This window comes from Carcharodon carcharias, chromosome 18, assembly GCF_017639515.1.
Source record: "Carcharodon carcharias isolate sCarCar2 chromosome 18, sCarCar2.pri, whole genome shotgun sequence".
NCBI lineage: Eukaryota > Metazoa > Chordata > Chondrichthyes > Lamniformes > Lamnidae > Carcharodon > Carcharodon carcharias.
In genome coordinates, this window is record NC_054484.1 from 79,087,584 (window position 1) to 79,159,116 (window position 71,533).

The window sequence follows — 71,533 nt, forward strand, 5'->3', positions numbered from 1 at the left end:
CCAGACCCTGACCGTTTCCCAGTAGCTCTGCAATTTTTTTCTCTTCAGATAATTGTTCAATTCCCTTTTGAAAGCCATGAATTTGTCTCCATCACATTCTCATGCAGTGCATTCTAGATCCTAACTATGCTGTGTAAAAAAGTTTTATCTCATGACATCTTTGGTTCTTTTGCCATTCAGTTTAAATTGGTGACCCTCTGGGTTTTAAACTCTTCTACTAATAGTAACAGTTTCTCCCTACCCACCCTGTCCTGACTGCTCATGATTTTAAGTACCTCAATCAAATATCCTATTAATGTTCTCTTCCCTAAGAAGAACAATTCCAGCTTCTCCAACCTACACACAAAACTGAAGCCTCTCATCCATGGAACCATTCTCATAAATCTTTTCTGCACCCTCCCTAATGCCTTCATATTCTTCCTAAAGTGTTGTGTGCAGAATTGGTCACAATACTCTAACTGAGACCGAACCAGTTTTAAAAGTTCACCATAACTTTCTTGCTTTTGTATTCTATACCTCTATTTATAAAGTCTGTAATCCCACAGGCTTTTTTAAAGCACTTTCTCAACCAACCCTGTCAAACATTAGTTGTCACTTGCAATTGGACAACACCTGCTGAAAAATCCTGATTGTGCTAAGAATTACACTAAAAACCGATTTAGACAGTCAGACAGTTTACCAGACCAATACCCGGAATGGGCCATTGTTTCATGAGGAAACGTTGACAAGGCTCTGCTTGTATCCACAGGAGTTTAGAAGAGTAAGAGCGACTTGATTGAAACATATAAGATCCTGAGGGCAATTTACACGGTGGATCCTGAGGGCAATTTACACGGTGGATATCCCCAGGTCTATTTGTTTCCTCCTCACTCCCCTCCCAACCCCACCTCCCCCCCCCCCGCACCCCCCCACCACCACCTGCCTTAGAATTGTACTTTTTATTCTATATTGCCACTCCTGACCAAAATGAATCACTTCATATTTCTCTGCATTAAATTTCATCTGCCATGTGTGTCCCCATTCTACCAGCCTGGTTATGACCTCTTGAAGTCTATCAGTATCCTCCTCACAGTTCACAAAACCAAGTTTTGTGTCATCTGCAAATTTTGAAATTGTGCCCCGCACACCCAAACCTAGGTCATTAATATAAAGAGAAGCAGTGGCCCAGTACTGACCCCTGGGTATCCCACTGTATACCTTACTCAGTCTGAAAAACAACCATTCATAACTACTCTCTGTTTCCTTTCAATCAGCCCACTTCAAATCCATGCTGATACTTTCCTTTTTATTCCACGGGTTCTGTCTTTGCTGACAAACCTGTTACGTGGCACTTTGAAAGTCCATGTACACTGCATCAACATCATTACCCTCATAAGCCCACTCTATTACCTCAACAGAAAACTCAACCAAGTTAGATAAACACAGTCGTTCAGATCTCTTGCTCGTCTGTGGAGCGGACGTGACCACCACTGACTGCGGTTTAAACTGCCCACTTACCATTTTACACTGGAGCCTTTGCACCTTCTGGTTCTGGCTCCAGCAGGGATGTAGGAATGAACAGAGTTGGGCGGCCAAGTAGACAGCTTAATTCCAGCAAAGCCAAGCTCTCTTTTTCAGCATGAACGTGGTGTGAATATTGTCAGGGGGTGAACATAGCCAGGGGGGGTCATTGTAGGGAGTGTGAACACTGTTGGAGTGAACGTTGTCAGGAGGGTTGAACACTGTTGGATGGGACGAAGATTGTTAGGGGTGAACATAGTTGGGGGAGCATTGTCGGGTGGGAGCATTGTCGAGGGAAGTGAACATTGTTGTTGGGATGAATGAACGTTGTTGGGGACTGTCTTCAGTTCGTTGACTTGCATTGTTTTGTTTTATTGCCTCCTAAACAGCACAGCCTCACCCTCTGACGATGCTCACACTGCTCACATCCCAATAATGTTCACCTCCTCCTTCAACTTATGACAATACTCACCTCCTCCCTCAAACCCAACAATGTTCGTTCCCTTCCACATTCACCAACAATGTTAACCCTCACTCTCATCCCCCCAAGAATACTCATACCATTCCTCACAATACAACATTGTTTACCTCTTTCCTCACCCTCAAAAATGCTTACCACCCTCCCCATCTCACCTGCCCCTTCATCCCAAACAATGCTCATTTTCCCCTTTCCATGCACCCCCAAAATGCTGACTCTCCTGACATTAGCTGGTTAGGAGCTATGAATTCAGGAAGGTGAGTCAAAGGGGGTGAACATTGTCAGGGACGGGAGGAACATTTGCAGGGAGGGGAAGGTGAACATTGTCGGGGCGGGGGGGGAGGGCGGGTGTGAACATTGTTGGGGGAGGGGTTAATATGTCGGGGCTGAACATTATCCGGGGGGGTGAACATTGTTGGGGGTGAACATTGTCAGGGTTGGGGTGTGTGCATTGTTGGGAGAGCAGGATGAACATTGTTAGGGTGGGGGGGAGGTGCAGGGTAAACATTTTTGGGAGGGGATGAGCTGTCTCAGGGTTACCATGGTGTTGAACTGCTTTGACGTTCCAGCTGATTTATTTAGAGCTGCATTCTTAAGTAGACCTTACACCTGCTAGGAAAAGCTGTAAGTAAATCTGCTTAAAAACCAGGGTAAGCATAGGGCAAACAGCCCTCGTCTTTTACCACCGTTTTACTATTTATATGTTGATAGAACACTTTTGGATACGTAGGAACATAGGAACTGGAGTAGATCATTCAGCCCGTCGAAACTGCTGCACCATTCACTTAAATCATTGCTGATTATCTACCTCAACACTGCTTTCCCACGTTTTCTCCTTATCCCTGGATGTCGTTGGCCTCCAGAAATCTATCAATTTCTGTTTTGAACACACTCAATGATTGAGCTTCCGCAACCCTCGGAAGTGGAGAATTCCAAAGATTCACCACCCTCTGAGTGAAGAAATTCCCCCTCAACTCAGTTTTAAATGGCCTGCCCCTTATCTTGAAATTATGTCCCCTGGTTTTAGATTCACCAACCAGGGGAAACATCTACATCCTCCCTGTCACACCCTGTAAGAACTTTGTAAGTTTCAATGAGGTCACCCCTCATTCTTTGAAACTCTAGGGAATGCAGAACCAGTCTCCCCAATCTCTCCCCATTGGGCAATCCCACCATCCTGGGGATTAATCTGGTGAACCTCCATTGCACTCCCTCAATATCCATCCTTAGATAAGGGGACCAAAAACAGTACAGAATACTCCAGGTGGGGTCTTACTGCAGCAAGACATTTTTACTCCTGTACTCCCCTTTTGATGAAGTTCAACAAACCATTTGCCTCCCCTCGCTGGATCTGCATGCTAGCTTTTAGTGACTCACATTTCCTCTTCTGTTGGCTGTCAGTTTCTTCTCATACCTGTTTTTGCTTGTCTCGATGGGCCTGAATTTCCCACGGATTGGCAGTCAGAGTCTGATTGCCACTCCATTCCAACTTTCTTACATGAAATTTTTTCCGGTCCTATCTCACCCGACCTCCTGACTCAGGCTGGGTGAGATCCAGGGTTGCCATCAGGGCCTACTGTTGAAGGCAGCTCAGTTGGATGTAAGGAAGCCATGCCCCTTTTTTAGCGCACTAACTGCCATCAACCAGGTAAGTTAAAGGTCCAGACAAACGTAAAGGTATTTGACAGGCCAGGCAGAAGGTAAGTATCTAAGGTAAGATGGCAGGATTTGGTGGGGTGGGTCAGGTGGGATTTTGGGGAATGGGTGTTGGGTCAGGCAGGTTGGGCCTCTGGGAGGGCTTGTGGGTTAGCTCAGGCCTCCTGGGGTATGGGCTGGGTACGGGTTGAGTTGGGATGGACCTCCAGGGGGGGTGTGGATTGGACTGGGCCTCTGGGGTGGGGTGTGGTTGGAGTCGGGCTTTGGGGCTGGGGGGTGGTGTCAGGCCGGGCCTTGGTGGGGGAGGTGAGGGGTGGAGTTGGGTCAGGCTTCGGGGTGCGGCGGTGTTGGAGGGGGGAGTAGGCTTGGGCCTTGTGGGAAGTCAGGTTGGGCCTCAGCAGGGGGAGTCAGGTCAGGGGAAGGGTCAGGCTTCGACGAAGGGTGAGGTTGGAGTCCAGTTAGGCTTCAGTGGGGGGAGTCAGGTTGGGCCTTGGGGTGAGGGGAGTCAGGTCGGGCCAAGAGGTGGGGGAGAAGTTGGGTTGAGCCAGGGGTGGGTAGTCGGGTCAGGCCTTTTGGGGGGGTTGGCATGGTGGGTGTGGAGGCAGTGCAGTGGGGTTGGGGTGGATTGGGCTTCTGGGAGGGGGTGTGGGTTAGCTCAGGCCTCCTGGGGTCTGGGCTGGGTGCGGGTTGGGTTGGGTTGGACCTCCAGGGGGGGTGTGGATTGGGCTGGGCCTCCGGGTTGGGGTGTGGGTGGGGTCAGGCTTTGGGTTGGGGGTGAAAGTCCGGTCTGGCCGCTTGGGGGGGTAAGAGTTGGGAATAGGGCTTTGTGGGGAGGGGGGCATGTGTCACCATGGGTGTGGAGGAGTTCCGTGGAGTTCAGGGAATCCTTTTGGGGTGGGAGTTCCATGTGGGGCAACCTGTTGGTGTGGGTACTCCCCATGGGTGTAGGTACTCCCCATGGGTGTAGGTACTCCCCATGGGGGGTGGGGTTGGTAGTCCTTGTGGGGTGGCTAGTCGGGGGGAGGAGTTCCATGAGTATGGGGAATCCCATGGGGGTGGAAAGTCCCTGTAGGGGTTTCGATTGGGGGTGAAGGTAGACCCTTGGGTTCTGGAATTCCTGTGGTGGGGGTAATCGGAGGGGGGTAGTGCTATGGAGTTCAAGGGACATGGAGGGAGTCCCCAGGGGGTTTGGGGGAGACCTGGGTGGGGGGGGGGGGGGGGTGGGGGGGGGGTGGGGGGGGGGTGGGGGGGGGGGGATGGTGCGTGGGTCAGTGTGAGTCTGTATAATGTTACTCAGAAGTTAGAAGTGGTTTCAATTCTTCAAACTTTTTCTGCATAACTATTGATGTAACCCAGTTGGAACCATCCAAAGTTTGCAATTTGTTCCCCAGCCCATCCTTGGGGTACCCCGCAGGTACACTGCCCTGGAGCTCAGTTGAACTTTCTACATTTAGCCTGGCTCTCACTTGTGTTATCAACCCAGCATTTGTCATACGCAACATCTTCTACTTTATCTTACTCTTTATCTCATTCATAATCCAGAAGGATCTGGCTTTGTTTGTCCTACTCTTTCCCCTTGTGGGAATGTACTACCTATGTACCTCGACTGTACTGAACCACCTCATTTTTAAACACAGTCTGTCACTCTTTGATTCCAATTTACCTGAGCCAAAATAAAAGTAAAATACTGTGGATGCTGAAAATCTGAAATAAAAACAGAAAAACTCAGCATTTCTGGCAGCATCTGTGGAAAGAGAAACAGAGTTAATGTTTCGAGTCTGTATGACTCTTCTACAAAGATGGGCCAAATCTGTTCTCACCCCACTCAAATTGGCCCTCCCCCAGTTCATTATTTTTACTCTGGATTGCTCCTTGTCCTTTTCCACAACAAACCTAAACCTTATAATACCATGATCGATGTCCTCTAAATGTTCCCCTACTGATATTTGATGCACTTGTCCCACTTCATTCCCCAGAACCAGATCCAGCTATGCTTCCTTTCTCATTGGGTCAGAAACGTATCAGTCAGCGTGCAGGGGCGGGCCTGACATGCCGATGCGTAAAATGACGTGTGATGATGTCAGGCGTGCGTCCCAATGTCACTGCGCGCCATCGCAATATTTTGTTCGGTGGGCGCACACCAGAGTCGGCTGAGCACCCGCCGAAAAGTTAAGGGCCAATTAAGGTCATTAAGAAATTAATTAAAATCCTTAAGAATGCTGCTCGTCCAACCTTAAGGTTGGCGGACAGGTGAAAAGCCCAAACGGCCTTCATGTTTTTCAGGAAACACAGTCACATGAGGGGACATGTTTGAATAAGTTTTTAATTCAATTCTGTCATGATTTTATTATACATTCAATCTCCCTGAGGCAGTTTCTGTGCCTCAAGGAATTTGCTGCAGGCCCTGACTCTCCCTCCTCCCCCCACCCACACAGGTAGCGCTGAGCATTACCAGCCGCGCATGATGCTGGGCGGGCCTTAATTGGCTCGCCCGCCAAATGGGCGGTGTGGAGCCAATCGTGGGTGGTGATCAGCTCCGTGCCCGCTCCTGCTCCCGCTCCCACTCCCGCCCCCGCCCACCATAGGAAAAATCCTGGCCATTAATCTAGAAAATCCTCCTGAACACACTTCAGAAATTCTTCCTCCCCTCTGTCCTTTACATGAGTACCATCCCAGTCTATATTAGGGTAATTAAAGTCCACATTATAACTACTTATTTTGTTTTTAGCTTAAAAGCTTTTGCACTTCTCTGTAACTTTGTTGCAAATTTGTTCTTCTATATCTTTCACACTAGATGATGATTTTTAGAATGCATGGTCTATTGTCTCTTCGCTCCAAACAAATAGATTCTGTGCTGCTTCATGCTCTCGTCTGAACCTGGAAAAATTTATTAATTTTGCTTCCATTTTCCACCCCTCCATCATTTTCACGTGGTCCATCTCTGACACTTCCCTTCCTTGACCTCTCTGTCTCAATTTCTGGTGATAGACTGTCCACCAATATCCATTACAAGCCAACCGACTCCCACAGCTACCTCGACTACAGCTCCTCACACCCCACTTCCTGTAAGGACTCCATCCCATTCTCTCAGTTCCTTCGCTTCCATAGCATCTGTTCTGATGATGCCACTTTCCAAAACAGTTCATCTGACATGTCTTCCTTCTTCCTTAACCGAGGTTTTCTACCCACAGTGGTTGACAGAGCCCTCAACTGTGTCCGGCCCAACTCCCGTGCATCCACCTTCACACCTTCCTCTCCCTCCCAGAACCATGATAGTGTCCCCCTTGTCCTCACTTATCACTCCACCAGCCTCCGCATTCAAAGGATCATCCTCCACCATTTCCGCCAACTCCAGCATGATGCCACCACCAAACACATCTTCCCTTCACACCCCCTGGCTGCATTCCGTGGGGATCGTTCTCTCTGGGACTCCCTGGTCTACTCCTCCATCACCCCCTACACCTTAACCCCCTCCCACAGCACCTCCCCATGCAACCGCAGAAGGTGCAACACCTGCTCCTTTACTTCCCCTCTCCTCACTGTCCAAGGGCCCAAACACTCCTTTCAAGTGAAGCAGCATTTCACTTGCACTTCCCTCAATTTAGTCTACTGTATTCACTGCTCCCAATGCGGTTTCCTCTACATTGGAGAGACCAAACGCAGACTGGGTGACCGCTTTGCAGAACACCTTCGGTCTGTCCGCAAGCATGACCCAGACCTCCCTATCGCTTGCCATTTCAACACTCCACCCTGCTCTCATGCCCACATGTCCGTCCTTGGCCTGCTGCATTGTTCCAGTGAAGCTCAACGCAAACTGGAGGAACAGCACCTCATCTTCCGACTAGGCAGTTTACAGCCTTCCGGACTGAGTATTGAGTTCAACAATTTTAGATCATGAATTCTCTCCTCCATCCCCACCCCCTTTCCGATCCCCCTTTTTTCCAATAATTAATATAGATTTTTCTTTTCCTACCTATTTCCATTATTTTTAAATGATTTCCATCCATTGTTTTATCTCCACCTTTTAGCCTATTTCGATCCCTTCCTCCCACCTCATCCCCACTAGGGTTACATGTACCTTGCGCGTCCTGCTTTCTACCCTTAGTGACACCTATTAACACATTCCTTAGATAATATCACCACCTTCAGCACCTCTTTGTCCTTTTCTCTATGACATATTTTGGCTATCTCCACCCATCACTGGCCCTCTATCCAGCTCTACTTGTCCCATCCCCCCTTAAACCAGCTTATATTTCACCTCATTTCTATTTTTTCTTAGTTCTGTTATAGAGTCATATGGACTCGAAACGTTAGCTGTGTTCCTCTCCGCAGATGCTGTCAGACCTGCTGAGCAATAATTTACAAGATATTTATTGAAATGATATTAATTGCATAGAAGTGCTTGGTGCAGTGAAAGCCAAGTGTATTTTCCTGTTCACTATGTTATGAAGTTGTGCTTATGTCAAATATTGGCCTTTTAAAAAGAAAGATCTTTGAAACAGACAGATTTCAAATCTACAGCAGATGGATGAATCTAATTACATCACTACATCAAAAACAATAAGTCTATGAATTCTATTACAGACAATGGCTTCCCTGGAGATTTTTAAACAACCCTCTTTCTGATTTATCAACTATATCTATGGAGGCATCCACAGTATTCAACAGTGGAAAATGAACCACTAAAATGTTAATTGCTTGGACAAAAAAAACTTGATATTTTTATAAGATAGCTCTCCAGGCGAGCTAACTGAGTTATCATTGGAAAATATACTTATTTTTAAAATACTGGCATTTGGAGAGAAGACACATGACCAATCAACTTGCAGTGTGTGCTCAAAGCACGTTTGTTGGGGCAGAACATCAGCAACAGTTGAGTGAAGGAAAATCTCCTGCTTTCTCCCTGTCAGACTGAGCCCTGTCTGCTAAATTTGATTTTGTTTTCATTTCTGCAGTAGACAATTTTTTTTTGAAGGAAGACTTCATTTTTATAGCAGCGTCTCCAGAGAAGAATATAACACCAACTACAACTTTAAACTACCTCTGCACTGAAAACAAAGTGCTCAGATCTTATCTGTGGCTGGACAAGACAGTAAGGTACAAAGCCTGAATTTTGTTTATCTTTCCATGAACTCTGGTTTGGCCAAATTTATTCTCCCCTACTCTGTAAACTGCATTTGCGTGTGTGGATTTTGAATGTGGGTGCTTGCAGGAGTTGGGATATACTTTTAATACCTTTTCCCAGGTCAGTTTTAGTGTAATAAACCAACCTCTTACTTTGTTAAGCTCAAGAAAATCTGTCTGACTTAGTTCTTTATAATCATAGCATTAAAACAGTTAACAGCATTAAATTGGCAAGTTATAACCTATTTTTTAAACACAAACCCTGTTGCCATCACAAAGGAGAGGGAAAAGAGGGAAGCAGTTTGACCCCTCCTCACCCAGTATTAACAGAAATTTGGGGGTTAGCATCCAGATCGAACACATAGACAAATGAGAGAAATTGGAAGTGGGAAACAAAATTGATCCAGAAGTAATTTAAAATCTTCAATACGGGTTTTCTTGTGATTTGCAGTGGTAGTGGGAAAATGTAAAATTGTCCATTTTAGTACTTTAGGAAGAATAAAAAAGAAACATATTATCTAAATGGTGAGAGTTTGCAGAGCTCTGAGAGGCAGAAGGATCTGGGTGTCATAGCGCATGAACTGCAAAAGGTTAGTATGCAAGCACAAGTAACTAGGAAAGCTACTAGAATGTTATCGTTTATTGCAAGGGGAATTGAATATAAAAATAGGGAGGTTATGTTTAAGTTATACAGGGCACTGTTGAGATCATTTCTGGAATACCGTGCACAATATTAGTCTCCTTATTTAAGGAAGGGTGTAAATGCGTTGGAAGCAGTTCAGAGAAGGTTTACCAGACTAACACCTGGAATGGGCGGGCTGTCTTATGAGGAAAAGTTGGACAGGCTAGGCTTGTATCTGCTGGAGTTTCGAAGAATAACAGGTGACTTGATTGAAACATATAAGATCCTGAGGGGTCTTGCTAGGGTGGATGTGGGAAGGACATTTTATCTTGTGGAAGAATCTAGAACTTGGGAGGGTCACTGTTTAAAGATAAGGGGTCACCCCTTTGAGTCCGAGATGAGGAACTTTTTTCTCTCAGAGGGTAATGAGACTTTGGAACTCTCTTCCTCAAAAGGTAGTAGAAGCATACGAACGTACGAAATAGGAGCGGAAGTAGGTCATTGGGCCCCTTGAGCCTGCTCCGCCATTCAATAAGCTATGTCTCGAATTCCAATTTCCCATGTACCCTGATAATCTTTGATTCACTTGCCTAATAAGAATCTATCTCCCTCCGTCTTAAAAATATTCAATGACCCTGCCTCCACCACCTCCTGAGGCAGAGAGTTCCAAAGTTGCAAAGCCTTCTGAGAGAAAAATTTCTCCTCATCTCTGTCCTAAAAGGGCAACCCCTAATTTTAAAACAGTGCCCCTTAGTTCTGGACTGCCCCACAAGAGGAAATGTCCTTTCCACATCCACCTTGTTGAGACCATTCAGGATCTTATATACTTGAATCAAGTCACCCCTCACTCTTCTAAACTCTATTGGAAACAAGCCAAGCCTGCCCAATCTTTTCTCATAAGACAACCTGCTCATTCCAGGTATCAATCTATTAAACCTCCTTTGAACCGTCTCCAATTAATTTACATCCTTCCTTAAATAAGGAGATCAAAATTGCACACGGTATTTGAGATGTGGTCTCACCAATGCCCTGTATAACTGAAGAATAACATCCTTTTATGTTAATTTTCACTCATAATAAAGGATGCATCCCATTAGCCTTCTTAATTACTTGCTGTATCTGTATACTAACTTTTTGGGGCTCACGCACTAGAACACTTAGATCATTCTATACCTCAGAATTCTGAAGCCGTTTTCCTTTAAAGTAATATTCTGCTTTATTATTCTTCCTGCCAAAGTGAACAACTTCACATTTCCCCACATTATACCAGAGTCTATGAATATAAGCAGGATCTATGAATATTTTTAAGGCAGAGCTGGATAGATTCTTGATAAGCAAGGGGGTGAAAGGTTATTGGGGTAGGTGGGAATGTGGAGTTGAGGTTACAATCAGATCAGTCATGATCATATTAACAGAATTACCTGGAAAAACTCAGCAGGTCTGGCAGCATCGACGGAGAAGAAAAGAGTTGACGTTTCAAGTCCTCATGACCTTTCCACAGAACTGAGTGAATATAAGGAGAGGGGTGAAATATTTCACCCCTCTCCTTATATTCACTCAGTTCTGTGAAAGGGTCATGAGGACATAACGTCAACTCTTTTCTTCTCCGCCGATGCTGCCAGACCTGCTGAGTTTTTCCAGGTAATTCTGTTTTTGTTTTGGATTTCCAGCATCCGCAGTTTTTTTGTTTTTATGATCATATTGAATATTGGAGCAAGCTCAAGGGGCCAAGTGGCCTACTCCTGCCCCTAATTCATATGTAGAGTATTTAGAAAATGTCCGCATTTGAAACCAGTGCTTTCCTAGAACAGAGTGAACCAACTTGGGACATTTAAAAACCCTATCCCCCTGATGAAGTAAGGAGTATAATGGAGTTTAATTTAGAGTTTAAGATTTGTCTAAAAGCTAGAAAAATGGACATTCTAAAATGTGTAGGCAAACATTTGGACATTGAACTTGAAGAAACTGAAACAGGCAGACTAGTCTTAACAAAGGTACAGCTGGAGCAGCAGTGACTAGAGTTAGAACTCAATGAAAAAGAATTCCAAGACAGGGAAAGAGAGAAAGAGAAAGAGGACGGAGATGGAAAGACAGGACAGGAAATGAAAAAGTGTGTTCTGGAAAGAGGCACAGGAACAGGAGTTGAGGCTACTCAAACTGAGGAGTGCCCACTGAAGGCACCCCTAGTGAGGGAACCACTCCTAGCTCAGGACCAAGTATTGAGATCTTCAAGTTTTCCCACTTAATACCAAAGCTTTATGAGAAAAAGGTGGAAGAACTTTTCATCTCATTTGAAAGACTTGCACAGTAGTTGAAGTGGCCAGCTGAGGACTGGCCCCTGCTGCTGCAAAGCATATTAACAGGAAAATCCCATGAGGTCTATCCCCTGTTTTTTGACAAGAGTTCTTGAAAATTATGAGATGATTGAAAAGGCTATAACTAAGTGCATATGAGTTGGTGCTTAAAGTGTACAGCCAAAAATTCTGAACCCTCCAAAAACAAGCTGAACGAACTTACACCAATTTCAAAAGGGTTAAACAACTTCCTTTCGACCAATGGATATGGGTGCTTAAGATAGAGTCCATCTATGAAAGCATCCGAGAGGTGATCCTCCTCAAGGAGTTTAAAAACTCATTCCCCCTTTCTGTAAAAACCCACATGGAGGGAAAAAAAAGCTGCAAGAGCATGATAGGCTGCCCTCATAATAGATGACTATGAGTTAACCCAAAGACCCATGAACCAAAGTAACCTGGGATTTGGAAATTCCTATAGGCTAGGCAGAGGTAAAAGTGAGGTAGATGTAACCAAAGCAGGCGTGAGAGAAAAAGCGAGAAATGAAAGAAAAGTAGAGCAATCCCCAACTTTTAAGAGAAGGAACCAAGATGGGAAACTGGTAGGAAACTGCCCAGTGTGCTTTCAGTGTGTTAGAAACAATGTGCAGGGTTATGGGGAAAAGGCAGGAGATTGGCACTTAGTTAAAATGCTCAGAGATCCAGTGCAGACATGATGGGCTGAATGGCCTCCTTCCACACCATAACAATTTTGTGTTTCTATTATTTTAAGCCAGGCCATCTGAGGAAAAACTACTAACATGTGAAAAGGCCCACACGAGGTACTGCAACTGGGCCAGTGTCTGTGGCCATGAAAGTTTGAGTCGATTTTTGAATTTGGCTGACAGCCAGTATACTTACAGGATTTTGTATTTAAGGGGAAGTGGCCCATTTCAAAAGACTGGAAAAGGAGGTCAGCATTTTCCGAGATACTGGCTATTTGCAGACACTGTTATTGGCAAGAGTTGGCATGTTTCCACCCAAGAGCAGTGTGAATTTAAAAGCCCTATCCCCCTGATGAAGTAAGGAGTATACTGGAGTATAATTCAGAGTTTAAGATTTGTCTAAAAGCTATGAAAATGGACATTCTAAAATGTGTAGGCAAACATGTGTGCTAGTCAAAGGAGTGTGTAGCGTGCCACTGGTGAAAATTCACTTTCGGAGCAAGTTAGTTATGGGGCTAGTAACTGTGAGAGTGATCCCAAGCTTGCCCATGCAAGGGGTAGACTTTTTGTTAGGAAACAACTTAGCCGGTTGGAAGGTAGTAACCCCAGAGAGTCCAGGACCACCCAGGGAGACTAGGAAGACGAAAACCAACAGAATTCTGCAAAGGTGCAGAGGGCTGAGGAAGAGACCAAGGTCCTACAGGAGGTGATAGAATCTGTGAGAATTGAAGAGGTTGAAGAAAAGCCAACAGAATTAAAAGGGGCCAGGATAGAGCCTGGAGTGTTAAATAAAGGCCAGTGTAGAGTCTGGTGAACTTAAGGTGGTCAAGACAGGACCCAGGGAAAGCAAAAAAATGCTAATACAGGAAAGGCAAAGTTTGAAGGGAATGAGCCTGGTATAGCTAGCATAAGCCTTCTTTCCAGATTTAAATGGGGAACAGGGAAGTTCACACACAAACAGGAAGTAAGGGAGATGCCTCCCTTAATTGAAGAGCCACAGGGAGTACAGCAGGAGCTGGACAGTCACCTGAGGGCAGTAGTGTCCCAGAGGCGATGGGGGCAATTAGGGGAAAGCCCATTCCCAAAGCAAAAGAGAAAGTGAAGGTAACACATCTTAAAATGAACACCTCTTCCTGGAAGCCACAAAGGACCAGCGAAATCCATGTAGAATTATCCACTGGCTATTCAAATGACTGTGTCCACGTTTTAAATCCCACCAAACCCAGCAGTTTAGCTGCAAATCCCACTGAAGACGAGGGGCAGGAAGCGAGTCCCCAGAGTTGAGAGGAGGAGGCCACCACATCTCACCAAGAGGGCATGGGAGGAGGTGGCAGCCCAGGTGAGCAGCCATAACATAGTGTGGCACACCTGGGTCCAGTGCCGGAAGTGCTTCAATAACCTGCTGCGCTCAGGAAGGATGAGCACTGTGTTGGCATGGATCAGTTGCACCCCGCTAACATCCTAGAAATCAGATTTGTCAATAGTGGAAATGGCCACTGAAAGCCTGAAAGCTGTTAAGCCTGCCAACTCATGCAGTTAAAGGCATTTGCATACTACAAGCAATTCTGTGTGGCAGCTCATGGGCATTAACAATTGTGACTGCAGAGACAAGCCTAGAGCATGTCCCTACCCTCACAGCTAACCAGAAGCAGCATGGTTGTTAACAGAAATTTATGGAACAGAAACATTGGGTGGGATTTTCCACACCCGCCCGCTGACGGGATGGTCCGGTCCCACCGCAACTCAATGGGCTTCTGGCTGGGGCACCGCCTCGCCCACGGCGGGTCCCACCTGGGACAGGGATGGAAAATCCCGGATATAACTAGAGCCCGACCCCCAAGTGTGAGTGAATATGCAAACCCGCTAGACAATACCAAACAGTCCCATTCCTATACGGACCCAAAAAGAACAAAAAAATTCAGAACCCTCGGGCAAGGCTGGAGGTTGCTCTTACAACCTTACCACCCAAAGTTTAGCCACATTGCAGAGAAAAACAATGTGATAGTTGATGCTTTAGCCAGAGTAACGCAGCACAGAATTACCTTATCACAGACTTAAACAGAATATAGCTGTATCAGTAAAAGGTTTAAAATTCGAGTGTTTGAGGAATCTGTTTGTGTGTGTATGGTTTTTATTATTTGCGACCTTATAACGGAATGATGTCACATTTCATTCTGCATGGTGGGGGAGGTGTTATGAGGACATGCTAATATCAAACATGGGACTTTTAAATAGATGTTTAAAAGTAGTTTCAAATCTATGGCAAGATGGCCGAATCTAATTACATCACTACAACAAAGACAAGAAGTCCATGGGTAGGATTTTCCCCTCGTCGGGCAAGTGGGCCTAGGAGTGGCCACGAAACCGACCGCTGCCCATGATCAGGCCCTGACTGTGATTTCACACTGGCAGGCCAGTTAAGGCCAACCCAATGTGAAATGCAGCTCTGCACTGGCCAGGAAGGGCCGAGGCGGGGGGTGGGGGCGGGGGCCTGCCAGCCGCCAAATCCATTGGGGACCTGGCAGCCAATTTAAAAACGGTCCAGGCAGCCCCAGAAAGACTGTCAGGTTCCCCAACGATAGATTCGAATGTGGCTGCAAACACCTGGCGGGATGGCAGGTTGGGTGGGCACTCAGCCCTGTGCTTCTCTGATGAGTGCCTCGCTTTCCTCATGGAAGAGGTGGCTGCCAGGAGGGACACCCTTGTCTCCAGAGATGAGAGGAGGAGGCCAACGCACCTCACCAAGAGGGCATGGGAGGAGGTGGCAGCAATGGTGAGCAGCCATAACATAGTGCGGCACACCTGGGTCCAGTGCCGTAAGTGCTTCAATGACCTGCTGCGCTCAAGAAGGGTAAGCACCGTGTTGGCATGGGTCAGTATGCAGAAGTGTTAAAGTCCGGCCATTCTCCCTGTGGACCTCAGGGGTGTTAGAGTCTGAGTGCCAACTGTCAATCACGAAAGAGCTGGCCAAGGGGGTGAGCCCTGGCTGCTTGGACTGAGTACCTTGCGGCTCGAGGGCCATGACCTGGATGTGCCTCAGCTGGGGTAGGCCAGGCTGCAATGGCGCTGCAGGTAGAGAGCGGACTAATCAATGCTCCTCTGTCCTCTCAGGGAAAGATGAGCCATAGCCAAGCCGAGAGGGCATGTACAGGCGGAGGCCCACCCAACCTGCTGCTGCTCTCCCGGTTGTAGCATGACACCCTGGAGCTCGAGAGCTGACACCCTCCGTGTGCAACCGAGCGTGGAGAGGCAGGGATGCCAGGCGAAGGTAAGAGTGCAGTGCACAGAGGTGAGACTTTTGGATTGTGTAACCATTCTAGTGTAGTTTCTTCACTGATGTGAGCCTCGAACCTGGAGTCCCCATTGATCATTGAAAGACGATGGCACCATGATGCAGATCTCCATTGTCTCACCAGGGTGCCTGGCATGCGCAGTGACAGCGTGATGACTTTAACTAATGACACGTCCTTCTTCATCCTTTTAGGTTCACCAACAGGCGTCCAATCTGCAGGCTCAGAAGGGCCACCCCTGACACTGGAGGACAACCTGGTGTCACTTGTACCTGTGTCACACCCGCTCTCTGAAGCAGACACCAGTGCAGATACCAGCAACTCGATGGGTATTATATTGGTGGCTGGTATCTCAGTTCACATTGGTGAGGGTACTTCACAGTTGCATGAGGTGCAGGTGGAGGCAGAGGGTGTCCAGGGCAACAGCAGTTGGAGGACTACTGGGGACCTGGACAATGCTCAGTTGAAGGCTGATGATGAGCATCTGGAGTTATCCTGCTGGATGTCCAGCAAGATGTGCAGGAGGATCTGGTGGAGATCCATGAGGGTCTGTGTGCCATTGTCTCTGTGATGGAGGAGTCCATGAGGAGTGTGAGCACTGCATTGACCGTCATGGGCAAGGGCATTGCCTCTTCCATTGAGAGAGTGGCCACTCTCATGGAGAGGCAGCTCCAGGGGCTGAATGAGGGGTCCCTGGGGTTGCGTTCACACCTGCAAGCCCTCACACAGGTGGTCAGTATCAGTGTGGGAGATGGATGAGGCACCCAGTATCCCAGCTAGGTGCCCGTCCATCAATGGTGAGCTGGGAGGTCCAGAGCAACCTCATGTTGGCACAGGAGCTGCCTGTCATCTCTGCGGGCTCCCCTCAGGGCGCTCTGGATGATGGCAGCAGCTCCTCCACCCCTCCACCAGTGACCATGGCCTCCGATGAGGCTGCGATGATTGGGAATTGCCAGGCATGGCACTGGCCACTCCCTCCCAGGCGGGGTCAGCACAGGCTCCACTGGCCAGAGGACGGCCACCAAAGTCATCAAGGCCAACAAAACAGCAAAGGCAGTAGGCTGTCTCCAATGCTGGTGCCAGCGAAGGGGGAGCACCGAGACATAGCATTCGCAAACGTAAGTTAAAGGCACCTTGAGCACAAGACGGACAGGTCGCAGTTGATTTTATGTTCATTTCTGTTTACTTTATCTATATTGGTCTGGGATTGAAGACCAGAAATGTTTATGTAAATAGTTTTTAAGTGTCATCAGGAGATAAATTTTGTTTTTGTCATCATGGCCTGTGTATGGTTCACCTTTATATTTTATTGGTGCAGGGTACGTCAGTATCTAACGCTGGACATAAGTGGTTCTGAACTTTATTGTACATGCACTGATTGCTCTTTGTGTTCAAATGAAAAGGTCCTTTCAGACATCCAGGATGGAAGAGGCAGCCCTGGCATGTGTTTGAAGCTGATCTTTGGTAGCCTAGCTGAAGGAGCGTTGGATCAAGGGTCCCCAGTGTCCCTGCCTCCCTGGAGTTTACCAAAGTCTGGCTCCAAATTCACCTTTGAAATGGAGCAGTCAAACAAACCCGCTTCCTTGATGTACTTGTTGAGAATTTTGCCAGGGGGTTCTCTACCACAGTCTACTGCAAGCCTACCTTCATTGGGCAATATATACATTGGGATTCTTACAGTTCCACACGCTGTAAGATTAGTCTTATCAGCAACTTTGTAAGTATGGGCTGAACCATTTAATCCCCATGTAAGCTTGATACTGAAATAGGATGCATCAAAGGCATCCTGCAGGATAATGGCTACCCTGATTAGATCATTTCACACTGTATATCATGTAAACTCATGAACCGGCCTAAAGTCACACTTAGAACCATAGAACCATAGAACACTACAGCCCTGAAAAGTGCCCAGTCTACCTCAGATTACCCTGGAAGGACAGGGTTTACCAAAAATTTGAGCAACAGGAAAATCTAGCTGTTTCACACTGCTACAATGCAATAACAACATGAGTGGTATTCACCACTAACAGAAATCTTTTTTTATTTGGATGCTGCCATCAGGAAAAAAAGACGTTCTGCCTATCACACAAATGAGTAATGTGGTATATGAATTTCAGTGCCAGTATGATGCTAGGTATGTAGGCTGTACGTCTCAAAGACAGGTGGATCATGTCAAACAACATGTCCTAGCCGTTATTCGCAATGGGCAAGGTACAGACCATACCTAACTAGACCGTGCTTGAAAAACTCAAAACGCAGTGTCCAACATTAGGTGTGATTCTGCGATTGGACAACATTTGCTAAATAATCCTCAATGTGCTAAAAATTACATTGACAACCAATTTAAGATTGTCAGTAGGGCTCACAGCATGGTGCATTGGCATGTACTGGAAGCTACATGTATTAATATACAGGACCTTGTTCTTTGCAGACAGAAAGAATATGTACACACATTGCATCTGTTTCAGCTAAACAACATAAGTGACAGCCATTCGCTGACTCATTCCTCAGGGCAATCAAGCAGGGTCAAGCTGCCTGGTTTAAATTTCAAACAATGTTTGGCAGTTAACTGTCACTCACCATCACTGGTGCAGTCTTCAGCAACATCTCTTCCAATCAGAGTCCACTTGCCAACCAATCAGCACTCTCTTCATTTAGAGTATAAATTGTTCTTTTCCCCTTATACTGGTATTCTTGCAAAGTGTCCTGATGAGTACAAGTTGTAAAGCTTCGACATGTTTCTTTTCTTAGCAATACTCAAGATCTGTACTATCAAACAACTATTTTAATAACTCTTCATAGCCAGCTCTAGAGGTAAGAGTCTGACAAGGTTTGAACAAGCACTGAAAGGCGCCAGGTATTCTGTCCTTGTTTCCATTTTTGAAAAAGGCTTTCAAGCTCAATATAAAGGTTTGAAAAACAGAAATGTACCTCAAAAACAGTTGCCTTTAAAATCTAATATCATAGTTAAACATTCATGACACTTCTTTGAATTTTGCATTAAAATATTTCTTGCAAAATGCTTCCTCAAAAATGTAGGAAAATAAATAGGTGTGGTGTGGCAGTAATAACAAAACTAGTTTACGTTGTTACAAATTTGCTCTGCAGACATATTTAGAGAGATTTTATGTTTAAACAATTATATTCATTATTCATCAAATGTATAGCAGATTAATGCATTGAGTCTGGACAGGGTAAAAAAAAAACTGTTAGATTCTAATTCCCAAGTTCCTATTCCATCCTTCACTGTCACTCAGATTCACTGGCCCATCTACCACAAAGACACTGTGCTTCTAAATGCCTTAACATATTAAATCAGATAATCTCTATGCCTGACTTGCCACGTTTTATACTGCTTGACATTTAAATTCAGATTCCCTCAATAAGAGTTTCTACCATTTCAAATCACCTGACATTGAACGTAATAATTTTCTATCAGCAGAATGCTCACTTTCTAATACTTAAACTGAATGTCACTCCCAGCAACTTTCTGTTGTTCTCAGTCCCTTTCTGTAATTGAGTTTCTTAGAATAACAACAAATTATATTTATATGACACCTTTGCACAGTAAAACACCCCAAAAGTGCTTCATAGAAGAGTTAACAAGCAGACTTTGACACTGAGGCACAGAAGGAGCTATTAGGACAGATGACAAAAAGCTTGGTCAAAGAGGTCGGTTTTAAAGAGGAGGGAGAGGCAGGGAAGCAGAGAGGTTTAGGAAAAATTCCAGAGCTTAGTGTGTAGGCAGTTGAAGGCACAGCTGCCAATGGTGGAGTGAAAAAGATTGGGGATAGGGAAGAGGCCAGAATTTGACGAATTCAGAGATCTTCGGGTGTTGTAGGGATGTGCATTGCCTCAAGCCCATTGTAAGTCTGTGCACACAGGAGCAACTGGTGAACATAACTTGGTTTGAGTTAAGACACAGTCACCAGAGGTTTCAATAAGCTTTGGGGGTGGGGTGTAAAATAAGAGGCTGAACTTCAGATCCCAAGCTCCCTTTATCGCAGCTGAAACAAGTCAAAAGCTTGGACTGATAACCCTCATGGAGTAGATGAGATTTGCATTGTTTTGCAATATACCAAACTGGTGACTGCTAAACTGATCCTGGCAGCTTACAAGAGTGTTTTGGGTGCCTTGACGGTGAATATAATCTTGACGTAAATGACAGTGTAAGACCAATTCAGCATCTTTTGAGTGGAGTTCCAGCAGCTCTCTGGTCCAGCCTGAAAGACAAGATAGAGGAGCTTGAAAAGATGAGAATAATCAAGAAAGTGACAACTTGTTTAGACTAGATTACCAGCATGGGTGTAGTGAAAAAACATGGAAAGCTTAGAGAATGTACAGATCTAAAGGACCTCAATAAAGCTTTGAAAAGATCTCACTATTGTTATGACATAGCCAATAGTAAATGCTGAGTTGTTCAATTCCCAATGGGAGACTTGAAACAACTGCCACAACTTTTGCAGTTTGTAAACTTTCGAGATACATGCTTTGAATTCAGTAGTAATAAAACCACCAAGTCTTATAGGTTTACAAAACTAGATTAAACATTTATTAATAAGAGAAATGATTTTTAAATACATACATACATGAATCTACAAATTACTACTATGATAACTTCTAAATTCCTCTAATCAATCTAACTCCCAGTTATACTTTCATTAAAGTCTTAAAATGCCTTCCCAAACAGTCTTCTCTCCTTTATACATTTTTTTCATCTTTTTGAATGCAAATACCCATTGTTTCATTACGTCTTTGTGCTTTATCTTCCTGTTAATAAAAACCTCTCATAGCACTAAGTTTTCCAAGTAATCTTTGGGAAAAATAAACACTGTTTCTTACCTTAACTTGGCTAAGGGACACATTTCACCCCTCCTGAAAACAATCTAGTCTGGTTTATTTAAAAATGCAAATGTTCCTTTGACACCTATATTTCTAAACTTCCCACGTTTACCTAATTAACATTTCAAACCTAGCCTCTCTTCTTACATCAAAACACCCAGACTAGCTGCCTGTAATTCAATTAAGTCTCACTCACATACACACACACAAACACATATAGACACATAGACACATCTCACTATTACTCTATTTTACAATAAATTCCAATAATATTATGAGAATTATTATATCTTCCTTACACTATCTTATCACAACCATTGACGAGGTTCATCTCAACCTGCGAAGGCAAAGGTCTTTACTACCCAAGATGTAAGGATGGATACTGGCAAGTGAACTTGGATGAAAGCAGCAGTTTTCTGACAATGTTCACAATGCCATTTGGGAGGTAAAGATAGGTGCACATAATGTTTGGCAGTTGTACTGCTCTGCATATGTACCAGTGTAGACAGGATGAGATAGGGAGGGAAAGGGATCGTGAATGATCTTTTAGATATGATATATCATTGCAGACCATGATTAGAATCTAGTGAGATTGTTAGAGGGATCTCACTACATGAACCTGAAGCTAAACAAGAAAATGTTTCAGCTGAAGATGACAGAAGTCAAGTATGTAGGTCATGTACTGATGCCAAAAGGAGTTTACCCTGATCCTGATAAGATGAGAGCTGTAGCAGCAATGCAGCAACCAAGAGATGGGAAGGTAGTTCAACAATTTGGTGGATTTGTGAACTACCTAATCAAGTTTTTGTCCAATCTGTCATCAGAGTGTGAACCTCGATGTGAGCTCACTGCAAAGGATGTTCAGTGATATTGGGGCACAGAACAAAAAACAGCTTTTGCTCACATCTCAGTTGAAGTGAACAGGGCTCACTACCTCATCATCTGGACATTTCTGGCACAATCCTGCCTGACTTTGGACTGGATTGTGAAGGAAAATGAGGAAATAAGCTCAAGGTCTCTTTTTCCAAAGAGATTATGATGATTGTTAATCTCCATTCTTAGAGATCTCCCCCAAACCAGAAAAAAATATCTCCTTTGATTTCTTCCAGCTTAATTTTAGCAAGAATCAGAGCAGCATTCCGAGGAGCAGCCTGACTCCATCTCTACATGCCACCTGGTCTGTGCCATCATGTCAATCACCACTCAGAGGGATGTCATTAAGTGAGTCTGAAGGAACATCACAGGGTGACAACCAGGGCACCATGAAGCAGGAGGACCTGGGAATGGAAGATGAGGAACATCTGAGTTACATTAGAAATTTGAGGAATAACTGCCCTATGGAGCCCAGATGGAAAATGATACAAGAGCACATACAGGCTACAAAGACACTTTCAACAGATGTGCTACAGATGGTGGATAACTTGGAAGAATCCACTAGCCCATATCTATAACACTTGGACTTTGTAAGAGTAACTAGTCAATGCTCACTGTTGCAGTGACTTCCAAAGTTTGCACGTCTGAATACAGAAATCTGGAAGCTCCTGTTTAATCTGTCCTCCTCATCCACAGGCTGTGAAAAAAAAACTGCAGGGCTACAAGTAAAAGGGGCAAGATTGGGACTAGGTGAGTTGCTCTTCCAGAGAGTCAGCACAGACACAATGGGCAGAATTTCCTCCTTCTGTGCTATAACCTTCTATGATTCTGTACAGGTGGGTAACCCACATTGGAATCCATGTCAGTGTTAGAAGTTGCAGTACTTAATTGCCAGTACCCACTAAACACAACGTTGAAAGTTAGGACTGCTGGATTCAAATGTAAGTGAATTTGGCACAGTGAGTCTCAATTACTATAAAGCAACTTCTCTGGCATTGAAATTTTTATTTTACCAGTGTGGAGTCTCATTTCTTCAGAGTGTAATTATTGTTGGAGATTTGAGATTTAAAAAAAAATTCTCCTGTGTCACCAATCTTTTAATTTGATTTTTCTTTCCCTCTATTTTGCTTTCAACATATAATTTCACAATGAATTGAATCCACTTTATACTTTCTGGTTTATACTCTACATATCTTATTGAGGGTTTTTCAGTTTATTGGATGAAGAGACAGACGGTTGATTGCTCTGCTCACACATATCACAAATCCCTAATAGTGAGCACGTGCAGGATCAGACACCCAGTGATAATAAGTTTCCAGTCAAAAGCCCATAAAAAAACCTGTGGGCAGTGTAAGTGTAATAAACAGCCAGCACTGTTTCTTCACGGGACAGCTGGAAGCCAGGAATCTGCTGAGTCCGAGTCAGACGACGAGCCTCTGGACTTGTTTTTGCTTCAGTTGCTGGAGCTGCAAAGACAAGTTCGGGAACATCAGGAAGGGCTGTCTGCTGCACTTCTCAGATTGTAAAGCACAATGGAGAAGTCTGTCTGTCTTAAGTCTGAGCTGATAGCGCTGGCATGCCAACACTCCAAGATCAACAGTGGCAGGATGGCAGTTGGCATGAAGGCCTTGGTCCAGGACATTGGTCCTGTACTGCTGCAGGAGCTGAACTCCATCGCTAAAGCAATTGCAGGCATCCATCACTGTCAACGCGTGAGGGGGTGGGGCATCTCAAACTCGTTCCAGCTGCCCTTTCCTCTCAAGGAGTCAGCCAGGGGCTCTCAGGCACCCATAGGGAGCAGGATCAGCAGGTACCAGCCCCAGGCCATCCACCCAGGTGACTCTGGGATTGTCCGGCCCATTCAATTCCCCCTTTCTGTGAGTCCCACACCTCCAGCTCCGCAGGCCTGAGAGGGAGGGAGTGCTAGCAAAATCCAAAACGTTTCAAGGCAATGCAGATGATTTTGGAGCATGTGGCAGTCCAGGAGAGTTCGGCAAATATACACATGTGAAGTTAGCTAATTCATATCAGTCACGTTAACAAAAAGACACTTCAATATTACACGGATGTCATCAATGGCACTGTCTACTGGAGAGCGGAAAAGAGAGTGCAGGGAAGAAAGAAAAGGGAGGGAAGGGAAGAAGGGAGAGTGGGAGGGGTGAGGAAGGGAAGAAGGGTTGAGGAAGGGAGGACAGAAGGCCAGAGTGGAAAAAGGGGAGGGGTAGGGGAGAGAAGGGTAAGGGTTGGGGGAAAGGAAATGGGAAGGGAGGAGTGAAGGCAGATATGAGTGGATACGGGTGGGGTGAGAGGGGTATATGAGGAAAGGGAAAGGAGGAAGTGACCAAGAAGAATAGAGAAACGAAGTAAACAAGGAGGGGCAAGGGGAAAGGAAGAGGCAATAGAAAGTGGGGAGGAGGAAAAGCAGCCTCTAAGGAAATCCTTGAGTGCATATTGTTCTGGGTTTGTGCATTAATGAATGAGCTCACAGAGGACTTTCCAAAAGCTGAATGCTTTCCATTGGTTGAACGAAAATACAGACAGGAGGAAAAGGGAGAACTGCTCGAAACTGGGAATAGTCCTTCCCCTTTCATTTGAAGAATGTAGTAGCTTCTCCCCGAGTTCTTTCAGTTTCGTCTTTGAACCTTTCCATTTGCAGTAAGTACCCCTTATAATCCGAATTTAAACCGAAAAGTTAGCTATTACCAATTGTCGCTTCTACCAAATGTCGGCGGTTTGCGACCAATTGTTTGTTAAAGAATGAAGCCTCGTATATTACAATTAAATTAGAACCGCTGTAGATAGCAGAGAGAAATAAACCCACAAGGAATAAGGGCAGATATGAAAACTTGGTGCTGAAGAATATTAACGTTGTATTTATTTATTAGAGACGATTTCCGCCATAGTACAGAAGAAGCACTATTAAAAATTCACGGGATTAAAAAGATAATCGCCGAGGTCCTTCAGCGAAACTGAAAGTGATGAAAAACAAACTTAACGGCCGGGATTTTCTGCCCCTGTTTGCATAAAAAGCGCGAAAAGGGGAGGGGATTTCCAGCAATGAACACAGAAATGTTGAGAAAGGGGATAAAAGTGTGGTCAGAGGAGCATGCTGGTTCAATTGAAATTTTCAGGAATAAGGTGGATAGATTTTTGTAAGGTAGTGGCAGCCTTTAATCCACTTGTAGTAACCATCCTAAACTCCTTTAATATTTAGTTGGTATTGCTAACTGTACGAAAGATCCAGCACTATTACTAACGCTGTTTATATTGCTTTTATCATTTCCTTACCTGATGGATTTACCTTTCTACTTCCCTCCAGTTTATCAACCTGCTTTATAAAACAGATAATCGATTGCCTTGGATTTGTGGTGTGACCAAGTTTTTTTAAAAAATGCCCCAGTTTCTTAAAGCTGTAGGAAAAAGGCTGGAGAAATTAGGAAGGCAAAACTTGGACAAGTTATTTGAAGATGTGCATGCAGGATTATTAGAGGATAAAACATCACAAGGCAGTGATCACCAAGGTGATGTGGACAAGTTTCAATCAAAACGGATAGGAAGAAAACTGGAGATAATTGGAAGGCGTAACCTGGAACAGTTGGCTAAAGACTTTGTGGCAGATACGAATGTGACTGAATTGCTTAACGGTGGGCTTGAAAGTGATGATAACATGTCAGATTGTTGCCAGAGTGAACTTACTTCACCAGAGGTGGCAGCTGGTGGGTATTTTTCATTCATTACACTTGTCAATCAAAATTCAACAATGAAAGGAGTTGCTGAGAAATGTAGGATGTAAACATTTTTGGAATCCTTTCAAAAGTTGTTCCACTTTGGGGAGGGGTCTTTTCAGAAATCAGGAACACACAGCCCACTGGCAGATGAAATTCTTGAATCTCTTATTAGTTCTTTGAAGGTCCAGGTGATGACTTGGGTCCCCAAGGTGGACTCCGTTAACACTGTTCCACTATTCCACCAAGACAATCCAATGTAAGGACCAAGGGAAATGCCCAACCTCTAGGATCCCAATTTGCCTGCTGGCAACTGGCATTTGACACAGATGTCTGCATCTAGGGCTGACTGAGGTCCCTCTCTAAAACCAGGATCCCTGGAAACTGGAGACCATGATGAGCACTTATGTGCCTGGCCTGATTCATCAGTCTCCTGACTCATTCCTGACAGATTAATGGTAGGAACATGAGTGTGTCAGTAAGCTCTCAAATTTTCAGGGCCTTCATATTTTTCAAGCATAGTTCATAATGTGAATCATTGCTTCTTTGGCACAAAATATAGCAGTTGGTAAAACCTCCTCATTGGAGTAGTGAATGGCATCAACTTTACAATGACTTATTTATTGCTTATTGAATCTGACGTAAGGCTTTACTTATTGGCAGAAACTCAAAATGAAAACGTGATGGATGAACTCAAGATAAAACTTCAAAATGTATTTCAGCATGGAAAGGTCCCATTTTATGTCCGGACAGTGACTGTTTGTGGCTACAGGACCGCTGGGAAAACGACTCTGCTGCGGAAATTACTTAATGAATCATTTCGGGAGGATGAGCCCATAACAGACGGAATACGGATTGGACAGATAGATATTAAAAACTGGGAAAAAAAGCTAGGTAAATATATGGTCAGATCGAGTCTATGGTAGTTTTAAATTCATGCTTTAATCAGACTAAAGCAGAATGGAAGATAGGATATCACAATGCAATAATTTGATAAATTATTCAGTAGTTATAATACTGAGAAGCAAAGGAGTGGGCTAGAAACTGACGTATTTAGAACTGTGGGTGAAAAGTTATTTTTAATTGCATGCCATTTTCTTGTGGTAATGTGCTATTGCCTTTTTGTGGCAACTCTGTGAACAAGATTCACCTCCTTACCAGCATTACCACTATAAGTGTGATGGAACATGACTTCCTCCCACCTGGCTGTTGTGCTGTTGACCCTGGTGAAGTCCCCAAGTCATGGGAACATTGAGAGTGAACTAGAGCCCTAAAATGCTGAGGCCAACAATGTGAGAGAATTACTATTTGAAAGAGTTCTTAACTATACCTATACATGTTAATCAAGCTTTCTTGCAATAATGTATTCAAACCAATTCCCAAAATAAGAACATAAGAAATGGGAGCAGGAAAAGACCATATGGCCCCTTGAGCCTGCTCTGCCATTCAATATCATGGCTGATCTGACCTTGATCTTAACCGTACTTGCTGACTTGTTCCCCATAACCCTTGACTCTCCTATAGATCAGAAATCTCATCCTTAAGTATATTCAATGACTCAGCCTCCACTGCTTTCTGAGCTAAAGAATTCCAAAGATTGTGAGAGAAGAAATTCTTTCTCATCATCATCTTAATTGGGTGATCCTTTATTCTGAAACTATGGGCTGGATTTTACCAGCCCTCTAGGGATGGGCTGGGAGGCAGATGGGCTCCATAAAATGGTGAAGGAGGGTGTAGGGCGGAGTGGCTGTGGCCTTCCTGCTGTTGCTGACATTTTACCAACGACAGGTGGACCCTCTGCCACTGGGAAAGACTGTCTGATGATCACTGACTGCCTCCCTGCAGAATCGGGGGAGCAGTGCATTCCTAAATTGACATTCCGTGATCCATTAAGGATCTCCCTGGCTGCAGTGGCCTACCTGAGCGGCAACATCACCCCACCCTCAAAAATCACTAACCCCACTCACCTTGTTCCAGGGATGGCTTCAGTCACTTTGCCTGTCCGATGGGTACAGTCCCAGCAATCCGGATGGCATAGCTGAGACTGAAGTGCTGCATGCCCTCCCATTGGCTGGCAACTCTTGGAGGTGAGCTCTCCTCCCTTAACATCTGAACGTAGGAATTAGGAGCTGGAGTAGGCCACTTGGCCCCTCGAGCCTGCTCTGCCATTCAATAAGATCATGGCTGATCTGAATGTAACCTCAACCCCACATTCCCCCCTACCCCTGATAACCTTTCACACCTTGTTAATCAAGTGTCTATCTAGCTCTGCTTTAAAGATATTCAAAGACTCTGCTTCCACCACCTTTTGAGGAAGAGCGTTCCAATGATTCACAACCCTATAGGAAAAAAAAATTTCTCATCTCTGCCTTAAATGAGTGACCCCTTATTTTTAAAGAGTGACCCCTAGTCCTAGATTCTCCTGCAAAAGGAAACATCCTCTCCACATCAAACCTGTCAGGACCCCCTCAGGATCTTAAAAGTTTCAATTAAGTCACCTCTTACTCTTCTAAATTCCAGTGGATACAAGCCTAACCTGTCAATCCTTTCCTCATAAGACAACCTGCCTATTCCTGGTATTAGTCTAGTAAACCTTACCTGAATAGAAACCCCAGTAGCAACTAATTAGTTGCTGGATGGGCCCAAAATGTGGCTGGGATTTTCCCAAACAGCCGAGGCAGGATTGCTCCTGGCATGCAGACCGGTCGTTAGGGCCCCAATGGCGAGAAACATCCTTTCAGCTTGTCAAGACCCCTGAGATCCATATACATTTCAATAAAATAATCTCTCATTCTTCTAAACTCCAATGAGTATAAGCCCAACCTGTTCAACCTTTCTTTATAATACAACCCCTTCATCTCAGGAATCAGCCATGTGAATCTTCTATGAACAGCTTCCAATGCAAGTACCTGTATATCCCTCCATAAAGAAGTAGAACCAAACAGTATGCAATACTCTAGGTAAGGTCTCACCGAAGCTCTGTGCAGTTGCAGCAAGATTCCTTACTTTTATACTCCATGCCCATTGCAATAAAGACCAACACTTTCTTTGCCTTCCTTACCGCATGCTAATATTGTGTACTTCATGTAGGAGGACACTTGAGTCCTTCTGTACTGCAGCATTTTGTAGTCTCTCTCCATTTATATAGTATTTTGCTTTTCTATCCTTCCTGCCAAAGTGGATAACCTCACATTTTCCCACATTATACACCATTTGTTTCAAGAAGGCACCTTCTCAAGGGCAATTAGGAATGGGCAATAAATGCTGACCTAGCCAGTGAAGTCCACATCCCTTGAATGAATAAAAAAATCTGCTAAATGTTTGCCCATTTGTTTACCCTATCCATATCCTTTTGCAGACTCTTTGTGTCCTCCTCCTTGCATTCTCACCTATCTTTGTATCATCCACAAATTTGGCTACAGTACACTTGGTAATAATGTTATTGGCACTTTCTCTTGACACACAGGCATGTTCAAAATAGGGAGCAAATAATCATCAAATTAAATATGGTTCTTCTCAACTGTTCTAACAGATCTTCAGACTTGAAGTAAAAACAGAAAATGCTGGAAAGAAGAGTGGCTCTTTTGTAAAGATATGTTAACATTTGTGCGAAGGCCTTCCTGATGGCCTTGCACTTGAAACATCACCCATCTTTTTTTCTTTACAGATGCTGATTGACCTGTTGTGCATTTCCATACACTGCTCTTCCATCTCAAATTTAGATTTCCAACGTTTGCAGCATTTTTCTCTTTGTTTCTTATTGAACATTATTAATTTCATGTAGCTTTATTCTACCTCAAGCAATATTTCATTTTCTGCTGCTTCATTCAGGTATATATATCATGGAAGAAAATGATGTGATCTGGCAGTGTAATATTCTAAACATGTCATTAATCATTTTCAAAACTCATCTCTCTTTTCTCTCATGTAAAGATAATCCAAGCGATGATTTAACGACTGCAATTGCATCCTGTGTTTTAAATTCTGATAAACAACCACTTGAAGGTGAGTACCTTTGGATTTTAAGAGCTATGAAAAGTGATTTTAATGGAAAAATGTTTAAATATAAATACTGTTATTGATTATGTTATTGTGTCATTGTCCTTAAGGCAATTTGAACCTGATTCTAAATTGTTTGCAACTCGTACATATCCTGATCTTGCACTTATTTCCTTACTGATGTTCTATTCTTAAAGCTTCCAGTTCTCTGTCTCTCACCCACTGTTGCTGAAGAAGTTATTAGGATAAGAGCTGAAGCTTGAATTTATTTTTAAATGACACCAATCATCACTATAAAGATGTGTGACTTTCCCACATGATGCACCCAAGCAATGATAAAACAGGGCAATAACCATCAATAATAATACTAAACTCCATGATCTATTTAAAGATAGACATAGGGCAGAATTTTGCCCTTGGATGGCGGGCGGGCCCCAATTAAGGCCTGCCCAGCAGCCTTCGGACAGGAAGTGCAATACGCTTCCTGGGCGGGGAGGGGGTGGGGAGGGATTCCCCATCTGTCAAAGTGTGCTCTTTCGTGCATGTGCGTGAAAGAGCGGACTGCTCCCTGAGGCAAAGTCCTATCTCAGAGAAATTAGTGACATGTAAAAAAAGTCAAAAAATAGAAAAATTTTAAAATTATTAACATGTCCCCCTCATGCGACAATGTCAAACGAGATGGGACATGTTAATAAAAATGACATAAACTTTATTAGACTTTGTAAAAACGGACATGAAACATCCCGCCAGTGGATGACGTTTCATGCTTTATCAGAAGCCTGCTGGAGCTCCTGGCCTGCCCACCAGCCTTAAGGTTGGACGGACAGGCCTTTAATTATCTTAATTAGCCTGTCAATGTCCTCATTTAGCCATTGACAGGTTGGCGGGTGGACAGCTGAGTTTGCTGTCTGCCCACCTTCCTAAATATTTAAAGGGTCCTCCCAACGTCATCCCGCTTCATTTTCCCGTCGGCGAGTGGGCCCTGCCCTCAAATCGCCGATGGGAAAATTCCGTCCATAAGCTCCAAACCTTTCTACGTCCTAGAGCAACATTCTCGGAATAAAAATGAAGTAATAGTACTTACTGCCCAAAACACAATTCTGATTACTTCAGCCTTTAACATCAATATCACTAAGGAAGCATTATTGACAAACTATGAACTGTCAAGGGACACATTAAGAAATTGACAGCAAAAGGAGGTTATTTGCTTAAAGTCTATGGAGCTAATGTGTTTATTTGTACCTGTTAGATTAGTGTACATTGGCGGTGGATCCCTGCAATAGTGGCCTCAGAGACTTGAGCCCTACTATACAATTCAGCTCATCTTGGTGTACTGTCTAATGCATCCAGTATGGCAACCTGCCCACAAAATGCATATTTAGCTCTCCAACACCTAATAATTTATTTAAATTAACAAGTTTCTCCATAAGGCAGTTGGGGCACCTGGGTCTTGTTCCAGACATTAACTGGCTCTGACGAAGGGTCACAGCACTGTAAGCCAACTTCCTTTCTCCACAGGTGTTGATCTTTCCAGGTTTTTCTGTTTCTATTACTGATAACACTCAGCTTGATGAGCACAAAAACAGCACATAATCAATAGTTGAATTAAACATTGCACTTAGTTAGTATATTGAATCTAGAGCTACCAATATTCTGTGGGATTTTGAGCTTTTGCAGATGTGCTCATAATAAAAGAAAGGCAATCATTATGACTAAGAATCCTTCCAATTTGCTTAGCAGTTACATATTATTTAATGTTTCAACTTAAATCTCCTTTTTTATTAGGCCAAATCCAATTTCAACGGAATAAAGCCAGCTGTCTGTAGAATTTGATGAACAGTGTTAACCACAATAGTAATTTCTGATTGGTTTTATTTCTGAGGCTTTGGTACCGTCAGGAAACAGGATAAGAGGTTAGAGAGGTTATTAAGTAGGTTGAGAAAAATAATGAGCAGAAAAGCAGTAGAGCTCTTCAGTTTTATCATTGCTGTGCAGTGTAATTTGTGCAATATAAGGTGTGTTACATAAGATAAGAGCCTGACCGCAAGTTTGAATGAGATTTGCTCTTTTGTTCACATGTCCCCAAGTGTGCAAGAGCCAGTATAGAACTTTGTGTTATTCATTCTTGGAATATGAGCTTCACTGGCAAGGCCAGCAGTTATTGCCCATCCCTAGTTGCCGTTGAGAAGGTGGTGGTTGTTTTCTTGAACCACTGAGTCCATGTGGTGTAGGTACACCCACAGTGCTGTAAGGGAGGGAGTTCCAGGATTTTAACCAGCGACAGTAAAGGAGCGGTGGTATTTATCCAAGTCAGGATGTTGTGAAACTTAGAGGGAAATTTTCAAGTGATTGTTTTTCTTTGCATCTGCTGCCCTTGTCCTTCTAGGTGAACAAATTTGGGACAAGTTGTATGAAAATAGAAATGTGGATTATACTTGTGAGTCACAAACTATTTCTAAACTTCTAGGAATGCTTACAAGGCAAAGTGACACTGGTTCAAGTGAAGAACAAAAGGATGTCGATAAAGGTACATTTTTTTGGCTTATTTTTAAAAGATCTGTGTAATGTTCCCGAAATCACAAAAGCAAGATATCAGGCTGCAAGCTGGAATAACTGAGATACACTTATAGAAAGCTTTATCCGTTAAAAATAAAAGGCTGAAACATCCTCAAAGTTAGTTACACCATTTTACTTAAAGAAATGTGTACCCATTAATGGCCTGTAGTGGAAATTGCACGTGATTTTCCTGAGCCTGGGCATTTACATGTTCATTGGTGTAAAACGTGCACGAGGGGTGTGAGCAGCTGAACACTGCACACCCTCCAAAAGGACAGTTCAGCCTGCACTCTTCAACAATAGACTGAGGACAAATGCATGAGAGAACAACAGTGCTTGACTCTTTCACTTCACTCTTCAATAACTTCACTGCATATCACAGCAATATCTTTTATGCGACATTAATATTTGAACCCAGACAGCAGCTAGGCATGCCACCGAGTGAGGGAAAAAGGAGATGGAGCTCTGTGATTCAGACCTGGAAGAAATCAAAGACAGGTTGCACGTGTTTCTGGGTGTTCGTTGCCACCAAGCTACATAAAATGGGATTCATGTTCCCTGGAGAGAATTCACACTGGACTGATTGGTGCCATTAGCCATTGGAGCGATTGGGGTGGTGCGGGGAGTGGGTGGGGAAGGGGTAGGCTTTGTCTCCCAAAAGCCATTTATAGGACTGATCCTCTTCCCTGAAGAAATCAGGAAAGGCCGAACATTAGAGGATGAAAACATCATGGCTGCTTTGTGCATCTCGGGTGTTGATATGCAAGGTGTCCAAATTGTAGTCACACACTAACTGGATGTCGAGGGAGTAGAATCCCTTCTTGCTTGTGTTGCTGAGTAAGTGTTCTGCTGGCCCTCAAAGAAATGAATGCTCCTTAGACTTTGGGGAAGGATGCAACCCCATAACATATTGTGACCCCATTTCGTTGTCACTTTTCCATATTGGTAAAGCTTATCATGGAGGCTGCTGTGCTGTAAAGGACAGCAGTGCTCAGACAAATACACATGTTTCCTGGCTGTGGAGCAGTACTTTCCTGACTCCCTGGAAATGACTCTTTGCCATGGAAGTTGAGGGCAGTGTTCACTTTTAGAGCCACTGGGAGACCATTGTGGGTAATAAATGAAATAAATTCAGAAAGTCACAGAGCTGCACTATTGCTTGGTTGTTGAAACACCCCCTTATGCAGAGGAGAATGGAATAACAACAGAAAATGCCGGAAAAACTCAGCAGATCTGGCAGCATCTGCGGAGAGAGAGAGTCAATGTTTCGAGTCTGTGTGTCTCAGAGCTGATGAGAGGTAGAAATGTGATGGAATTTATACTGTTTAAGATGGGGTGGAACAGGTGGAGCAAAATAGAAGGTCAGGGATATGTGAGAGATTTGACAAAGATGTCATGTATACAAGACAAAGGGAGTATTAACGGTAGTGTTAAAGGAGGTGCTGATAGTGGCATAAAGATAACATGGCAGAATGTGTTAATAGCAGAACAAGGGTCACTGCCGTGTGAAAACAAACCACAAAAACAAGTGACAGATGGCCCTGTGGAGGGGGTGAGTTCAGTGTTTGGGGGGAAAAAAGGATTAAAAAGGGGGTCAAAACGGAGGAGAGAGTTCATGGTCTGAAGTTGTTCATCTTAATGTTCAGAAGAATGTAGAGTGCCTAATTGGAAGATGAGATGCTGTTCCTTCAGTTTGTGTTGGGCTTCACTGGAACATTGCAGCAGGCCAAGGAAAGACATGTGGGCATGAGAGCAAGATGCAACAAGAAGGTCTGGGTCATGCTCGCGGATTGATTGAAGGTGTTCTGCAAATGGGTCACCCAGTCTTTTCTTTTATTCATGAGATGTGGGCATCGCTGGCTAGGGCAGAATTTATTGCCCATCCCCACTCGCCCTTGAGAAAGTGGTGGTGAGTTGCCTCCTTGAACTGCTGCAGTCCATGTGGTGTAGGTACACCCACAGTGCTGATTGAGAGGGAGTTTCAGGATTTTGACCCAGCAACATTGAAGGAACAGTGATACATTTCCAAGTCAGGATGGTGAGTGACTTGGAGGGGAACTTCCAGGTGTTCCCATGTGTCTGTTGTCCTTGTGTTTACTCTCCCCAGTGTACAGGAGACCACATTGGGAGCAGCAATACAATTGACCAAATTTAAGGAGGTGCAAGTGAAGTCCGCTTCATCTGAAAAGAGTGTGTGGGGCCTTGGACCGTGAGGAGGGAGGAGGTAAAGGGGAAGTTGTTGCATCTTCTGCATTTGCATGGGAAGGTGCCATAGGCAGGGGCTAAGGAGTTGGGAGTGATGGCGAAGTGGTGTCATGGAGGAATGGCCCCTACAGAATGCTGACAGAGTGGGTGAGGGCAAGGTGTGTTCGGTGGTGGCATCATGCTGGAGTTGGCGGAAATGGCGGAGAATATCCTTTGAATGCGGAAGTGGTGAGGTGAAAAGTAAGGACGAGAGGGAACTGTCATGGTTCTGGGAGGGAGGGGAAGCTGTGAGGGCAGAGTTGCGGGAGATTGGTTGGACACAGTAGATGCCCTGTCAACCGCAGTGGTGGGGAGCCATCAGTTCAGGAAAAATGAAGACATGTCAGAAGCAACATTTTGGAAGGTAGCATCATTGGAACAGATGTGTCGGAGGCGGAGGAACTTGGAGAATGGAATGGAGCCCTTACAGGAAGCAGGAAGGTAGCTGTGGGAGCCATTAGGTTTGTAATGAATATTGGTGGACAGTCTGTCACCAGAAATGAAGACAGAGAGGACAGTCTATGAGCAGAAATGGAGACAGAGAGGGCAGTCAATCAGTAGAAATGGAAGCAGCAAGACAGTCCTTTCTCAGAATGGTCCTGATTTAGCCTTCACTGCCTCTGTACTGCCCTCTTAGATGGGGATGGGAGAGGGTAGCACTACCTGGCGGGTGCACCCATCCTCCTTGTAAGATACTTGACTTTCCATTTCTACATCCTGTGCTGCTGCTCATCCTCCTCCATGATAATATTATAGAGTGGTACACTCAGAGAAAACCATACCTGACTGCTGAGATATACTGCCTGCAGGTGGGTGAGGCTTGACAATCTTCTGTTGGGCTGACTCCGCCAGAGGCATTCAGAAGCAAGTGCAAGCCTTTGGAGATAAAAATGGATGAAAAGAAAACAGGAATTAGGGGTAAGGTTGCAGATTGGATTAAGAAGTGAGGACAGAGAAAGTAGGAGATAAGGGCATTTTCTCAGAATGATTGGAGGTAGTAAGGAGTGTCCCATGAGGTTCTGTTCTCTATATTTACAGTAATGACTAGGATATAGGGCTAGAAGAAGTAGTCCTAGATTTGTACATGATACTAATCAAGGAGGTATCAGAGGGGAATTTTAACTCCTTCTCCCTTCAGAAACAGAGTGGAGCAAGGGTGAGAATCATTCGGTGCTTTCGCTGCTTGGAAACTGACATGTACCTGCTTGAATGGGAAGTGTTTGAGATGTCTACGTAGTTCAGTTAGACGCTTCATAAATATATTCAAATCAAGGTCCAATTAATCAATTAGGGCCTGTGATGTAATTTTAACAGTCTGCTGACAGGGATGTCTACTGTAAACACAGGGAACACTCTAACCTGCAGACCAGAAACATAGGTCCTGAAAGGTAAGTTTAAATAAAAACTCCCCAAGCCCCACAATGAAAATCTGGGCCTCAGCAGGTAGTCAGGATTTTCATCTGAGTGGGATACATTAAAATCCACCCTCTTTACCCTTCAGGAAAACAAAATTGACTTTCCAATAGAAAAAGGACATGGAGACTTGTCCATGTATTTTGAGATGAAATGTTATGACCCACTAAACATTTTCAATACATAATGTATAGTCAGGAAATCTGCTATCTTCAGTTGAATATAAAAGAGTTTGAAATGATTAAATTAAATATGATCAAAATTTTATTTACTGCAAATTTCAAAGTTGTACAACATCTGTAATCCCAAATGTGAATAGTTTCCACTGTACTTCGCAACACATATTATTGATTTATGCATAATCTGTGGAGAGAAAGAGAGTTAACATTTCAGGTCAATGACCTTTCATCAGAACTTCCCATCATCAACTTGAAACTGAATGCCCTCCCCCATGTTGAGTTTGGTGGTGGGGGTGCATTTAATCGGATGGTGGGTGGGGACCCCACCACTTTCCCGCCTCCACCCTGATTCAGCTCATGTTGGGAAGGCCCCTGGACGGCCTTCCTGCCCTGCCACCAATTGAGGCACTTAAGTGGGCAATTAATGCTGATTTAAGAGCCTCATCCTGCTATTGCTGGAACTCATCCAGCGGTTTGCTTGCAGGCTCCCAGGTTGTTCCTCGTTCAAAGGCACTCAGTACCTGATTGTGGGCCCTGACATCTGGATGGAGAGGGGCTGCTAAGGCCCCCCCACTGTTGCCCTTGCTGTTGAACCCCCCTGTGCCTTGGCTGGTTGTCGTAGGTGGCGCTGCTGATTGGTTGGCAGCCCTCAGGTGAGACATCCACCCCAGTGTCTTTTATCCTGTTGCTGGTCTGCCAAGTGCCCAAGTGACACAAGATACTGTGGGCCTTTCAGAAAAGAGGTGAAACGGGGCTCTCCAGCCAGCATTCTGACCAGCGGCCATGACCCCCGTGGCCTCCATAAGATTCCATCCGTTAACTCTGATTCTCACCGTAATTGTGACTTGACTGCTGAGCATTTCCAGCATTTTCTGGTTTTATTTCAGATTTCCAGCATCCACAGTATTTTGCTTTGGTATCGAATTATGCATCCTATTTCATCATTTGGCAACACCATGTGCTTTCCACAGTTGATTGAGTTAGCACCTCAATTTTTCTTCAATTGGAAGATGTGCACGCTTCAGCTTTTCACTCAAAATTAACTTAATAAAACGGGCTAATGGCTCAGCGGAGTTTTCAACTATAAGCAGAAAGGAGATGTAGCTTCCAAAGCTGGATTTTGGTTCCTCAAGTCAAATTAGGCCAAGTTTCAACTTTAACAAAATCTATGCTATTACCTTTGATAAAAACATTCTTTCCAGATAAGTCCAGAGACACTGTCTGACTTGTTGCGTGTTTTCCAGTAATTTCTATTTTTATTCCCAATTTCCAGTATTTGCAGTATTTTGCTTTTGTCTCCCATTAAGTACATTGTCCAGGAATATCTGCAGGGAAGAACGCACAAAATAACTACAATTGTTATTTTTCTTTCTAGCAGGTGCTGCCATGAATGAAGCTTTTACCAATGAGATATTGATGAAATTGAAAGAAACCAGCAAAGTCCCAGAGGAGTTCTCAGTATTTAGGTACTATGACTTTGGAGGACACGTGGAATATCAACAGATGCACATGCCCTTTTTACCTAACAATGCTGTCTACTTATTGGTCATTAACCTAAACCTACAATTAAACGACACATTACCAGCAAAGGAAAGGCCGCTTAGAGGACAAAGAGTAATAGACACCTGTGGATTTACCGTGCAAGGTACGCTATAGTGACATACTTCCTGTAATTGTTACAATTTATTGCCAGTAATAATGCGTAATGTTTTCATCCTTTTTGTTCCAAGTTTAACGAAAATGCTATATTGATTAAAAATAGAAATTCACTGTTTCTCTTCTTTGAGTAGTTTGTTATTTGCCTTTAAACATTAGGGGTCTAATTTTCCCGGGGTTGGTTGGGGGTTGGGGGCTGAGGGGGGGCACCAGTGGTGTGGGGTGGCTATTCTGAATGTGAAATGGGTTCTTCTGGTTAAATGTTTCTGATGTAAGGTTACCATTACCAGGAATTGCCTTAGCACTCCTCCCATTGTGTAGGACAACTTTAGTGGTGACTTCATTTCATCTGTAAATAGGGTTGACACCAAAATTTCACCAGAGTTAAAGTCGTGAATCAGGAGAAGTCATGACAAAATTCATGATGTGTGCTCCTTGCAGTAAACATTTGGTTCTACTTTGCACATTCAAATGACAGGAAACCACTTAAGCAAAACCTTCACCCTAACTGTGAATAAATGGAATTGCTAAAACCTATTCAATTTTTTCTCAAAGTTCTCTGGAAAAAAAAAATGGTGTTTTGCAGAATAGGATCAATGCAGACAATGATAAACCTTCATTCTGCAATGTCGCTGGTCCATTAAAATCAACGAGTGAGTCCATAATAGTAAATACAATGTTGATCTCACTTTCCCCAGAGGTGGTGATCTCTCAGCTCATTACAAGAAATACAGTTGAATGATATGTCATTTCCCCAAACCACTAACAGGACCATGGGAGGTTAATTTAACTTTACATACATATCATTACTTGGCTGATGTTTTATTTTGCTACAAGCAGAATTTTAAAAAAATGTACCGCTCAAAAGTTTCTGGGCTCCTCAACACATTTCACTCAATCTCATGCCTCAACATCTGGCTGAGTTTTCACCCTCAGACATTTTTCTTAGGTTGGAAGATTTGCAATTTTGCCCATCGCCTATACCTAAATACAATCAATATATAAAATAAAACCAATAGCATTACTATAACTCGGGGTATCTCACATTCTCTCCCAAGCTCCCCTCTCAAATATTTATCAGGTAACTTATCCAATTCTCTCTTCAATCTACTGATATAACAGTTCCTACTGCGTCCCTGGACAGTCTGTTCCAAATATTCTCCGCTCTTGGATAAAGCACTTAAATCTGAACTCTCTTTTTCCTCTGTTCTTTAAGTATTAGGATACGCCTTACTGCATTCATATGAATTTCCTTTGCTAATTTTAGAGGAGTGTTAACTAATTAAAAATAAACATACAACTTTTTTTAAACTTAAAGGAACTTAATATCAGTGGATTAATCCTTTCATTACTAATATAATACAGTGGGCTGAATTTTATGGGAAGGGTGGGGTTAGGGGCCTGCTCGTAGTCCAAGAGCGTCCACTGTTGAGTACTGGTGCTGCTGGAACTACTCAAGCTGTCGGCTGATCTGATTGGCTGGAAGCTCTCGAGGGCAGGAATTCCTCACACTGAAGGGTGGAAGTCCCACCATCTCATTTTTTAGGCTGCCAGCAGCGTGTTATTGCTGTGGGGGAGCCCCTTATTCAAATCGGGCAGTTCGTGACCGATTTTGTTAAGGAGAGTGGAGGGGGCGAGCAATATGTGGATAAGGTTTTTTATTGCATTGAGAATTATTAATTCAAATGTACAATACATCTAATTTTAGAATACCTTGACTACTGGATCAGGTGTATTTGCTCCCTCTGCAGAGATAGTAAGACTACCTGCCATGTCGTTCTGGTTGGGACTTTTGCCAATGACTGCAGAAATGTAAGTATTAGTTTTTATGCACCATTGTTGAATTGAATTCCTCAGATCTTCCATTTATGCATTTGCCAGGACTCTGTGGGTGACAGGGGTCTTGCCCACTGAATGGAGTACCACGTTGCTTTTCTCCGGGAGACTCAACATCATTTAATTCAGCAGCATTGGGCGTCCCATCCAGTTAAGACAACAGTAGGGTGGAAATCCTGCCCCCAAAAGCGACAGGCCAGGCAGAGGCCAGGAGCTCTGCAGCACCGGCAGTACCACCAGGAGCAGTGGCCACAGTTGGTACTACAGTGAGGCCTTGATCAGGAATCACCAGTGGATTCCTGGAGAGGTGAGTGTGGGAGGGATGGGGGTCATTGGGGAGGGGAGGTCAGAAGCAAGGGCAGGGTGTGGCTCCATGCAGACAGCCCCTGCTTCACACCCCCCCGCCCCCCGCCCCCCCAAGCCCAATGCTAGGTTTCTAACTTGGACATCGAGTGCTCATGAACAAGGGCCCATACCTGTTGGCAAATCAAATAGGGTTTGCTGGGCCACCTCTCTGGATGGCGAGTCCCCCACTCACTGTTGGTTGAATACCAGCAACAATAGCAGGAGGCCCTCAGGTGATCGGTTCAGGCTCTCGATTGGCCTCTGGACTTCCCGTCCTCGATTTAATGGTAGGGAGGCGGGAAGTTAGCAAAATTTCCATGCTGCACCTTCTTGCCTGATCACACAAACCCCCAGCCTCCAAACTCACCCAGGGAGGGAGAGGGGTGCGGGTGGGACAGTGCATTAAATTTTGCCCATGATTTATGGAACGAATGAGCTAGAATGGCCTTTCTTGTTGTATGGCTTCTTTTCTTATCAACTCATGAGATTGAGGAGAAAAAGTATGTGAAAGTAGAGGCTGTGGGTGGAACTTAATGCAGTCCCTGAGATTAGTGAGTTTGGTGGTAGGAGCATTGAAATGAGGGGGAACCTCACAGCCTTTCTGCCTCTGCCTCAATTAAGCCCTCATCGCCAATTGAGGTACTTAAGTAGGTGATTAATACAGCAGGCCTTCCCGAAAAGAGGAGGCACAGGGGTATCGCTGGCTTTCCAGCCGTCGGATGAGACTGCCGTCGCCTCCATTAAATATCATCCACCCTGTCAGTCTGTCAATCTGTAGTGGTAGGATAATATGAAGATGTGAAGATCTAGCACATTATCTGTGCAGAGACAGTGTGAAGCCCCTGGTCAGTCCACTAATATTGTCTGGTAAAGGTGGCATCCATGTGAATGAGAAGAAAAGGGAGGGAAAACTCGCCCCAGAGAAACTGCAACTCCACAAGGTAGATCTGGACATTTACTTTGGAGGACTTAATGCTTCTAGTACCTTGTCTGAAGGAGGAAGGGGTAACAGGAGACAACAGGGAGATTTTGGCCTTTACAGAAAGGTAGAGAAACTTAGAGGAACACAAAAAGCATACCAAGAATAGTTAAAAATCAAGAGAGAAAAGGGATGGACAAACTTAAAACAATCACGATCACTAGACAGAAGGTACCGGAAAAACTATTGGAGCTAAAGGCTGAGAAGTCCCCTGGACCTGATGGCTTGCATCCTGGGGTCTTAAAGAAGGTGCATGCATTGATTGTAATTTTCCAAAATTCTCTGGATACTGGAAAGCCCCAGGATGTTAAAGTATGTTATCACCCAATAGTAGTAATTTCCATGTTTTCCCCATGGTAGGTTGCCCCAACTCCCAGTTATACATGTCTTTTCATTTGAGTGTGTTGTGTACATCTTGTACATGTCACTGCCAGTTATTCCCTGGCAGCAATCACTGTGAGGGAACTTCCTAATGGAACCATTTCGTCAGCAGTTTTCCCCATTTTTCAAGCTGTGTATCTCATCTCACAACTTCATTGAAATAAGAATTCAGTGGAGAGAAGATTCATCCCTGTGCCCCTCTACTCCAAAATGCTATATTATGGCGCACATTCTCCGCTGCATCATTCCTCCAAAAACACATTTACAATTTGATGGAATTCAGTGCTATCCAGTATTGTTACTTGGCTTTGTGTTTTGTACATTTTTGGCAGAGGAAGCATTGGGAGTACAAATGGTGGTGTTTTTGATTGATTCATAATTTAGTTCTTTGTTTAAGAAAATAGTCATTTGGTTTGGATGGTTGAATAGAGTATCCCAATTAATAGTTGAGATGAATATAAGGGATGCCTTTAAGGGTAAGCTAAATAGCACATGTGGGAGAAAGAAAGGATATGCGAAAAGAGTTAGATGAAGTTGTGATGAGTCTCATAGAGAAGTAACACTGGCATAGAGTCATTCAAGCCAAATGGCCTGTTTCTGTGCTGTAAATTCTATGTAAATTTGGCCCTGTTTCAAAAGATGGAATCTGACTTTAATTAATACTGCATAATTCTTCTGTTTTCTTTTTCATTTTATTTAAAGTAATTTGAATGTTCTTATTTTTTCATCTTTGTCCCAAGGCTGAAGAGGCTTTGAGTACAATATATAGTTACCTTCAAAAATATTTCCCAGCCGGTGTACTTTATAATCAGAAATTCGCTGTTGACAATTCTGTTGACCATGACCAGGGAACTGGATACAGCAAGCTACGTTCAGCCATTGAGAATCTTTCTAGACAGGTTGCATTTGAAGACAACATTGTTTTGTGTCGTGCAAAATTGTACTACCATATTCTCCATTGTACTGAGAAATACCTGCTGTGTTCAGATCTGTATTTACCATGGTATGAGATAATGGGCAGTCCCCAAGGTGTAGAGGTGAGCAGTGCTGACAAGAAGCATCAAGTACAGACTGCACTGCAAGTCTTGAACTACATGAAATTTGCGTACTATTCTGACCCGATCTTGGTCTTGGATCCTCAGTGGCTTATTGATCTCATGGCTGCTTTGATTCCAGTCAACTGTATGCCACCACCAAAGATACAAACTGCACCATTTCCAATTCAGCGTGAGTGGATGAAACTAGTCAACACTGGAAAATTTTCTGAAAACCTCCTGCAATATATTTGGTCAAATGAAGCACTAAAGCTTAAGGATGAGTTACTTGACATTATGAAAAGCCTAAAATTAGTTCTGCATGCCAATCCAGAGTCCAAGTGTTACCATCTTTGGTTCAAACGTAAACAAAAGGAGATTTTTCTGTGCTTTTATCAGGACCAAGTTATCATGCCCTTCTGGAAAGATGTTTTTAATGAATTGATACCCTTATTTCAAAAGGAATGGCCCTACATTGAATCGCTCGATGCTATGTTTGTTCTACTCGAAAAGAAAAAGAATGCTGATTACAAAATACATCTGGAGTTGAGACATGATAAAGTACTTCTGGTGAACAAAAATGAGTTTGAACACGATGATTTTGTTTATAAAGTTGGTTCTATTGTGGCGCATATGCAACAGCAATACCCTACACTATGTTTGTTTGTGGATGGTAAACCCTACAAAGGTGAGAGACAATAAATTAGTACGATCTCCATAATATGCATCAATATCAGGAAAATTGTGAAGTAAGTATTTTGTATTTGAATGCTAAGGACCATTTCATAATTTGTAGGCACAAAATCATTAGGTATTTATCATTTCACCAAGGAAATTAAAAATGATTTTTAGCATTTGTACATATCAAGGTGAAGGAATTAAGTGGTGAAGAATGGAACCATCTTTTTACTTCTATTTATTCCCCTGACGCATTTGAATCAGACCATCGTCCGAATGGAGACACTACAGGACACCACCCCCTTTAAGAATTTTTGCTACTGTAACTTCCTGATGGCAGTATGATCCCATCCGCTCTTATACTTAACTGAAATGTCGGTTCTGTTTATGATACCTCAGTTTCTCTCTCACTCTTCAAAGTAGTGTCTTCCTATTGTTTGTTGTCTTAAGCAATAGTGTTTCCACTAATTTGCCGTAATTCATTTTTGAGCCACAATGCCTGGACTTTTTTGGCCCCGTCGTGGCAGGTCCCCCCCGCAGTAGATGCAGCGAGCCACTGAAACAACCATCGACTTCAGTAGAACCGGAAGATCCCACTGGCAGGAGGGGCCTGAAAATTCCAGCCGATTTAATTTTTTTGAAAGTAAAAACATGCTGTTGCAGCTTTTCATCTTGCATTCGTCAAGACAGACTCAAGAATGCCAAATTTCTAAGGGAGCAACAATTTATACTGCATGAGAAAAAGGTGATTGATTGGCAAGTTAGTTCTGTTGGGAATGCACCGGGGGCTTTTGATCCCCATGCATTTATTTCATTTGAAAAAGATGCAATGCTTGGGCATGTTTCTTTTGTCTGCAGAGGATAGGTTCCTGCATACCTGGCATCAGAGCAGCACCAACAGGATGCTGCCATTGATCATCTGCTGACCACACAAATGAGTAATGTAGTATATGAATTTCAGTGCAGGTACAATGCCAGGTAAGTAGGCCGTACATTCCAACAACTGGCGGATTGCATCAAACAGTAAGTCCTTTTGGCTGTTTGCATTAGGCAGAGCACTGACCGTACTCAACCAACCCATGCTCACAAAACCCAGAATATAATGCCTAATGTTAGGTGTGATTCCGCGATTGGATAGCACTTGGTGAACAATTCCAAGCATGCTAAGAGTTGCACTAACAACCAATTTAAGAATGTCAGTCAGGCTGACAATGTGGATCACTTATGTTTGCTAGAAGTTGCCTATATTCATACACAGAGACCTATGCCCTCCATGCAAAATAACATGTCCAGGCATTGTACCTTTTTTGAATTAAGCAAAAGCATCAGAGTTAATGGGCAGAATTTTGCCCTCAGATGGTATGCAGGCCCCAATGGCTTGGCAGCAGGTGGTCAGCTGACCCCTGCCACTGAAACAGGGCCCGCCGCCATTTTAAGTGGGTGGGCCAATTAAGGCCTGCCCAGCGGCATCCCCGACAGGAAGCGCTATGCACTTCCTTTTCCGGGTTGGGGGGGTGCGGGGAATCCCCATCTGTCAAAGTGCACTCTTTCGTGCATGCACGTAAAAGCGCACTTCTCCCTGAGGCAAAATCCTCTCTCAGGGAGAATACTGACAGTGGAAAAAACTTTTAAAATAGAAACATTAAAAAATTATTAACATGTCGCTCTCATGTGACAATGTCACACGAGATGGGGCAAGTTAATAAAAAACACATAAAGTTTATTAGTTTTTTACAAAACGGACATGAAACTTTATCCCGCCAGTGGATGAAGTTTCATGAATAATCCGGAGCCCGCTGGGGCTCCTGGCCTGCCCACCAGCCTTAAGGTTGGCCGGGCACGTCTTTAATTACTTTAATTAGCCTGTCAATGGCCTCAATTGGCCATTGACAGGTCGGTGGGCGGACAGCTGATTTCGCTGTCAGCCCGCCTTCCTAAAAATTTAAATGGACCGGGATGACGTTGGGGGCTCCTCCTGACATCATCCCGCATCATTTTCCCCTTGTCGACCAGGCCCCGCCCCCAAATCGCCAAGGGGAAAATCCTGACCAATAGCTCCCTGGTGCAGTCTCCATGGCAATGCCTCAACCAATCAGAGCTGACTTGTCAACCAATCAGCATTGTTTTCTCATGCAGTATAAATTATTGTCCCTTTGAAATTTGGTATCCTTGTGTCTGTTCTGATGAGCGCAAGACAAAAAGCTTTGACAACATATCTTTTTTCAGCAATATCAAGTTCTGTCCTACCAAGTGACAATTTAATTCTTTTTCATTTTTCTCTACCAATTAACGTACCTAATTTGCAATTAATATTCTTCATATTGAGTTTGTTGCATATGTAGTGAACTGAAGCTGGCACATTGCATTATAGTAGAATGAGATGAGCAATCATAGTGAACAAAATCATTCCTTGCACAACCTGGTATGGCACTGAAGTAGGTAGGATCCCAGGTTTGATCTAGGGTTTGTATTGATTTATCTCATCTCAGCCAATGTGGCAGCACCAATTTGGCTAGAGAGGAAGAAAGACCAGCCAAGGTTCTCTTATCTGACCTTTGCGCACTGACCCAGATTGAAAAGCGTACTGACTTCAGTGGAAGTTAAAGATGGGGACAGATGTAAAACAGATTGCCCAGTTACCATCTAGCTGTTGCACAAAGTCAAGATCTAACCCCAGTGTTTGAAGGTTGGGGGGTGACAGAATTGTCTTGGTTGTGCCTCTCCCAATGTTTAAATTGTCTTCCACTATTCACTGTCTAAACTGGAGTTGATTAGGAGAAAGGGGCCAGAAATTTGGAGAAAAAAGTAAATAGAATGAATGTATGTTTGTATTTTTATTTTCCATTTGTAATTAAAAATTTCTTTAGAAGACAAAGATAGGGTGAGGGTAACAAAAAAATGAAGCACCTACAAACTAAAAAGAGCACAAATATTCATGTTATGATTCATTTCTGTTTATTTATTTCTGTTTCTAGCAATTGAACTCTTTGTTCAGGTCAAGCACAGGGTAAGGGAAAACGTGGAGGTGGTGAATGCAGTGAAAATCTTCATGGAGGATCAACCAGAAAAACAAATGGATATTTTCTTCAGAGGTCAGTTAATTGACATCCGATTTGATACAACACCAGCAAGTATGGTGGATAGCATTGAAGAAAGAATGCTGATAAAAGCTTTGGCAGAACTCAACCGATTTCATGGGGCTAATGCAGAGGAGATATGCAGACAAAGGCTTGAACTCTTACCGAGTAAGTATTTGGTATTTTAACGCGAAAATGTTAAATTTCCCAATGGAGTACGTTAACCCACCCTTATAAAAATGCAATATCAATTGCCCTGGGGTGTGGGGAGGGATTGAAACATAATTGTCTAAAGAGCTGACTAGAATGATTCCATAATCAGTAAGACAGGCAGGACCTCAACAGTCCATACTTAAATATTCATCTTGGGCTGGATTTTACGGTCCTCTGCAGGGTGTGTTTTCGGTGCGGGAGGCGGGTAAAAAATATAACAGGGGCCTAGCCGACTGCCTTCCTGCTCATCCCCGAATGATTCCGTATAAAATGATAGGCGGGTGGGGGCTGAAATTGGCAGCTCATCAGCCATTTTCTAAAAATATAACTAACGGACAATTGACTTGTATATAATGCTGTCCACACCATAATATGGTTGGTGTAAGCAGGCGGGTGGGAGTGGGAAGGCCAATTTTTCAACCCAGCTGGGTAAAAGGTGAGAAGGAAGGCGGGGTATGTCCTTTGGTCAGTGCCCTGTGTACACTGGGGACACCAATCCCACCGCCCCCCCATGCCAGATGTTACCACCCCCATTTGTTACTTGCCACCTGGCCAACAAAACCACCCCCCCGGATCCCTCTCTATTCAGAGCCCTGGACTTAACTCACTCCAAAGGCCAAGTCCTCTTCACCTCGGGGCCTATTTGCAGTCCCAGTACTGAGTTCTGGCGCTGCTGGGACTACTGGAGCTGCCAGCCATTCAGATTGGCTAGCAGCCCTTGAAAGCGAGACTTCCTTCCACTTAGGGACAGAAGTCCCACCCTCACCTCGTAAAGGTCACCCAGAATGCGTTATAGCTGCTGGGCAGTCTTGTTTAACATTGGTCAGTTCAGGACTGACATTTCCCCTGGGGTTGGGGACTGCAATCAGTACAGCCACCTGCCCACCCACCCACCCCTCCAAGTAAAATTCAGTCCCCTGCCTCATTCCCCTTTCAGCTGAGATCTGTATTCTGCCACTGCTGAAAGTTAAAATCAGTCAGCTTGGTCTTTCAACCTGGGAAGGTGTCCAATGGATCGTCCGCCCTCTGTCACAACAGCATATGTGAGGCATACTTTTGGCGGGCTGCACTTTGAGGGGAACTCGGAGGTGAGTGCACAGTAACCTTGTGCAGTGCTTACCCAGGTGGCCTTTTGGCCTTCAAGGTGAGGCACGTTGGTGGGGTGGGGTGAGGAGGGGGGTGGCGGTGCGCAAGGGCTGCCCTGCAGTTAAGGTGACTTGGGGTGGAGGCAAGGGCTGCTGTGCGGTTGAAGCAACTTCGCAATGGAACCAAGGGCTGCCCTACAGTTGAAGGTAGTGCACCAGCACATGCAGGGTGGTGTGGAGAGAAGTGGCCACGCATCAGGGAAACCTTGTATAAAGTGACCATTCCTCTGCAGTTGAGACAGTCCAGATGCAGCCACATTGATATGTGTGGAGTCAGGTCTTTACCTTATCTGCCCACTCAAGCAGCGCAAAGGCATGAAAGTGCCACCAAGTGCTGCAGAGCTTTTCACCCCTTGGGCAAAGACTGCAAAGTAATAAGCGTTCTAGTGAACTGCATAATAATTGGACGACTGGGCACATTGTACAATCTCCTTGCTAAAACTGGCCATGGAGCAGTCACTGGTGGCTGCTCACAGCCCCTTGCAATGTCATCATTCATATTTGGACAAGTCTCCCCCATGGTTCAGGCTAACAGCGCAGCCTTGCAGTGTGGGTTAGGAGAATGTCTGTGCCTGAGCTGAGAGCACAGCATGCACTCCAATGAGCAAAGCTGCTGCCAATCGGTCAGGTGGGGTGGGGCGGAGGTGGGTGGGACCTCAAGGAGCCATGCAGCACACTAAACTCTGGCCATCCAAGAAGTGGTCAGCACTTTCCGGGATGTGTTAAGGGCCTTCAGACTTAACCAAGAGAGGTTCTTAGTACACCCATGCGTGTCTCTCTCTCATCCTGCAGGAGGAGGACATCAGGATTATGGAGCCTGATGAACTAGCTGTATGCCTTGTGGCTTACAGAGCGCGGAGATGACTGAGAAGAGAGTGACGGAGGCGCCTCCTGTGCAGAGGGAGGAGCAGCATCCTCAGGAATAAGAGGTGGCTGGGGCTCCCGCACACGCTACTGAAGAGCTACAGTGAGCTGGTGCCTTGCTAGACCCAGAGTCTATAGACATCGCCTTCCATTTCTGCAGATGACTGAGAATGAGTGTCCCCGAAGACTGCGTATGTCTGGGGAACTGTTTGCTCATATCTGCCAGCTACTGCAGGATTTTGTGCCAAGGGGACATGGAGGGCATCCACTGCCAATGGCCATGGAAGTGACCGCGGTATTCAATTTTTATGCCAGTAGCTCCTTTCAGGGCCACAGGTGACCTCTGGAATCTCACAAGCCTCCACCCACAAATGTATCCATGTGATCACCGATGCTCTTTATGAGGGCACACAGTTTTCTGCATTTCGCCCGGGACCAGGAAAGCCAGGATGCAAGAGCGATTGGATTTGTCCAGATCTCGAGTTTCCCACAGGTGCAGGGAGCCATTGACTGCACTCACATGGAGCTCAGATCTCCATCGCAACATGCGGCCAACTATGTCAACCACAAGGGATTCCATTTGCTGAATGTGCAACTGGTGTGTGATCACCACAAACGCACCCTGCAGGTCAGCACATGGTTTCCAGGGGGTGTCCACGACTCCTACATTCTCAGTCGGTCATGGATCCCTGACGTCTTCCAGGGTCCACAGAAGCTGTAGGGTTGGATCCTCAGGGACAAGGGCTACCCACAGCGGCCATGGATGATGACATCCATGCGGCGACCTCAGACTGCAGCAGAGCGACGGTATAATGAGGCTCATGCTGCAACTTTCAACTTGATGGGGCAAGCCATCGGGATGCTGTACATGAGGTTCCGGTGCCTGGATCGGTCTGGTGAAGCTCTGAAATAAGTCCACAGAAGGTGTCACACATTATCTTCACCTGCTGCACCTTTTACAATCTGGCGCTGCAGCGGGGAGAGGAGCTGGCTGAGGGAGAGCTGAAGGTCTCCTTCAATGAGGAGGACGTTGATGGTGATGTGAGGAGTTCCTCGAAGGCGACAATGATGGCGTTGAGGCCCTTGCACTGGCCAGACATGACATGGGCACTCGGGAGGCCCTCATAGCTGCTAGATTTGTGGAGGATGATGACAACATGCAGTGAGGTGACACCATAAGATTCTCATGTTGCATTTATGAATGTTTGACTCCAGCCTGGATTATACCAGTGCACAAACCCTCTGTGATAATGCTGCTGTTGTTGAGACACAGTGGAGGCCCTAATAGTTGCTCGACTCCAGGAGGATGATGATAACCTGCAGTGAGGACACTTCATAAATCTTCACATACCCTTTGTGAATATCTGACTCCTGTCCAGCTGAGGACAACTCATTTGTGCTCTATGATCAGGGTTATATCATGGAGATGCAGCCATGAAACTTTCAAAGCACCTGATCCTTTGTCCGCCTTCAACACCTGAGCCCTTCAGGAGCACAGCATCACTGGTCACAGATGCTGAAGAGATGGGATCCAACCCAACCTTAAAGGTGCTGAGAGCCCACAGAGAATGGAGGAATTCTGTAACGCCTGCCCACGACATTCTGGCAGCAATGACAAGCATCATCGAAGTGCAGTCATCACTAATATATCCAGCGAGTGTGAGGCTGGACCATCACTTTAGTCTGAAGGCTGCACAAAGCACAGGGAAGAGGCCCTGGACTGAGACACCTGCCTTTATCTTGTGCAGAAAGGTTTCACATCTGAGTGACACGAACACTACTGATCAGATAGTGAAGAGGATTGTCAAAGGATACAATGAGATGTAAATCGGTTGGAGACTTGGGCGGAGAAATGGCAGATGGCGTTTAATCCGGACAAATGCAAGGTAATGCATTTTGGAAGGTCTAGTACAGGTAGGAATTATACAGTAAATGGCAGAACCCTTAATTGCATCGACGGGTAGAGTGATCTGGATGTACAGGTCCACAGGGCACTGAAAATGGCAACGCAGGTGGATAAGGTAGACAGGAATGCATATGGCATGCTTGCCTTCATTGGCAGGGGTATTGAGAATAAAAGCTGGGAAGTCATGCTGCAGCTGTATAGAACTTTGCTTAGGCCACACTTGGAATATTGCATGCAATTCTGGTCGCCACATTACCAGGAGGATATGGAGGCGTTGGAGAGTGTACCGAGGAGGTTTACCAGGATGCTGCCTGGTCTGGAGGTTATTAGCTATGAGGAGAGGTTGGAGAAACTCAGATTGTTCTCACTAGAGCGACGGAGATTGAGGGGCAACTTGATAGAAGTTTACAAAATTATGAGTGGCATGGACAGAGTAGATAGTCAGAAGCTTTTTCCCAGGGTGGAAGAGTCAATTACTAGGGGACATAGATTTAAGGTGAGAGGAGAAAACTTTAGAGGGGATGTGCAGGGCAAGTTTTTTACGCAGAGGGTAGTGAGTGTCTGGAATTCGCTGCCAGAGGTGATGGTGGAAGCAGGTACGACAGTGGTGTTTAAGAGGCAACTTGACAAATACATGATTAGGATTGGAATAGAGGGATATGGACCCCGGAAGTGCAAAATGTTTTAGTTGATGGGCAATATGATCGGCGCAGGCTTGGAGGGCTGAAGGGCCTGTTCCTGTGCTGTACTTTTCTTTGTTCTTTGTTCAGAACAAGGAGCCATAGGCTGGGAGACATTCTTGGGAGTTTATTTGTAATAGTGAACATTGTGCAGAAATGATTAACACCCATGCCCAGGCTGTGCAACTAATACAACACTAGCTCTGAGTGCCAATTCCAGAAGCATTTATACTGCAAAGTTCTGGTGTCGTACTGTGCGGTGTACCGAATATAGTTTGAATACGTTCTTGGACCGGACAAAAGATTAATTCTCCTTAACTTTCCCAATCCTGCCGCTATGCCTTGGTGCCGGACATGCACAGCAGAGGTGGAGGCAGTCTGCTACACTGGATGGTCAAGACCAGGAGGGCTCTGGCTTGCTTTTGGGGCCCTGCTGTTTGGCAGTGGCACCCTCCTTGATCTGTGAAGCTGGAGCTGCTGGGGTCACAGGAAGTGCCGATTTGGATGGGCTGGGTATGCCTGGAGTCATCTGGGTGGATGGCCCCGGAGGGTACACCTGCTGATCCTCCTCTTTATAGGTGCCTGAAGGCCCCTCCCCTTGTGGAGAAGGGGTAACTGGAATGAGATCAGGTTGCCCTGCACCCCTCTTGCATACACACTGTTGGAGGCCAAATATGGCATCAGCAATGGAATTGAGCTGTGCAGCAGTGCAGGAACGAAGCCCTGTACCAAGGTCTCCATGGTGGCCGCCATCCTACCAGTGTTGACCTCTGTGCGTTGGCATGCCGATGCTATCGCCTCAGAGTGAAGGCGGACAGACTCCTCCATCATGCCTTGCAATCGGAGGAATGCAGCGGACATCCCTTCTTGATATCCTCAAGCTTGCCTTTGCAACTCCAGAAACTATGAAATGACCAAGTCGCCGGCCAGCTGGATGGCTCTGTTTTCAAAGTCTACAAGGACCTAGATTTCAGGCATTCCTCCACCAGTCTGCAACCTCTCCCTCTTATTGTGTGCCAGCTTGTCCTGCATGAATAGAGATGGAGAAAGTGTAAGCAGGACACCTGCCAGGCCAGACAATAAGTTTGCATGGAATGTGTGGGTGTTGAGTGGCCCCACGGATGGGATGAGGACAATGATGGTGAGTGTGAAAGAGTGAATGGTGATGTCCCTTGAACTGGCAGTGAGTGAGGGCCCTGTGGATATGTGATGGTTTCGTGAGTGTGTGAGTTGAGAATGATGAGAAGGGTGACTTACTCTGGCAGAGTGAAGGAGATCATTCATCAGCTGGATTGGTGATTTTGCTGCCCATCCTGTGGCCAGAGTGGGGGCAGAGGGCATCACGGTGAGCCTCCAAGGCGCTCGATGGACCTGTCATTAAACCTGGGGGCTGCAGTCTTTTTGCCTTTCGGAGTCATGTCTTTTGTGCAGCTGTTCTGGGCTGGAAGCAGAGTGGTATGCACATGGCTACACTTTAAAATATCGTGCCTAGCGTGGTGAAACTGCGAGGTGGTGGCATGGTGGACTAATGAAAGCCTGCCTGCCATGGAAACAGGGTGTTTCACGGGAATGTATAATTAGTGCGGTGGGTTTTGGACTTTAGGGCATGAGGAGTCGCCATTGTGGCTGATGGGTGAAACGTTGTTTTACCAGCCCGCTACCACACTTGGTGCAAATCTGGGATGAATCCCCCCCTGGACTCATTTAAGGAACAATTATGTGCAGCAACAGAGAACGTAGGCATATTCTGGATGTAGGTATTAAAACAGACCAGATATGTATTAATAAAAACAAAAAATTGCGGATGCTGGAAATCCAAAACAAAAACAGAATTACCTGGAAAAACTCAGCAGGTCTTGGCAGCATCGGCGGAGAAGAAAAGAGTTGACGTTTCGAGTCCTCATAACCCTTCAACAGAACTGATATATATTAAAGTGGTCCAGATAGTGTCGTCTTCATCCATAAATATCTGTACCTCATGGTTTCATAAAAAATAATTTATTATAAGGAATCAATGTTAGAAATCTGAATTTAAAACCTGTAGTAAAATATGTAAATTTTAAACATTATTTTCAAATCAGAAGCATTGCTGATCTTTAACAATTGGCTTAAAACTCACAGGCCTGGATTTTTGCCCCCAGGTAAGTTGTGTCAAGCTGGGATCTTTGCTTTGCAGGTCAGTGGGTCAGGTTGTATTAGAAGTTGGACCCACTGCCCCCAGAATGACCTGCCTCCGTGCACCTGCACTGTTTGAAAGAATGAAAAAAGCAATAAAACAAAGATCATCCCTCACCCCCACCCTGACATACTCCACATGCCCCATCCACACCAACCATGTCACCTCATGCTCTCCACCCCTCCCCTCCCCATGGACCCCTATACCTGTGCCCAACCCCATGGTGCTCTATGCCAACTAATGCCCCCCCAACACCCTTTAATCTTGCCCTCTCCATGCCACCTCACCTAGTATCCACCGTGGGCAAACATCAGGAGCCACGCTGACATAAAATGAAGTTATGTATCTATTGATAATCTCACTATTTAAAAAAAACACTCATTGATAAAAGAAACATTCAATGCCTTCAAATTCTTTCAATTAATCTCTTATGAAAACAAATAGTTCGTTTATGTACTTAATTTCTTATGAGAACAAACATCTCTATTCTATAACCACTTAGACTTGTCAATCAAACTGCTCACTTAACAGGCACCACATTGTGATAATGTTAAGTTGTAAAATCAGTCATGCAGCACAAATCCTATAATGATAACCCACAGGCTTATGTCAACAGAGTGAAATAGCCAGCACTGATTTTTTTTAAACTCCACACTTTTTTACTTAAAGCTTAGCAGAATTAAATCCCTTGGTAGCTTTAACAATTGCAATGAGCTTTGACAGTGCTTTGATAGCTTGACAGTTCTTTGACAGCTTATGAGTTTATACACTTTTTACATACATTCATGTCTATTTCTAACAATCCCAAGGCACCTGACCTTTCCCAAAGGGTATCGTACCTCTCCCACAGGACACCTGACCTCCACGAAAGGGCACTTGACCTTTCCCAAAGGTGCCCTGGAACCATATGCAAAGGGTACCCTGGCTATCCAAATGTATCTGCAAGTTTCAGACCTGCTCCTACCAGGTCTAATCTGCACACTTTGGGTTTCAAGCACCTACCTCACCAAAATCACATTAGTGAAGGCAGCTGCTGACTTATATAGGCAGCTGCCTCCAGGAACCACGGATGTTCAGTTTAGAACTTTCCCCCATTCTCCACCGCCATGAAAATGGCAGAGGCTGGGTTCAGGGGTGGAACTTACAGATTTGGGCCTCTGCAGGCATACAGGCAGAGAGCCTCTCCATCTGCACGAAAATTCAGGTCACGCATTACTTTTCCTTTCACATCCAGGAAATATAATCTGGCATTGCACAAATCAAGTATTCAAACATTTTACTCAAGTATGTTGTAGCCAGCACTTTTTGTGTAAAATGATCCTCTTGAAAAAATTGTGATAATTGAGTAGGCTTTCTTGCAAACTGACTATAGTTTTATCTTTTCCGATTATAGTGGCTCACTTCTTTTCCAAAGGAAGAGAGTTGGTAACCAACTTGTGTGAACTGCTGAGAAAATTACACAATAATTCCACAGAGGACAGGGGATATATCCTTGATAATGTAAGAGAAACCCTTCAGTGCTGTGTTATCCAGTGTATGCTGGACACAGCAAATCAACCTGTGGACTACAATGAAATCCAAACTCTGGACACATACAAAATGTTTCAAAAAGCTCAGCCTGGCATTCCAGAAAGTGCCATTGGAGACATCCTCCACCTTCAAGATTTATCAATACTAGATGAGTCCACCTTGCCTGAGCATTTTACAGAGAAACTCACAACAAGCATACACTGTCTGTTCTGGATTGTGAAACTGGTCTTTGTCAAGTGTATGGGTAGGTCTTTTAATTCAGATAATTCAATGCTTTGGTCCGTGTGTGTGTGTGCGTGCGCTCAGAGATGAACTGATTTTGGAGACAAAACCGAAAGATCTTAAATGTTATGAAACATGCCCCCTCATGTGACTCAGTCATTTTAATTCAAGTGTAACATTTTTATGTGATGTTTATTTGCTTTAAGAAATCTCATTCGACCGTGGATGAGATTTCCTGAAAAATATAAAGGCCACTTGGCCTTTTCGCCTGCCTGCCAACTGTTAGGCTGGACAGGCAGCATAAATTTGCATTTAATTAACATTTTAATTGCCTTCGTAGGCCTTTTAATTTTCAGCAGGTGTGCTGCCAACTGCAGCATGTGCCTGCCGAATGAAATGTCGTGGGACTACGCGATGATGTCGGGATGCTCGCCCGACCTCACTGGGCATCAATTTACGCTCATCCAGGTCGTGCGCACGTCACCTGGTGAGCATAATTTTCTGCCCATAGACATGGACCCCGCTAGAACTCTATTTTAAAATAATTTCCAATAACATTATTATATCTCCTTGGCTGTGTGTGTGCTAGTGTGCATGCATAAAATGTTGATAATACAATAATAGGAAAATAACACTGACACGGAGTTTTCCCCTAATGTATTATTAATAACAGAAGATTTCATCTCTCCATACTTCATATTAATAATTGCATGATTTAACTGAAAGTATAAAAGCAACAGCTGGGGGCAATGGAGACAGGAATGAGATACAAAAACGTTCTATGCAGAAGATGAAAGAGGGTCTGAAGAGTGTAGGGAGTAAGCTTGGCTGGTTCCTATCATTTTTTATATGTGAGCAAACTGGCTGAATTCTCACTAAAGTGATGACAATTGAAAAGTTGGGGTCTTTGACCTCAGGGGAGTAAACCAAGCTTGGCTTCACTGGGGGTAGGGGGTAGCCTTCAATGGGTGGTGGGGCATTAATTGCTGAAAATCGTTCAGTTGGGGAGGCAGGCACTAATGAAGTCACTGAACCCAGCTACTATTTTAATGGTGGTTATGGCCTTCCTGTCAAGTCAATCTAGCAGTAAGAGGAACCCAAACAGGTAGGTCTTTTTAACATATTTTAGACTTTCCTTGTGGAGCCAGGAAGAACAGGAGTGGTCCTCCCAGCCCCACAATGAAAGCTTAAGCCTCCGCATCTTCAGCCCTCCAATGATGAGGTCCTGCCAAAATCCCATCTATGTGACTCAATCACGTGCTGCCATTGCACTCCCATCTTCTGGCTAGGATGCAGGCAGGAGACTGACCAGGCAGATGTTGATAATACTCAGGAGAAATATTCCCAGGCTTCATGCTGCCAACGCCTGCATGGTTTTTTATGAGTCTCGGCCTTGCACACACCAGTCTTGCCCCGGTTTAAAATAGTTGTTTAACAATCTAGGAACTCATGCAGAAAATGGAAACGATTATCTTTGTGCCCAGTAGTATAGAACCAGACACCCAGGAATGTTATGACCACCTCAAGCTGTAATTTCCTCCTATATTCCATCAGCATTGCAAACTCGTTAATTGAAACCATTACCATTTCTAACTACATAACACATTTTGCAAAGTCTTCGGTTCTACATGCAGCATTTATTTTTGTTTCACTGATGGAACAGATGGAAATTGTGCAAGAGAGAAAAGGTTGGAAGAGTCCATTAGTACTCTGTACTTTAAAAGCTATCAACGCCACATAGAACATGAAAAGGAACTTGGTGCATTAAGAAGCAAGCAACAGGAATTAAGGAAAACAAGAAAGCCAACTCATAAAAACATGGATTGCAGAGGTAAAGATTGGTTTCTTGCTTAAAGTTTTATTTGATGGCTTGGCTTTGGTTAAATATATTTTTCTGAAGGAACTGTTTAGGAAGAGGCTTTAGGAGTGTTGCATTTATCATGACTGTGACAAAAACAAAGCAGTTTTTACTTGATAATTTAGCCTGGTAATGGTCCTCTTACCTCAGTGAAAAGTTCCAAGAGCCCTAATCTTCTGCTTGGCTGTTATGCCAGTGGAAGTGTGGCATGGCAGGAATTATTCTTGACATTATGATTCACTGCTCACTCAATTGCGAAGCCAGATTGTCAGCTGCATTTTCTAGATGATCTCCCCTTACTTGTGCTCAGGTGTGTGCCTAGAGGGTTGATGTGGCTGGTCCTGGCATTTTGCATTGGTGTTGCATGACAGAAAAGTTCTGTGCTACCTGTTTAAGTTTATTTTTTTTTAGTTATGGAAAACTGTACTCATACCTGCGCATAGCTCACACACCACATCCCCGAGCAATGACACACTCCAGGGATGTATGGACATTTCGCATCTAGGATATCTAGAGAGGTGGTCACACTGCAGATGAAGGGACTTGAGGAAGGAAGGGAATGGGTGACCACCAGGCAGTCCAATAGAAACAGGCAGGTAGTTCAGGAGTCCCCTGGGGTCCCGCTCGCAAATTGGTATTCCATTTTGGAGGTTGATGAGGGCACTGGTTCCTCCAGGGAGTGCAGACAGAGCCAAGCTTCTGGCGCCACAAGCAGCCTGTCTGTACAGGAGGGGAGGAAGAGCAATAATAATAGGGGATTCTATAGTCAAGGGAACAGATAGGCACTGCTGTGGCTATCAATGTGACTCCAGGATGGTGTGTTGCCCCCAGGGTCCGGGATGTCACTGAATGGCTGCAGGGCATCCTGAAGGGGGAGGGTGATAAGGCAGAGGTCATGGTACATGTTGGTACCAATGACATGGTAGAAAGAGAGATAAGGTCGACTGAAAAGCAGGACCTCTTGGGTTGTAATCTCTGGATTACTCCCAGTGCCACGTGCTATTGAGCACAGTAATTGGGGAATAGTGCAGATGAATACATGGCTTAAGAGTTGGTACAGGAGGGAGGGTTTTAGATTCCTGGATCACTGGGACAATTTCTGAGGAAAGTCGGACCTGTACAAGCTGGACGGTCTACATCTGAACCAGAGCGGGACTAACATCCTTGTGGGCGGGTTTGCTAGTGCTTTTGGGAGGAGTTTAAACTAATTCGGCAGGGGGAGGGGACACAAATGTTAGCAGAATAGGAACGCATCATAATACGGTAAAACAATCAAGTCAGAGGGAGTACAGCTGCACTAAGTTTAAGAGGAGTCAGGCAAGGCTGGATGGCCTCTACTTTAATGCCAGGTGTATTACAGGTAAAATGGATGAGTTAAGGGTGAGGATTGACACGTGGAATTGTGATATAGTAGCTATCACAGACGTGGTTGAGAGAGAGGCAGGATTGACAGCTCAACATTCCGGGATATAGAATCTTCAGGTGAGACAGGGGAGGGGGTCAAAGAGGAGGAGGCTTTGCATTATTAGTTAAGGAGTCAGTTACTGCAGTAAGGAGAGATGATGTCTTGAAGGGGGCATTGAATGAAGCTTTGTGGGTAGAGCTTAGGAATAGGTGTTCATTATAGACCCCCAGATAGTCAGTGGGAAATTGAGGAGCAAGTATGTGCACAATTCACAGAGGCATGTAAAAACAATAACAATAACAATAGGTGATTTCAACTTTCCCAACATTAATTGGGATAGACATAGTGTTAAGGGCTTGGATGGAATGGATTTCTTGAAATGTGTACAGGAGAACTTTTTAGATCAATAGGCGCAGTGCTGGACCTATTTCTGGGGAATGAAGCCGGACAGGTGGCTGAGGTGGTGGTGGGGGAGCGTTTTAGCAATAGCAACCACAACATGGTACAGTTTAAGCTTATTATGGACAAAGAAATAGACAAGTTGTAAAAAAATGTTTTGGTTTGGGAGAGAGTGGATTTTAGGAAGAAAAGGCAGAATCTGGCCGAGGTAGACTGGGAACAGTTACTTGTGGGTAAATCTACAGAAGAGAAGTTGTGGGGGGGGGGCGTTCAAAAAGGAAATGGGGAGAGTACAGGCTCAACATGTTCCCTCTAGGGTGATAGGAAGGAGGAACAAGCCCAGAGAACCATGGATGACCAGGGGTATTCAGGATACGAAGAGAAGGAAAAGAGGGGTACAAGGGGAGCAAATCAGCAGAGGCATTAGTGGAGTGCAGTAAGTGCAGGATGGAGCTTAAGAAAGCAATTAGGAGAGCAAAGAGGGGGTATGAGAAAGCTCTGGCTGGTAAAAGTAGGGAAAATTCCAAGATATTCTATGAGTATATCAATGGGAAGAGGATAACCAGGGAAAGAGTAGGGCCCATTAGGAACCAAGGGGGCAACCTATGGGTGGAGCCAGAAGACATCAGTAGAGTGTTGAATGAATATTTCACATCTGTCTTCACCCAAGAGAATAAGGACGAAGGCATGGAACTCAGTGAGAGAGACTGCGAGGTTCTTGAGCAAATTGATATAGGGAGTGACAAGGCATTGGAGGTGTTGACAGGCTTAAAAGTGGACAAATCTCCAGGTCCGGATGATTTGTGTCCCAGACTGCTGAGGGAGGCAAGGGAGGAGATCGCAGGGGCTCAGACCCAAATTTTTAATTCCTCTCTGGCCACGGTGGAGGTGCCAGAGGACTGGAGAACAGCTAATGTGGTTCCGCTATTTAAGAAGGGTTGTAGAGATAAGCCAGGGAACTACAGACCAGTGGGTTTCATGTCAGTGGTAGGGAAACTACTGGAGAAAATTCTGAGGGAGAGAATCTATCTCCACTTGGAGAGGCAAGGCTTGATCAGAGATAGTCAGCATGGCTTTGTCAGAGGGAGGTCATGCCTAACAAATTTGATTGAATTTATTGAGGAGGTGACCAGGTGTGTAGATGAGGGTAGTGCAGTTGATGTAGTTTATATGGATTTCAGCAAAGCCTTTGATAAGTTCCCACATGGGAGACTTATAAAGAAAGCAAATGCACATGGGATACAGGGTAATTTGATAAGGTGGATTCCCCTGGAGTTTAGACTTAGTTTAAAGGTGTACTTGGAGTTGGAGCCCCTGGAGTTTAGACTTAGTTTAAAGGTGTACTTGGAGTTGGAGCCCCTGGAGTTTAGACTTAGTTTAAAGGTGTACTCTGGAGTTGGAGCCCTGGAGTTTAGACTTAGTTTAAAGGTGTACTTGGAGTTGGAGCCCCTGGAGTTTAGGACTTAGTTTAAAGGTGTACTTGGAGTTGGAGCCCCTGGAGTTTAGGACTTAGTTTAAAGGTGTACTTGGAGTTGGAGCCCCTGGAGTTTAGACTTAGTTTAAAGGTGTACTTGGAGTTGGAGCCCCTGGAGTTTAGACTTAGTTTAAAGGTGTACTTGGAGTTGGAGCCCCTGGAGTTTAGACTTAGTTTAAAGGTGTACTTGGAGTTGGAGCCCCTGGAGTTTAGACTTAGTTTAAAGGTGTACTAGGAGTTGGAGCCCCTGGAGTTTAGACTTAGTTTAAAGGTGTACTTGGAGTTGGAGCCCCTGGAGTTTAGACTTAGTTTAAAGGTGTACTAGGAGTTGGAGCCCCTGGAGTTTAGACTTAGTTTAAAGGTGTACTTGGAGTTGGAGCCCCTGGAGTTTAGACTTAGTTTAAAGGTGTACTTGGAGTTGGAGCCCCTGGAGTTTAGACTTAGTTTAAAGGTGTACTCAGGGTTGGAGCCCTGGAGTTTAGACTTAGTTTAAAGGTGTACTTGGAGTTGGAGCCCCTGGAGTTTAGACTTAGTTTAAAGGTGTACTTGGAGTTGGAGCCCCTGGAGTTTAGACTTAGTTTAAAGGTGTACTCAGGAGTTGGAGCCCCTGGAGTTTAGACTTAGTTTAAAGGTGTACTTGGAGTTGGAGCCCCTGGAGTTTAGACTTAGTTTAAAGGTGTACTTGGAGTTGGAGCCCCTGGAGTTTAGACTTAGTTTAAAGGTGTACTTGGAGTTGGAGCCCCTGGAGTTTAGACTTAGTTTAAAGGTGTACTTGGAGTTGGAGCCCCTGGAGTTTAGACTTAGTTTAAAGGTGTACTTGGAGTTGGAGCCCTGGAGTTTAGACTTAGTTTAAAGGTGTACTCAGGGTTGGAGCCCCTGGAGTTTAGACTTAGTTTAAAGGTGTACTCTGGAGTTGGAGCCCCTGGAGTTTAGACTTAGTTTAAAGGTGTACTCAGGGTTGGAGCCCCTGGAGTTTAGACTTAGTTTAAAGGTGTACTTGGAGTTGGAGCCCCTGGAGTTTAGACTTAGTTTAAAGGTGTACTCAGGGTTGGAGCCCCTGGAGTTTAGACTTAGTTTAAAGGTGTACTCAGGGTTGGAGCCCCTGGAGTTTAGACTTAGTTTAAAGGTGTACTTGGAGTTGGAGCCCCTGGAGTTTAGACTTAGTTTAAAGGTGTACTTGGAGTTGGAGCCCCTGGAGTTTAGACTTAGTTTAAAGGTGTACTTGGAGTTGGAGCCCCTGGAGTTTAGACTTAGTTTAAAGGTGTACTTGGAGTTGGAGCCCCTGGAGTTTAGACTTAGTTTAAAGGTGTACTTGGAGTTGGAGCCCCTGGAGTTTAGACTTAGTTTAAAGGTGTACTTGGAGTTGGAGCCCCTGGAGTTTAGACTTAGTTTAAAGGTGTACTTGGAGTTGGAGCCCCTGGAGTTTAGACTTAGTTTAAAGGTGTACTTGGAGTTGGAGCCCCTGGAGTTTAGACTTAGTTTAAAGGTGTACTTGGAGTTGGAGCCCCTGGAGTTTAGACTTAGTTTAAAGGTGTACTTGGAGTTGGAGCCCCTGGAGTTTAGACTTAGTTTAAAGGTGTACTTGGAGTTGGAGCCCCTGGAGTTTAGACTTAGTTTAAAGGTGTACTTGGAGTTGGAGCCCCTGGAGTTTAGACTTAGTTTAAAGGTGTACTCTGGAGTTGGAGCCCCTGGAGTTTAGACTTAGTTTAAAGGTGTACTTGGAGTTGGAGCCCCTGGAGTTTAGACTTAGTTTAAAGGTGTACTTGGAGTTGGAGCCCCTGGAGTTTAGACTTAGTTTAAAGGTGTACTTGGAGTTGGAGCCCCTGGAGTTTAGACTTAGTTTAAAGGTGTACTTGGAGTTGGAGCCCCTGGAGTTTAGACTTAGTTTAAAGGTGTACTTGGAGTTGGAGCCCTGGAGTTTAGACTTAGTTTAAAGGTGTACTTGGAGTTGGAGCCCCTGGAGTTTAGACTTAGTTTAAAGGTGTACTTGGAGTTGGAGCCCCTGGAGTTTAGACTTAGTTTAAAGGTGTACTTGGAGTTGGAGCCCCTGGAGTTTAGACTTAGTTTAAAGGTGTACTTGGAGTTGGAGCCCCTGGAGTTTAGACTTAGTTTAAAGGTGTACTTGGAGTTGGAGCCCCTGGAGTTTAGACTTAGTTTAAAGGTGTACTTGGAGTTGGAGCCCTGGAGTTTAGACTTAGTTTAAAGGTGTACTTGGAGTTGGAGCCCCTGGAGTTTAGACTTAGTTTAAAGGTGTACTTGGAGTTGGAGCCCCTGGAGTTTAGACTTAGTTTAAAGGTGTACTTGGAGTTGGAGCCCCTGGAGTTTAGACTTAGTTTAAAGGTGTACTTGGAGTTGGAGCCCCTGGAGTTTAGGTTTAGTTTAAAGGTGTACTTGGAGTTGGAGCCCCTGGAGTTTAGACTTAGTTTAAAGGTGTACTTGGAGTTGGAGCCCCTGGAGTTTAGACTTAGTTTAAAGGTGTACTCAGGGTTGGAGCCCTGGAGTTTAGACTTAGTTTAAAGGTGTACTTGGAGTTGGAGCCCCTGGAGTTTAGACTTAGTTTAAAGGTGTACTCTGGAGTTGGAGCCCCTGGAGTTTAGACTTAGTTTAAAGGTGTACTTGGAGTTGGAGCCCCTGGAGTTTAGACTTAGTTTAAAGGTGTACTTGGAGTTGGAGCCCCTGGAGTTTAGACTTAGTTTAAAGGTGTACTTGGAGTTGGAGCCCTGGAGTTTAGACTTAGTTTAAAGGTGTACTTGGAGTTGGAGCCCCTGGAGTTTAGACTTAGTTTAAAGGTGTACTTGGAGTTGGAGCCCCTGGAGTTTAGACTTAGTTTAAAGGTGTACTTGGAGTTGGAGCCCCTGGAGTTTAGACTTAGTTTAAAGGTGTACTTGGAGTTGGAGCCCCTGGAGTTTAGACTTAGTTTAAAGGTGTACTTGGAGTTGGAGCCCCTGGAGTTTAGACTTAGTTTAAAGGTGTACTTGGAGTTGGAGCCCCTGGAGTTTAGACTTAGTTTAAAGGTGTACTAGGAGTTGGAGCCCCTGGAGTTTAGACTTAGTTTAAAGGTGTACTTGGAGTTGGAGCCCTGGAGTTTAGACTTAGTTTAAAGGTGTACTCAGGAGTTGGAGCCCCTGGAGTTTAGACTTAGTTTAAAGGTGTACTTGGAGTTGGAGCCCCTGGAGTTTAGACTTAGTTTAAAGGTGTACTTGGAGTTGGAGCCCCTGGAGTTTAGACTTAGTTTAAAGGTGTACTCAGGGTTGGAGCCCCTGGAGTTTAGACTTAGTTTAAAGGTGTACTTGGAGTTGGAGCCCCTGGAGTTTAGACTTAGTTTAAAGGTGTACTCAGGGTTGGAGCCCCTGGAGTTTAGACTTAGTTTAAAGGTGTACTTGGAGTTGGAGCCCCTGGAGTTTAGACTTAGTTTAAAGGTGTACTTGGAGTTGGAGCCCCTGGAGTTTAGACTTAGTTTAAAGGTGTACTCAGGGTTGGAGCCCCTGGAGTTTAGACTTAGTTTAAAGGTGTACTTGGAGTTGGAGCCCCTGGAGTTTAGACTTAGTTTAAAGGTGTACTTGGAGTTGGAGCCCTGGAGTTTAGACTTAGTTTAAAGGTGTACTTGGAGTTGGAGCCCCTGGAGTTTAGACTTAGTTTAAAGGTGTACTTGGAGTTGGAGCCCCTGGAGTTTAGGACTTAGTTTAAAGGTGTACTTGGAGTTGGAGCCCCTGGAGTTTAGACTTAGTTTAAAGGTGTACTTGGAGTTGGAGCCCCTGGAGTTTAGACTTAGTTTAAAGGTGTACTTGGAGTTGGAGCCCCTGGAGTTTAGACTTAGTTTAAAGGTGTACTTGGAGTTGGAGCCCCTGGAGTTTAGATTAGTTTAAAGGTGTACTTGGAGTTGGAGCCCCTGGAGTTTAGACTTAGTTTAAAGGTGTACTTGGAGTTGGAGCCCCTGGAGTTTAGACTTAGTTTAAAGGTGTACTTGGAGTTGGAGCCCCTGGAGTTTAGACTTAGTTTAAAGGTGTACTCAGGGTTGGAGCCCTGGAGTTTAGACTTAGTTTAAAGGTGTACTTGGAGTTGGAGCCCTGGAGTTTAGACTTAGTTTAAAGGTGTACTTGGAGTTGGAGCCCCTGGAGTTTAGACTTAGTTTAAAGGTGTACTTGGAGTTGGAGCCCCTGGAGTTTAGGACTTAGTTTAAAGGTGTACTTGGAGTTGGAGCCCCTGGAGTTTAGACTTAGTTTAAAGGTGTACTTGGAGTTGGAGCCCCTGGAGTTTAGACTTAGTTTAAAGGTGTACTTGGAGTTGGAGCCCCTGGAGTTTAGACTTAGTTTAAAGGTGTACTTGGGTTGGAGCCCCTGGAGTTTAGACTTAGTTTAAAGGTGTACTTGGAGTTGGAGCCCCTGGAGTTTAGACTTAGTTTAAAGGTGTACTTGGAGTTGGAGCCCCTGGAGTTTAGACTTAGTTTAAAGGTGTACTTGGAGTTGGAGCCCCTGGAGTTTAGACTTAGTTTAAAGGTGTACTTGGAGTTGGAGCCCCTGGAGTTTAGACTTAGTTTAAAGGTGTACTTGGAGTTGGAGCCCCTGGAGTTTAGACTTAGTTTAAAGGTGTACTTGGAGTTGGAGCCCTGGAGTTTAGACTTAGTTTAAAGGTGTACTTGGAGTTGGAGCCCCTGGAGTTTAGACTTAGTTTAAAGGTGTACTTGGAGTTGGAGCCCCTGGAGTTTAGACTTAGTTTAAAGGTGTACTTGGAGTTGGAGCCCCTGGAGTTTAGGTTTAGTTTAAAGGTGTACTCAGGGTTGGAGCCCCTGGAGTTTAGACTTAGTTTAAAGGTGTACTTGGAGTTGGAGCCCCTGGAGTTTAGACTTAGTTTAATGGTGTACTTGGAGTTGGAGCCCCTGGAGTTTAGACATAGTTTAAAGGTGTACTTGGAGTTGGAGCCCTGGAGTTTAGACTTAGTTTAAAGGTGTACTTGGAGTTGGAGCCCCTGGAGTTTAGACTTAGTTTAAAGGTGTACTTGGAGTTGGAGCCCCTGGAGTTTAGACTTAGTTTAAAGGTGTACTTGGAGTTGGAGCCCCTGGAGTTTAGACTTAGTTTAATGGTGTACTTGGAGTTGGAGCCCCTGGAGTTTAGACATAGTTTAAAGGTGTACTTGGAGTTGGAGCCCTGGAGTTTAGACTTAGTTTAAAGGTGTACTTGGAGTTGGAGCCCCTGGAGTTTAGACTTAGTTTAAAGGTGTACTTGGAGTTGGAGCCCCTGGAGTTTAGACTTAGTTTAAAGGTGTACTTGGAGTTGGAGCCCCTGGAGTTTAGACTTAGTTTAAAGGTGTACTTGGAGTTGGAGCCCCTGGAGTTTAGACTTAGTTTAAAGGTGTACTTGGAGTTGGAGCCCCTGGAGTTTAGGTTTAGTTTAAAGGTGTACTCAGGGTTGGAGCCCTGGAGTTTAGACTTAGTTTAAAGGTGTACTTGGAGTTGGAGCCCCTGGAGTTTAGACTTAGTTTAAAGGTGTACTTGGAGTTGGAGCCCCTGGAGTTTAGACTTAGTTTAAAGGTGTACTTGGAGTTGGAGCCCCTGGAGTTTAGACTTAGTTTAAAGGTGTACTTGGAGTTGGAGCCCCTGGAGTTTAGACTTAGTTTAAAGGTGTACTTGGAGTTGGAGCCCCTGGAGTTTAGACTTAGTTTAAAGGTGTACTTGGAGTTGGAGCCCCTGGAGTTTAGACTTAGTTTAAAGGTGTACTTGGAGTTGGAGCCCCTGGAGTTTAGACTTAGTTTAAAGGTGTACTTGGAGTTGGAGCCCCTGGAGTTTAGACTTAGTTTAAAGGTGTACTTGGAGTTGGAGCCCCTGGAGTTTAGACTTAGTTTAAAGGTGTACTTGGAGTTGGAGCCCCTGGAGTTTAGACTTAGTTTAAAGGTGTACTTGGAGTTGGAGCCCCTGGAGTTTAGACTTAGTTTAAAGGTGTACTTGGAGTTGGAGCCCCTGGAGTTTAGACTTAGTTTAAAGGTGTACTTGGAGTTGGAGCCCCTGGAGTTTAGACTTAGTTTAAAGGTGTACTTGGAGTTGGAGCCCCTGGAGTTTAGACTTAGTTTAAAGGTGTACTTGGAGTTGGAGCCCCTGGAGTTTAGACTTAGTTTAAAGGTGTACTTGGAGTTGGAGCCCCTGGAGTTTAGACTTAGTTTAAAGGTGTACTTGGAGTTGGAGCCCCTGGAGTTTAGACTTAGTTTAAAGGTGTACTCAGGGTTGGAGCCCCTGGAGTTTAGACTTAGTTTAAAGGTGTACTTGGAGTTGGAGCCCCTGGAGTTTAGACTTAGTTTAAAGGTGTACTTGGAGTTGGAGCCCCTGGAGTTTAGACTTAGTTTAAAGGTGTACTTGGAGTTGGAGCCCCTGGAGTTTAGACTTAGTTTAAAGGTGTACTTGGAGTTGGAGCCCCTGGAGTTTAGACTTAGTTTAAAGGTGTACTTGGAGTTGGAGCCCCTGGAGTTTAGACTTAGTTTAAAGGTGTACTTGGAGTTGGAGCCCCTGGAGTTTAGACTTAGTTTAAAGGTGTACTCAGGGTTGGAGCCCCTGGAGTTTAGACTTAGTTTAAAGGTGTACTCAGGGTTGGAGCCCCTGGAGTTTAGACTTAGTTTAAAGGTGTACTTGGAGTTGGAGCCCCTGGAGTTTAGACTTAGTTTAAAGGTGTACTTGGAGTTGGAGCCCCTGGAGTTTAGACTTAGTTTAAAGGTGTACTTGGAGTTGGAGCCCCTGGAGTTTAGACTTAGTTTAAAGGTGTACTTGGAGTTGGAGCCCCTGGAGTTTAGACTTAGTTTAAAGGTGTACTTGGAGTTGGAGCCCCTGGAGTTTAGACTTAGTTTAAAGGTGTACTTGGAGTTGGAGCCCCTGGAGTTTAGACTTAGTTTAAAGGTGTACTTGGAGTTGGAGCCCCTGGAGTTTAGACTTAGTTTAAAGGTGTACTTGGAGTTGGAGCCCCTGGAGTTTAGACTTAGTTTAAAGGTGTACTTGGAGTTGGAGCCCCTGGAGTTTAGACTTAGTTTAAAGGTGTACTTGGAGTTGGAGCCCCTGGAGTTTAGACTTAGTTTAAAGGTGTACTTGGAGTTGGAGCCCTGGAGTTTAGACTTAGTTTAAAGGTGTACTTGGAGTTGGAGCCCCTGGAGTTTAGACTTAGTTTAAAGGTGTACTTGGAGTTGGAGCCCCTGGAGTTTAGACTTAGTTTAAAGGTGTACTCAGGGTTGGAGCCCTGGAGTTTAGACTTAGTTTAAAGGTGTACTCAGGGTTGGAGCCCCTGGAGTTTAGACTTAGTTTAAAGGTGTACTTGGAGTTGGAGCCCCTGGAGTTTAGACTTAGTTTAAAGGTGTACTTGGAGTTGGAGCCCCTGGAGTTTAGACTTAGTTTAAAGGTGTACTTGGAGTTGGAGCCCCTGGAGTTTAGACTTAGTTTAAAGGTGTACTTGGAGTTGGAGCCCCTGGAGTTTAGACTTAGTTTAAAGGTGTACTTGGAGTTGGAGCCCCTGGAGTTTAGACTTAGTTTAAAGGTGTACTTGGAGTTGGAGCCCCTGGAGTTTAGACTTAGTTTAAAGGTGTACTTGGAGTTGGAGCCCCTGGAGTTTAGACTTAGTTTAAAGGTGTACTTGGAGTTGGAGCCCCTGGAGTTTAGACTTAGTTTAAAGGTGTACTTGGAGTTGGAGCCCCTGGAGTTTAGACTTAGTTTAAAGGTGTACTTGGAGTTGGAGCCCCTGGAGTTTAGACTTAGTTTAAAGGTGTACTTGGAGTTGGAGCCCCTGGAGTTTAGACTTAGTTTAAAGGTGTACTTGGAGTTGGAGCCCCTGGAGTTTAGACTTAGTTTAAAGGTGTACTTGGAGTTGGAGCCCCTGGAGTTTAGACTTAGTTTAAAGGTGTACTTGGAGTTGGAGCCCCTGGAGTTTAGACTTAGTTTAAAGGTGTACTTGGAGTTGGAGCCCCTGGAGTTTAGACTTAGTTTAAAGGTGTACTTGGAGTTGGAGCCCCTGGAGTTTAGACTTAGTTTAAAGGTGTACTCAGGGTTGGAGCCCCTGGAGTTTAGACTTAGTTTAAAGGTGTACTTGGAGTTGGAGCCCCTGGAGTTTAGACTTAGTTTAAAGGTGTACTTGGAGTTGGAGCCCCTGGAGTTTAGACTTAGTTTAAAGGTGTACTTGGAGTTGGAGCCCCTGGAGTTTAGACTTAGTTTAAAGGTGTACTTGGAGTTGGAGCCCCTGGAGTTTAGACTTAGTTTAAAGGTGTACTTGGAGTTGGAGCCCCTGGAGTTTAGACTTAGTTTAAAGGTGTACTTGGAGTTGGAGCCCCTGGAGTTTAGACTTAGTTTAAAGGTGTACTCAGGGTTGGAGCCCCTGGAGTTTAGACTTAGTTTAAAGGTGTACTTGGAGTTGGAGCCCCTGGAGTTTAGACTTAGTTTAAAGGTGTACTTGGAGTTGGAGCCCCTGGAGTTTAGACTTAGTTTAAAGGTGTACTTGGAGTTGGAGCCCCTGGAGTTTAGGACTTAGTTTAAAGGTGTACTTGGAGTTGGAGCCCCTGGAGTTTAGACTTAGTTTAAAGGTGTACTTGGAGTTGGAGCCCCTGGAGTTTAGACTTAGTTTAAAGGTGTACTCAGGGTTGGAGCCCCTGGAGTTTAGACTTAGTTTAAAGGTGTACTTGGAGTTGGAGCCCCTGGAGTTTAGACTTAGTTTAAAGGTGTACTCTGGAGTTGGAGCCCCTGGAGTTTAGACTTAGTTTAAAGGTGTACTTGGAGTTGGAGCCCCTGGAGTTTAGACTTAGTTTAAAGGTGTACTTGGAGTTGGAGCCCCTGGAGTTTAGACTTAGTTTAAAGGTGTACTTGGAGTTGGAGCCCCTGGAGTTTAGACTTAGTTTAAAGGTGTACTTGGAGTTGGAGCCCCTGGAGTTTAGACTTAGTTTAAAGGTGTACTTGGAGTTGGAGCCCCTGGAGTTTAGACTTAGTTTAAAGGTGTACTTGGAGTTGGAGCCCCTGGAGTTTAGACTTAGTTTAAAGGTGTACTTGGAGTTGGAGCCCCTGGAGTTTAGACTTAGTTTAAAGGTGTACTTGGAGTTGGAGCCCCTGGAGTTTAGACTTAGTTTAAAGGTGTACTTGGAGTTGGAGCCCCTGGAGTTTAGACTTAGTTTAAAGGTGTACTTGGAGTTGGAGCCCCTGGAGTTTAGACTTAGTTTAAAGGTGTACTTGGAGTTGGAGCCCCTGGAGTTTAGACTTAGTTTAAAGGTGTACTTGGAGTTGGAGCCCCTGGAGTTTAGACTTAGTTTAAAGGTGTACTTGGAGTTGGAGCCCCTGGAGTTTAGACTTAGTTTAAAGGTGTACTCAGGGTTGGAGCCCCTGGAGTTTAGACTTAGTTTAAAGGTGTACTTGGAGTTGGAGCCCCTGGAGTTTAGACTTAGTTTAAAGGTGTACTTGGAGTTGGAGCCCCTGGAGTTTAGACTTAGTTTAAAGGTGTACTCAGGGTTGGAGCCCCTGGAGTTTAGACTTAGTTTAAAGGTGTACTTGGAGTTGGAGCCCCTGGAGTTTAGACTTAGTTTAAAGGTGTACTTGGAGTTGGAGCCCCTGGAGTTTAGACTTAGTTTAAAGGTGTACTTGGAGTTGGAGCCCCTGGAGTTTAGACTTAGTTTAAAGGTGTACTTGGAGTTGGAGCCCCTGGAGTTTAGACTTAGTTTAAAGGTGTACTCTGGAGTTGGAGCCCCTGGAGTTTAGACTTAGTTTAAAGGTGTACTTGGAGTTGGAGCCCCTGGAGTTTAGACTTAGTTTAAAGGTGTACTTGGAGTTGGAGCCCCTGGAGTTTAGACTTAGTTTAAAGGTGTACTTGGAGTTGGAGCCCCTGGAGTTTAGACTTAGTTTAAAGGTGTACTTGGAGTTGGAGCCCCTGGAGTTTAGACTTAGTTTAAAGGTGTACTCAGGGTTGGAGCCCCTGGAGTTTAGACTTAGTTTAAAGGTGTACTTGGAGTTGGAGCCCCTGGAGTTTAGACTTAGTTTAAAGGTGTACTCTGGAGTTGGAGCCCCTGGAGTTTAGACTTAGTTTAAAGGTGTACTTGGAGTTGGAGCCCCTGGAGTTTAGACTTAGTTTAAAGGTGTACTTGGAGTTGGAGCCCCTGGAGTTTAGACTTAGTTTAAAGGTGTACTAGGAGTTGGAGCCCTGGAGTTTAGACTTAGTTTAAAGGTGTACTTGGAGTTGGAGCCCCTGGAGTTTAGACTTAGTTTAAAGGTGTACTCAGGGTTGGAGCCCCTGGAGTTTAGACTTAGTTTAAAGGTGTACTTGGAGTTGGAGCCCCTGGAGTTTAGACTTAGTTTAAAGGTGTACTTGGAGTTGGAGCCCCTGGAGTTTAGACTTAGTTTAAAGGTGTACTTGGAGTTGGAGCCCCTGGAGTTTAGACTTAGTTTAAAGGTGTACTTGGAGTTGGAGCCCCTGGAGTTTAGACTTAGTTTAAAGGTGTACTTGGAGTTGGAGCCCCTGGAGTTTAGACTTAGTTTAAAGGTGTACTTGGAGTTGGAGCCCCTGGAGTTTAGACTTAGTTTAAAGGTGTACTTGGAGTTGGAGCCCCTGGAGTTTAGACTTAGTTTAAAGGTGTACTTGGAGTTGGAGCCCCTGGAGTTTAGACTTAGTTTAAAGGTGTACTTGGAGTTGGAGCCCCTGGAGTTTAGACTTAGTTTAAAGGTGTACTTGGAGTTGGAGCCCCTGGAGTTTAGACTTAGTTTAAAGGTGTACTTGGAGTTGGAGCCCCTGGAGTTTAGACTTAGTTTAAAGGTGTACTTGGAGTTGGAGCCCCTGGAGTTTAGACTTAGTTTAAAGGTGTACTTGGAGTTGGAGCCCCTGGAGTTTAGACTTAGTTTAAAGGTGTACTTGGAGTTGGAGCCCCTGGAGTTTAGACTTAGTTTAAAGGTGTACTTGGAGTTGGAGCCCCTGGAGTTTAGACTTAGTTTAAAGGTGTACTTGGAGTTGGAGCCCCTGGAGTTTAGACTTAGTTTAAAGGTGTACTTGGAGTTGGAGCCCCTGGAGTTTAGACTTAGTTTAAAGGTGTACTTGGAGTTGGAGCCCCTGGAGTTTAGACTTAGTTTAAAGGTGTACTTGGAGTTGGAGCCCCTGGAGTTTAGACTTAGTTTAAAGGTGTACTTGGAGTTGGAGCCCCTGGAGTTTAGACTTAGTTTAAAGGTGTACTTGGAGTTGGAGCCCCTGGAGTTTAGACTTAGTTTAAAGGTGTACTCTGGAGTTGGAGCCCCTGGAGTTTAGACTTAGTTTAAAGGTGTACTTGGAGTTGGAGCCCCTGGAGTTTAGACTTAGTTTAAAGGTGTACTTGGAGTTGGAGCCCCTGGAGTTTAGACTTAGTTTAAAGGTGTACTCTGGGTTGGAGCCCCTGGAGTTTAGACTTAGTTTAAAGGTGTACTCTGGAGTTGGAGCCCCTGGAGTTTAGACTTAGTTTAAAGGTGTACTTGGAGTTGGAGCCCCTGGAGTTTAGACTTAGTTTAAAGGTGTACTCTGGAGTTGGAGCCCCTGGAGTTTAGACTTAGTTTAAAGGTGTACTTGGAGTTGGAGCCCCTGGAGTTTAGACTTAGTTTAAAGGTGTACTTGGAGTTGGAGCCCCTGGAGTTTAGACTTAGTTTAAAGGTGTACTTGGAGTTGGAGCCCCTGGAGTTTAGACTTAGTTTAAAGGTGTACTTGGAGTTGGAGCCCCTGGAGTTTAGACTTAGTTTAAAGGTGTACTTGGAGTTGGAGCCCCTGGAGTTTAGACTTAGTTTAAAGGTGTACTTGGAGTTGGAGCCCCTGGAGTTTAGACTTAGTTTAAAGGTGTACTTGGAGTTGGAGCCCTGGAGTTTAGACTTAGTTTAAAGGTGTACTTGGAGTTGGAGCCCCTGGAGTTTAGACTTAGTTTAAAGGTGTACTTGGAGTTGGAGCCCCTGGAGTTTAGACTTAGTTTAAAGGTGTACTCTGGAGTTGGAGCCCCTGGAGTTTAGACTTAGTTTAAAGGTGTACTTGGAGTTGGAGCCCCTGGAGTTTAGACTTAGTTTAAAGGTGTACTTGGAGTTGGAGCCCCTGGAGTTTAGACTTAGTTTAAAGGTGTACTTGGAGTTGGAGCCCCTGGAGTTTAGACTTAGTTTAAAGGTGTACTTGGAGTTGGAGCCCCTGGAGTTTAGACTTAGTTTAAAGGTGTACTTGGAGTTGGAGCCCCTGGAGTTTAGG

At 44.5% G+C, this 71,533-nt stretch overlaps 1 protein-coding gene across 1 annotated transcript; it reads left to right on the forward strand.

Moving 5' to 3' along the window:
• Positions 1 to 23,759: 23,759 nt before the first annotated feature.
• Positions 23,760 to 56,072, forward strand: LOC121290466. Its single transcript, XM_041210904.1, has 11 exons — positions 23,760 to 24,035; positions 24,700 to 25,096; positions 25,769 to 25,999; positions 29,039 to 29,110; positions 31,572 to 31,631; positions 36,872 to 37,141; positions 38,861 to 38,964; positions 41,434 to 42,415; positions 45,381 to 45,650; positions 53,860 to 54,240; positions 55,882 to 56,072. Exons 2-11 carry the CDS (start codon positions 24,772 to 24,774, stop codon positions 56,070 to 56,072), a joined length of 2,886 nt encoding a protein of 961 aa, XP_041066838.1. The 5' UTR covers positions 23,760 to 24,035; positions 24,700 to 24,771.
• Positions 56,073 to 71,533: the final 15,461 nt, after the last annotated feature.

Bases quoted from the DNA above. Each gene is read 5' to 3' on its own strand.
- LOC121290466 (XM_041210904.1), top strand. From the start codon at position 24,772: ATGCCCCAGTTTCTTAAAGCTGTAGGAAAAAGGCTGGAGAAATTAGGA. The intron at 26,000-29,038 runs GTAAATATATGG...TCTCATGTAAAG, and splicing joins AAACTGGGAAAAAAAGCTAG to ATAATCCAAGCGATGATTTA. The intron at 38,965-41,433 runs GTAAGTATTAGT...CTTTGTCCCAAG, and splicing joins TTGCCAATGACTGCAGAAAT to GCTGAAGAGGCTTTGAGTAC.